The 72,089-nt window shown below is 40.4% G+C and overlaps 3 protein-coding genes across 8 annotated transcripts in view; 2 read left to right on the top strand and 1 right to left on the bottom strand.

Annotated features, from left to right (window-relative positions):
- LOC124274767 (phosphatidylethanolamine N-methyltransferase-like) overlaps positions 1-16,588 on the bottom strand; it is an 18,974-nt gene extending 2,386 nt beyond the window's left edge. For 4 of the 6 annotated variants that reach the window (XR_006898021.1, XR_006898020.1, XR_006898022.1 and 1 more), the window contains exons 1-5: positions 16,052-16,224; positions 12,946-13,038; positions 9,863-9,978; positions 6,279-6,424; positions 4,443-4,554 (exon numbers count right to left, since the gene is read on the bottom strand). Coding sequence is in view for 3 of the 6 variants with exons in the window: in XM_046710137.1 (XP_046566093.1) it covers positions 4,443-4,554; positions 6,279-6,424; positions 9,863-9,978; positions 12,946-13,038; positions 16,052-16,120 (536 nt within the window). In the remaining 3 variants the exon portion in view is untranslated. Of the gene's footprint in view, positions 1-4,442; positions 4,555-6,278; positions 6,425-9,862; positions 9,979-12,945; positions 13,039-15,676; positions 16,002-16,051; positions 16,225-16,511 lie in introns of those variants that run through there. The other 2 variants (XM_046710138.1, XM_046710139.1) reach the window with 2 other exon arrangements.
- Positions 16,589-32,766: 16,178 nt separating this feature from the next.
- Positions 32,767-41,445, top strand: LOC124274743. The gene is made up of 6 exons (XM_046710115.1): positions 32,767-32,957; positions 35,728-35,861; positions 36,204-36,301; positions 37,488-37,552; positions 40,060-40,184; positions 41,254-41,445. The coding sequence occupies exons 1-6, from the start codon at positions 32,822-32,824 to the stop codon at positions 41,443-41,445; spliced, it is 750 nt and encodes a 249-aa protein (XP_046566071.1). The 5' UTR covers positions 32,767-32,821.
- Positions 41,446-41,999: 554 nt separating this feature from the next.
- LOC124274742 (MYCBP-associated protein-like) lies at positions 42,000-57,373 on the top strand. The gene is made up of 9 exons (XM_046710114.1): positions 42,000-42,076; positions 43,348-43,430; positions 44,449-44,504; positions 45,637-45,740; positions 47,635-47,824; positions 48,969-49,041; positions 49,886-50,073; positions 53,566-53,738; positions 57,295-57,373. Exons 1-8 carry the CDS (start codon positions 42,000-42,002, stop codon positions 53,707-53,709), a joined length of 915 nt encoding a protein of 304 aa, XP_046566070.1. The 3' UTR covers positions 53,710-53,738; positions 57,295-57,373.
- Positions 57,374-72,089: the final 14,716 nt, after the last annotated feature.

Raw genomic sequence — 72,089 nt, 5'->3', positions numbered from 1 at the left:
CCCACACTTACATGAGAGCCATACCCAGGTAGTTGATTGTACAAGTAACACCACAACACCCACACTTACATGAGAGCCACACCCAGGTAGTTGATTGTACAAGTAACACCACAACACCCACACTTACATGAGAGCCACACCCAGGTAGTTGATTGTACAGGTAACCCCACAACACCCACACTTACATGAGAGACACACCCAGGTAGTTGATAGTACAAGTAACACCACAACACCCACACTTACATGAGAGCCATACCCAGGTAGTTGATTGTACAACACCTACACTTACATGAGAGCCACACCCAGGTAGTTGATTGTACAAGTAACACCACAACACCCACACTTACATGAGAGCCACACCTAGGTAGTTGATTGTACAGGTAACACCACAACACCCACACTTACATGAGAGCCACACCCAGGTAGTTGATTGTACAGGTAACACCACAACACCCACACTTACATGAGAGACACACCCAGGTAGTTGATTGTACAGGTAATGCCACAACACCCACACTTACATGAGAGACACACCCAGGTAGTTGATTGTACAGGTAATGCCACAACACCCACACTTACATGAGAGCCACACCCAGATAGTTGATTGTACAGGTAATGCCACAACACCCACACTTACATGAGAGCCACACCCAGATAGTTGATTGTACAGGTAACACCACAACACCCACACTTACATGAGAGCCATACCCAGGTAGTTGATTGTACAAGTAACACCATAACAACACCCACACTTACATGAGAGCCATACCCAGGTAGTTGATTGTACAAGTAACACCACAACACCCACACTTACATGAGAGCCACACCCAGATAGTTGATTGTACAGGTAACACCACAACACCCACACTTACATGAGAGCCACACCCAGATAGTTGATTGTACAGGTAACACCACAACACCCACACTTACATGAGAGCCACACCCAGGTAGTTGATTGTACAAGTAACACCACAACACCCACACTTACATGAGAGCCATACCCAGGTAGTTGATTGTACCAAGTAACACAACACCCACACTTACATGAGAGCCACACCCAGGTAGTTGATTGTACAAGTAACACCACAACACCCACACTTACATGAGAGCCACACCCAGGTAGTTGATTGTACAAGTAACACCACAACACCCACACTTACATGAGAGCCACACCCAGATAGTTGATTGTACAGGTAACACCACAACACCCACACTTACATGAGAGCACACCCAGGTAGTTGATTGTACAAGTAACACCACAACACCCACACTTACATGAGGCCACACCCAGGTAGTTGATTGTACAGGTAACACCACAACACCCACACTTACATGAGAGCCACACCCAGGTAGTTGATTGTACAAGTAACACCACAACACCCACACTTACATGAGAGCCACACCCAGATAGTTGATTGTACAAGTAACACCACAACACCCACACTTACATGAGAGCCACACCCAGATAGTTGATTGTAGAAGTAACACCACAACACCCACACTTACATGAGAGCCACACCTAGGTAGTTGATTGTACAGGTAACACCACAACACCCACACTTACATGAGAGCCACACCCAGGTAGTTGATTGTACAAGTAACACCACAACACCCACACTTACATGAGAGCCACACCTAGGTAGCTGACTGTACAGGTAACACCACAACACCCACACTTACATGAGAGACACACCCAGGTAGTTGATTGTACAGGTAATGCCACAACACCCACACTTACATGAGAGCCACACCCAGGTAGTTGATTGTACAGGTAATGCCACAACACCCACACTTACATGAGAGCCACACCCAGATAGTTGATTGTACAGGTAACACCACAACACCCACACTTACATGAGAGCCACACCCAGGTAGTTGATTGTACAAGTAACACCACAACACCCACACTTACATGAGAGCCATACCCAGGTAGTTGATTGTACAAGTAACACCACAACACCCACACTTACATGAGAGCCACACCCAGATAGTTGATTGTACAGGTAACACCACAACACCCACACTTACATGAGAGCCACACCCAGGTAGTTGATTGTACAGGTAATGCCACAACACCCACACTTACATGAGAGCCACACCCAGGTAGTTGATTGTACAAGTAACACCACAACACCCACACTTACATGAGAGCCATACCCAGGTAGTTGATTGTACAAGTAACACCACAACACCCACACTTACATGAGCCACCCAGGTAGTTGATTGTACAAGTAACACCACAACACCCACACTTACATGAGAGCCACACCCAGGTAGTTGATTGTACAGGTAACCCCACAACACCCACACTTACATGAGAGACACACCCAGGTAGTTGATAGTACAAGTAACACCACAACACCCACACTTACATGAGAGACACACCCAGGTAGTTGATTGTACAAGTAACACCACAACACCCACACTTACATGAGAGCCACACCTAGGTAGTTGATTGTACAGGTAACACCACAACACCCACACTTACATGAGAGCCACACCCAGGTAGTTGATTGTACAAGTAACACCACAACACCCACACTTACATGAGAGCCACACCTAGGTAGCTGACTGTACAGGTAACACCACAACACCCACACTTACATGAGAGACACACCCAGGTAGTTGATTGTACAGGTAATGCCACAACACCCACACTTACATGAGAGCCACACCCAGGTAGTTGATTGTACAGGTAATGCCACAACACCCACACTTACATGAGAGCCACGCAGATAGTTGATTGTACAGGTAACACCACAACACCCACACTTGCATGAGAGCCACCCAGGTAGTTGATTGTACAAGTAACACCACAACACCCACACTTACATGAGGCCATACCCAGGTAGTTGATTGTACAAGTAACACGCAACACCCACACTTACATGAGAGCCACACCCAGATAGTTGATTGTACAGGTAACACCACAACACCCACACTTACATGAGAGCCACACCCAGATAGTTGATTGTACAGGTAACACCACAACACCCACACTTACATGAGAGCCACACCCAGGTAGTTGATTGTACAAGTAACACCACAACACCCACACTTACATGAGAGCCATACCCAGGTAGTTGATTGTACAAGTAACACCGCAACACCCACACTTACATGAGAGCCACACCCAGGTAGTTGATTGTACAAGTAACACCACAACACCCACACTTACATGAGAGCACACCCAGGTAGTTGATTGTACAAGTAACACCAAAACACCCACACTTACATGAGGCCACCCAGGTAGTTGATTGTACAGGTAACACCACAACACCCACACTTACATGAGAGCCACACCCAGGTAGTTGATTGTACAAGTAACACCACAACACCCACACTTACATGAGAGCCACACCCAGGTAGTTGATTGTACAAGTAACACCACAACACCCACACTTACATGAGAGCCACACCCAGGTAGTTGATTGTACAGGTAACACCACAACACCCACACTTACATGAGAGACACACCCAGGTAGTTGATTGTACAAGTAACACCACAACACCCACACTTACATGAGAGACACACCCAGGTAGTTGATTGTACAAGTAACACCACAACACCCACACTTACATGAGAGCCACACCCAGTTGATTGTACAGGTAACACCACAACACCCACACTTACATGAGAGCCACACCCAGTTGATTGTACAAGTAACACCACAACACCCACACTTACATGAGAGCCACACCCAGGTAGTTGATTGTACAGGTAACACCACAACACCCACACTTACATGAGAGCCATGCCCAGGTAGTTGATTGTACAAGTAACACCACAACACCCACACTTACATGAGAGCCATGCCCAGGTAGTTGATTGTACAGGTAACACCACAACACCCACACTTACATGAGAGCCACACCCAGATAGTTGATTGTACAAGTAACACCACAACACCCACACTTACATGAGAGCCACACCCAGATAGTTGATTGTACAAGTAACACCACAACACCCACACTTACATGAGAGCCATGCCCAGGTAGTTGATTGTACAGGTAACACCACAACACCCACACTTACATGAGAGCCACACCCAGATAGTTGATTGTACAAGTAACACCACAACACCCACACTTACATGAGACCCATGCCCAGGTAGTTGATTGTACAAGTAACACCACAACACCCACACTTACATGAGAGCCACACCAAGGTAGTTGATTGTACAAGTAACACCACAACACCCACACTTACATGAGAGCCACACCAAGGTAGTTGATTGTACAAGTAACACCACAACACCCACACTTACATGAGACCCATGCCCAGGTAGTTGATTGTACAAGTAACACCACAACACCCACACTTACATGAGAGCCACACCCAGATAGTTGATTGTACAAGTAACACCACAACACCCACACTTACATGAGACCCATGCCCAGGTAGTTGATTGTACAAGTAACACCACAACACCCACACTTACATGAGAGCCATGCCCAGGTAGTTGATTGTGCTTCCAACATACATAGGATTGCCGACCAGGTTGAAAGGGAAGCTCGTTACTTTCTCATCCATGAGTATTCCAAAATAATCACCTGAAAGAATAAACCATCCAACACTGTTAAATAGGATTCCCCTTGGTCTGTAGTATGAGTACCGGGTATTTATCTTCTCCTAAAGCAGGTAATCTTAAACAGCTACTACTAAATCTAGGGAACAGGTCAAAAGGGCCGCATGACAAAAGGGCCCCAAAAACGGAAAAGTCAAATGGGCCACAAACCCCTAGTCAAAAGGGTTGCATCAAAAAGTCAAAAGGGCTGCATCGAAAAGTCAAAAGGGCCTCAGACCCCTAGTCAAAAGAGCCCCATATAAAAAAAGTGTATTATAGTAAAAGGTTATACATTATATTATTATTATTATAGTCCATTTGTACCGCGCTATTTCCATTCACAGTAAATGCTCAAAGCGCACAGAATTAAAAACATAGTCACTTGAGATGAAACTAGTCATCTGGATATGACATTCTGAAGAGATGAGTTTTGAGACTTCGTTTGAAGTCATGTAGATTTGAACAGTTTTTCAAACATTCAGGCAGTTCGTTCCATGTCTTTGCGGCAGCATACTTGAAGGTTCTCTTCCTGTAGCTGGAAGTTCTACTGGAGGGATCACGAGCAGTGACTTGGATTTGGATCGTAATGTTCTCGCGGGGATATAGGGCTGAATCAGTTCAGTTATGTAGTGCGGCACTTGGCCAGTTAGACCCTTGAAAACAAAGCAGAGAGTTTTGAAGATTATTCTGTGCTGAATGGGTAGCCAGTGGAGCTGCTTAAGTACTGGAGTGACATGTTCAGATGGTTTGGTCCGGGTTACGATTCTAGCAGCTGCATTTTGCACTTGTTGCAACAATGTATACTTTATAAATACTAGTTAAGTTTTTAATAAGATATTTTTTCAATATTTGAAAGAAAATGATGACAAAGAATAGATGTATGTGATAGTTATTTATTTCATCTAAGTAACAAAACACTTATCATTCATGATTATGACAAATTCTTTTGTTTTGCGACCCTTTTGACTTTCTTGCGGCCCTTTTGACTTTTCCGTTTTGGGGCCCTTTCGTCATGTGGCCCTTTTGACTTGGACCTCTAAATCTATATATTGTAACTAATAACTGAAAAACACATAAAGCTTTGTACAGAGTTTGGTTTTGAAAAACTTCTTTGAGAAACAGACCCTACCTAGTATATACTTGTCGTCAAAGAAACTGAAAATATATGCATAAAATTCCCAAAGAGCAAAAGGTACCTGATAGCTAAACATGTATCTGTGCATGGTTCAATAAAGAAATATTGATCTGCCTTTGAAACCTGCAGGATGGATGGACAGAGGGACAGGACAAATCCTACATCACCAGGGATTTACAGGACGCGAATTCCTGCGTCCTATACATATAAAAATTGACAATGGATGCAACAAAATTTATAAGCGCATCCACAGGGACGCAGACAAACTCCAAATACTTTTTGTAAAAGTTCCAATCAAGTAACAATAAGTTATAACTGAGTTTGCTACTAGCTGGGTTATGGTATCATTTGCAATTTATTTATGTAACAATGCGATGATCATGATACACAATACAATAACAGTATTAATATTAATATTTAAGTGTCTGGGACCCCCATTTTGTAATCCAGGACCCCTGAAAATTAAGAGTATGAGTCCCAGGGACCCTCAAATACAGGACTCCAGGTAAATCCCTGCATCACCTATGTGGAAGAGAATAGTAACGGATGTACCCTGTGTTCTCAGTACTACTCACCCAAGTAGGTACCAAAGAATCCTAAAGCTAAGAAACTACTGACAACCAGCAGCACACCCAGGTAGATGAGGAAGTATCCCAGCCACAGGATCCAGTTCTCTTGGAGCAGAATGCAGCGAGGCTGACTGTCCATTGCCATCTTGAACCTGGGATGACAATAATCTTACTGGTAACTAACTGACAGACACAGGATCCAGTTCTACATGCAGCCTCCAGTGTCTATTTTACTTTTCAGATGAAGTGGGCCCCCGGCCCATAGGTAATGAACTAAAGTACTGTCGGAAATGCTAGAAAAATGCTTTTTAGCCTTAATACTTTGATAAAGGTGATAAATGTACTATGTTGTCAATATATCAACTTGCCTATAGTGTACCTAATTTTTATTTCAATCGATTTAACATTCCCATGCATTTAAAAGGGCAGTTTACAGGAGAGAATATGGTACCAAAACAACAACTAAGATTTGTTCAGAGTTCAACAACAGAAATCTGAAATAGTCTTTACATTTATGCTAATAAAACAGGCGGTGTAAAAATATGAATCAACGTTATTCTTTAACAAATAAATAATGAATGTTTGTGTTATTTTACTTAATTATCGTTTCTTTATTGAAGAAATATTAATATAAATGTTGTTAAGTCTTGATAAATTTGTTTCCCGTCATGCATGCACATCTTTATCACAGCGTCCACTATGGCCAACTATTTGCAGTCAATTGTTGCAAAGGTTTATAAGTTTTTTGTGCTTGAAAAAGACAGAGGTAAACCTTTCATTAGTTTAGAAAGGGTTTATCACAGAACTTGTAGAGCTGTTGGTATGTCTTACCAACAAGTTTACAATATTGTAAACAAATCAGACAAGACAGGGACCGTCTCAAAAGCAAAACCGGGACGTAAAACCATCCTTGACAACTTTGACAAGGGAGTAATAAGATGGGCAGTCTACAAACTTTATGAGAAGTAGAATATATATATTCTAAAGAAGCTACACCAGTGACTTCGTTAAATCTTTGGCCAATGTTCACAACTAGAATAAATTGACCGAATTACATCCATATTTTTGCAATGAAATATACTGTTGACATGCAAAACACTTATTAAAACGATGCACATTTCTACAATCAATCGATAAGATAACACAAGTGATAGGATTCTTTCCAATGTACAGTAATTTGTATGTTTATTTCAAAACAAACACACATACACAAATGCACAAATGATCCCTTACATAACCAATACGTATACTATACGTACACATATTCAACATTTTGAAGATCTATTGAGATGACCCCTTCCCCGGGCGTGTGCTCAGGTGTCAATTTCACCTGTCGATACCGTGCATGCTGATGACGTAACACAGGCATTTAATGTTTGTATCAAATAACATCCCACTACCCGTTATTTTTCTAATTTTTGGGTATTTTCATCAGTAAAAACACATTTTAGGGCATGTCTCAAAATTTATTCCCTCGGTCTACATTAGGTGGATGTTTCTTAAAGTGCTATTTGTTATTTATGTAACTGTAACACCTCTGAATTTTAAATATAAGTCAAAAAGCATTTTTCGAGCATTTACGACAGTACTTTAGTGGGACATTTGCCATTGTAGGTGGGTCGTCAGGAAAAACAAGGGAGACAATTTATTCACTCAGTAATTTTAATGATTTTTATCATTCAAATTACAGCTGTTCAGTTGTATTATATAACTGTTAATTCAAACACTGTTAATTTAATGAGATGATCATTAAAGTTATTAACTTGTAACTTTATATCCCAGTGACATTCTGTTTTCATTTTAAATTAGTGGACTTATTTTGACTTTCACGGAACAAAACACACGGATATAAAACGTGCCATTTTGTTTGGGCAGAACATGACTGCGATGTCTTCGCTCTCAGTTTCAACATTCACTGCGATGGCCGTGTCATTGACATTTGGTGTTTCCGTTGCATTTTGATTCAAATAACTACCTTCAAATTAAGTTACCGCCCTTTGATCAGCCATGTGACCTACTCAGCCACTGCGGCTTCCACAGCCTTGTGTGCTGCCTGACTCTGAGAGTGTTGGTTCAAATCCCGGGTGGGACTTAACCAAACAAAAAAGTACTAGAATCTGTACTTTACTAAGAAAGCGTAGTCCCAAATATAAAATACAGTCAAATCCCCGATGAGTCGAATCGCTGGGGACCAAGTAATAAATTCGACTTATCAATGTATTCGAGACATAGGTATGTCTACGAGGGTAGAAAAAAAGATGATCCAGTCCTAACTCCTCCGCCTAAGCATTTGTTTATCTAATGATTTCCATATCACTAATAGGGGCACCTGATCAGTTCCAGTCTGATTAACACAGACAGTTATTTCCGTAAAATCACTAATCTGCCTTTTGAACTCACCCGTCAATGGCTGAAAGGTGTGAGCCCCGCTGGTTTGTTAATTGGATCAGTTTGCTACACCAATCAACTTCTCAATGACTGACTTCGGCTTATGTATATAAGATTGCTGTTGTTTGAATCTCATGGGACCAAATTTCCTTCTCGAGTCATCGTGTGTATTTATGAGATGAATTCGTGTAACCGGAAATCAAAAGATGTCAACTATAACAGGGAATGGTCGGGACCGACAGGTACTTCGAGTTATGCATAATATTCGAGACTCATCGGGATTTGACTGTATGTTACATTTGTACACTTTCTAAATGGCATTGTGTATTCATGTTCTTAGATTGTTGTGCAATCTGCAGTGTGCGAAATAGCCACTGGCCCGCTAGCCTGTGGCTATTAAAACTCCAGTCGGCCCAGTAAATCTCCACAGTCACTTGCCCAACTGGCTAGTCAATTTTCATGGGGTCATTTTGTAAGTATATCACTCTTTCCAACTTGTTAAGCTATAATACACTTTTAAATCATGCAAGATTATGGCCTGATAAAAATGTTCATCATATTAGCAGTTTAATCATGAAACCTGTGTCATGCCGACAATATCTTATTCTCATCTATGTTTTAGATATTTTGCTAAGTTTCTACATTCAAATTTGGGGCTAGTGAATTATTTTGTGGGCTAATAACTTTCAGGAATAGTTAGCCCGACTGGCCAGCAAAATTTGGAAACTATTTGCCACACTGGCAATCTGTCTTTGCTATTTATGTAGGTGAGGTGAGGTGAAATTGGATTTATCGTCGTGCCTGAGAATATTGAGCTCATATGACGACGTGCATGCGTGTGTATGTGTATTTGTGGCTGCTTGTACTAGCCCAGACTGAAGCTGGTTTTATAGTGCTAGCCCACTGAGATACCATCCCGCAGTGAAGCATGAATACCCTACTCAGACACATTATACTGACCCCGAGCCGACCAGTCCTTGTTGTACCCATTAATGCCGAGAGCCAGGCAGGGACCCACAAGCAACAAGTACCATATTTTAGCGTCTTTTGGTATGACGCGGTCGGGGATCAAACCCGCGACCTTCCGCTCTCCAGGCGGATGCTCTAACCACTACACCATGGAGGCGGTTGGCTATTTATGTAGACATTATTGTGAATCCACTAATAACAATATGGACAGGAGTACTGGACAAGCAACAAACCTGTAACTCTTGTAGAGAGTGGCGGAGATAATACACAGGGCCAGGGCTGTACATGCAAGTCGGGGGTTCCCAAACAGCTTTGTCAGGAACTGTGTTCTGTATTCAAGTCTTGCAACCTGTGAAAGTAAAGACACTTTTATCATCCAAAACTGCGTTCCACAGGAGATATCGCTTGTGTGAGATCATATGATATCTCCAAGGAGATATCGTTTTGACTGTAGATTTTGTACAATGCCCTGACAATGCTATGACATCATCAACTTGATGACATCACAATGCTATGACATTGCTGCACTTCAAGTCTAATGGTAGTACAGTGTTGAGAGATGTACATTTTTCATTGAAAACTAATGAAGAATGATTTCTTGGTTTTTGATAAATTCAAATATAATCTCACCCAACCGTGTTTACTGATATCAATTACATCAACACTCATTGATAAAGGTAAAAATATCCTCAGCAAGCCTCGGATATTTGTAACTTTATCAACTCATGTTGATATAACTGATATCAGTGGACACTTGGGTGAGATTCTCTATATATTACAGTTGGGGGCACTGGGGTAGCAGAGCAGTTAAAGCATATGCTCCTTACGCTGAAGACCAAGTTTTGATACCTCTACTACTACTACTGCTACTACTACTGGGGTAGCCTTGTCATGATGAAGACCCAGGTTCGATTCCCCATACGTACAACGTGTGAAGCCCATTTCTGGTGTTCTTGCTGTGACATTTTTGGAATATCGCTAAAACTTAAAGTGGCATAAAACTAACCTCACCCACTCTGTCATAATTGTGGGTTTGAATGCTGTTTAATGCCACATTCAGCAATTGTACAGGTCACTGTGACCTTTGGCTTAGAATCTCCACAAATTAGCTCATAAAATGTATTTGAAATTGATCTGATTTTCACAAAAAAAACCTTCCTCATTCTAGTTAGTATAATTTTAATTTAAATAAAATAAATTTAAAATAGGGTCAAGGGGTTCTTGAGGCTTTTCTGGGTTATTGTTTTATCATGCATGTAGGGATCCCTATTTTGTTTGTTAAAAGCATTGAAGTCATAATAAAAAGCTCCATGACTTTCATCATTGTTAATGTTCTGTAATCATAATTTTTACATAGCCAGGGGTGGAAATAACTTTAAAATTGATAGTGTACTCCGGTACAGTGGCAGATGTAAAGTCACTTGCCCTGATAATTTTCCCACTATACCGACCGTTTTCTTGCTGATTTTTTAAATAAACACCATAATTAACATTGGAAAGTCAACTGGACACTGGTACAGTGTGATATACAAATTTGCTTGCCCGAGAGAAAACGGACTCGGACGTCTTGCAATGGGTTATTTCCACCCCTGATAGCATAGTCTTTTCAGACATGCATACAAAAGGTCAAACAGACTCCGTAATTGTTGGTCAGAACAGCAATCTTTGGGTTTACAGTTAATAGGCATTGGCAAAAAAAGTGTGATACAAATTTTCATTTTGGAATGTGAAGTAAGTTTTTTTTGTTGATAATGGACAATACAATTGTTGTAAAACTTTAAAGTTCACTTTTGGTCTTATAATGTGGCACTCAGTACTATTTATTCCCTGCTGCATTACCATAATTACAGCAGTCTATAATCAAGACAGTCAATAAACATGGAAGAATATGTCGTCATGTAGCAGGGTGTGGAGTCATCCCACAGATGACATCCTGTCAGCTTGCTGATGGGGTTAACCTCTTTAGGGGGCGGTGGGGTAGCCTAGTGGTTAAAGCGTTGGCTCGTCACGTCGAAGACCCGGGTTCGAATCCCCACATGGGTACAATGTGTGAAGCCCATTTCTGGTGTCCCCCGCCGTGATGTAGCTGGAATATTGCTAAAAGTGGCGTAAAACCAAACTCAGTCAGTCAGTCAGTAACCTCTTTGGTCATGTAGACAAGGCTTCCGGACTTGGGATCCGAAGGTCCGTGGTTCGAATCCCACCATGGAACTCGGAGATTTTATGGCCGCTACATTCACAGGTGGGGTTTGTTCTTTGGCAATAAACATTTTGTTAAATTGTAACAAACTGTTATGGTGATATTAATCATTACCTCACAGGTCTATTTACTTCCCATCAAAACATCTCTTAGTATCTGAATGTCTTTGATCCTTGTACAACGATTTTACAGAAAATCACTGGCCCAACAGACATCATAAAACATCACAGAAGGTTTGCTCATGCCTCTATCAAAATATGGACTAAATTCAATTCTTTCCCAATGTCATACATAAAAATGGGGCGGTGGGGTAGCCTAGTGGTTAAAGCGTTGGCTCGTCACGCCGAAGACCCGGGTTCGATTCCCCACATGGGCACAATGTGTTAAGCCCATTTCCGGTATCCCCTGCCGTGATATTGCTGGAATATTGCTAAAAGCGGCGTAAAACTAAACTCAGTCAGTCAGTCAGTCATACATAAAATCTTACAGTTGAAATATGTTCCTGGTACCATAGTTTTCAGATAGCTTTTCACATGAAGTGATATTTTATAACATTTACGACTTCATAAGGGTCTGACTGTTGCTTAGTGCTGCACTCAGCAATATTCCAGTTATATGATGATGGTCTGTAAATAATCGAGTCTGGACCAGACAATCCAGTGATGGACATCATGAGCATCGATCTACGTAATGTGGATACGATGATATGTGTCAACCAAGTCAGCGAGCCTGACCACCCAATCCCGTTCGTCGCCTCTTACGACAAGAGTGTGATTTATGAAGCCCGAAGGTTGCTTCGTTTTATGTCTAGAACTAAGAAGTATGACTGACTGACTGAGTTTGGTTTTACGCCACTTTTAGCAATATTCCAGCAACATCACGGCAGGGAACACCAGAAATGGGCTTCACGCATTGTGCCCATGTGGGGATTCGAACCCGGGTCTTCGGCGTGACGAGCCAACGCTTTAACCATTAGGCTACCCAACCGCCCCACTAAGATGTATGAAAGTTCTGATACGTTTCTGTTCATATCACTGTTATAATGCATTGGTTGCTTAACTAAGTTCCTTGAGTATATATCCATGACGTGTAAGGTGGGATAAATTGTGTACTTACAACATTCCAGGTGAAAGGAGTTAACCACAATGCAGCGAGTCCAAACCAAACGTTAAAGTCTGTCCATGTAATGGCCAAGTCAGGAATCGCCATCTGAAACAACAGCATCATCATAAATCTATCCTGAAGGCAGAGTGAGCGAGTGAGTGAGTATGGTTTTACGCCACTTTTAGCAATATGCCAGCAATATCATGGCAGGGGAAACCAGATATGGGCTTCACGCATTGTACCCATGTTGGGAATCGAACCCAGGTCTTCAGCATGACCAGCGAATGCTTTAACCACTAGGCTATCCCACCACACGCAGAGTGAGCGAGTGACGAAGTAGGTTGGTAGCTTGGATGGAGGGAGCACAAAGGACCGAAAACAATTACGTCCAAACAAGACAATCCAGGGACAGACGTCATGTTTGTTTGTTGCTTATCGCGACACTCAGCACTTTTCCAGCAAACATAACACCATGATTATCACTGAATTTGGATACAAGAAAACGCACCAAACCCGTGAAGATCTGGATTAGAATTGGTCTTCAGCAACCCATGCTTGTTGTAAGAGGCGACTGACAGGATTGGGTGGTCAGGCCCCCTGACTTGGTTGACACATGTCATTGTATCCCATATGCATAGATCGATGCTCATGATGTTGATCACTGGACTGTCTGGTCCAGACTAGATTAATTACAAACCGCCACCGTATAGCTGGAATATTGCCGAGTACAGTGTAGAACAACAAAGAGAAACGCATCAACCAACTGATGACGACTTGATCATGTCAGTTGTCTTTTATGAAATGATAGGTTAGCAGGGCATGAAGTCGCCCCATCGTATACTTGGTAGCATGTGATGGTTAAAATTCTGGCTGAGTTTGTACTTATATGCCAGTCTGGAACACTGGGCTAACAAAGACGAATCCTTTTCCTAATCTTCGCAGTGTTGTTATTAAATAAATAGTATTTAGATGGTATGTTCAGGGACTTTAAGGGACCGTTCATAATTAAAGGCTAGGGGGAATGATGATAATTTAGGCCAAAAAAAAATAAATGTTATGGTTCCGATTTCCTACATTTCAGAACTAGGGTAGGTAGGTAGGGTTGTTTGGTTTTTTGCAAAATATTTTTACATTACTCATCATGAGTCATGTGTCAGAAAATAAATTTAATTTATTATGTGGTGAGTAAAATAGTTAGGCTCGGCGGGAATATTTAGGGTCGGTCGGGAAATCGGAACCACAAGCTTTTTTTTTTTAGGCCTTATATGGAGAAGCATGTACAAACTGATTGACACCCCCCCAACCTAGCTAAGATACATAGCGTTCATGTCAGTGAATGCTATGTATTTTAGCTAGGCCTATGGAGGTGCTGCATAGCGTTCATGTCAGTGAACGCTATGTATCTTAACTACCCCCTCATGCCATGTACAAAATCAATTTCCCAATTTTTAAAGGTCACATGCAACGTAAAACACAACTTTGCAGATTCTGATACCTTTAGGTATGGACTTACCGAAACAAATCATCAAAAATGCAAATTCAACTTATAAAGTTGAAATATAACGCGATGAAAAACACCGCGCGAAATCAGAGTTCAAACGATTCACTAATTTTCCCCCAGCGCTTGGGGGAAAAGTGGTTTCAACAGCTGGGCTGCGCTGCACTGGGCTGCGCTCATAGCACATGCGCAGTGAAATAAGTTCGCGCAGCTTGGAAGCGGGTTGTCCGGTGAATGCTTTGGTGTGAGCTATTTTTCTAATGTTTTGTTGATATTTCACAGGCGCGAGCTTTTATATGTTATAACAGTAGATTACCGATTTAACTGTTGATATAATTTCATTTGTCTATTTCACCACACATTCTTCTTACCGAGTCACTTTCTAAGTTCGATACTTAAAAGCAATGTCATTATTTAGCGTTGACAGGATTTCTAACTGTGATACAGATATGTCGTTGTCACAGACAAAACTCAATGTCTGTTTTATTGACACCTATGTGTCTGCCTGCCTGTCTGCTAATGACAATATGCAATACACAACTTCAATCACTGACCACATGCAATTTGAACTTAACACCTATCAGGCTATACACCATAAAGAAAATGCATTGATTTATGGCCCGAGTTCGGTCTCTGTCACATTATGTAATTACACAGACAGGCAGGTGTGATACTTGTACACATGACATGTTATGAAGTCTGTTGATTGCAAAATGTTATACACAAAAAATGAGCATGTATTTACAAAATCCAACATCTCTATATATACACACACAATGAGCCATGAGGGCATCTGCAAATGAATCAGCCGTTACACTTGAGTGCATACCCACCCGCTGTGACTGGGTTCGGTATCCCGGCTGCTTCGTTTCTTGGGAAGTAAACCCAAGTACAAAATATTGCACTTTTGATTTCGCGATTGTACGCTTATAAGTTTATTTATATGTTTTTTCATAATCAGCAATGTATATTATATATCATGAATAAGTGATAATTGTGTTTTAATTATGTTTGATTTTTGGTTGCATGTGACCTTTAAGCATATATTTATTTAATATTAAATGTTCAAAATTGGTGACTCCCCCAAGTACATGTGAACAAAATTGATGACCTCCCTACCTCCCCAGAACAAGGGGTGACTCCCCTTAAAATCATACCCCCCACCCCTCCACAGCCATAACTGAACGGTCCCTAACCTTCCAGAAAGCATTAAGCAGAAGTCAAATATATCTGGTACACACATACCTTTCACACATGTTTATGTTTCGATTATACAAGTGCATCATTCTGCAACGAATAAATATTTTCCAATGACAGTCGAGATGTATCGAGGGTGTAAACTTTACTGCCTTACGTTGGATACATGCAGGTAACTACGTCGTAGAAATCAAGAGGAAAGACCGACAAGATATCCAACATATGATCATCAGTGACAACCTCGAAAAAGTTAGTGAAATCAACCTACAGAGTTTCAACAATACAACGCACATATCGCCTATACTGGACTGACTGAAATATTCATAACACGTAAACTAGTAGTCTACATGCTAACTGATAAACCATGTGACTTGTACCGTTGTACGGCAATCGGCATGCCTTCGTTTTCAAAATTCTAACAACCTTGCTTAAATCCAACATGGTATCTTCACAACATCCCTTAGTTTGCCTCTGATTCATGTGATAATTCATGATAAACTGCCAACACCGTCATTGGACCGTTGGTTTATCAACATCTTCGCAACAGTCCATCGTCTGCTGATAGCGTACAAATGGCAAACGCCGACGCACTAATCCGCCAGGTGGCGCTCCGGAATTTCCGACCCGGAAGTGTTGCGAAGGTAAACATTTCGCGCTACAACGGGTTTAGTCCAGCATATAGATCTAACAAGACGACTTTGCACTATACCAAGGTGTGCGCGACATCTAGCCGGCGAATCCAATTTAAGTTCTTTGTCGCACTTCGCTAGGCAGAGAGGCACAACGGATTTAGGACATAACGAGGATGGAAAATCAACCCATCGACTAATACATGTGCATGGATTGATAAAACTTTCATTCATCTTCCAAACGAAACACTTACCTCTTCTAAAAACGACTCATTTTATTACTTAAATGACCTGAAACATAGAGACCCCGCCTACTTCCTACCATTTGTCGGCCATACTGTTATGGTAATTAGCGGTTGAATAAAAAGTGGAAACGCATTAAAATGTAGGCCTTGCATGGCTGGAATACGAGTTTATTCATAATAACTACAACGGGTTGAGAGCTAAGAAAAAACACGAGACAGAATTACGAAGCCGTTGAGCTAAAGTATTGATAAAAAAATAGATATTGAGAGATATCGTGTAGATAATCGATTGAAAAAGAAGGACATCTGTATATATCAGCATAAAAACACTATCTATAGATGAGTACCTAAATGACATAAATGGGTTATTTTACAGGAGAAACCTACTGAAATGAAAACATTTTCTAAGTTTATGATGCGTCTATTGAAAAAAACTATAACATCCATGCTTGTCACATCATCACTCACGTGCTGTCAACATGGGTATCTGTGAGTCAAGTCTCAGGCATCATCAATAAACAGACCACGAAAGGTAGTGAAGGGACCGTCTCAAAAGAGCGGAGAGGTAGAAAGAAAGTGAGTGACAGTTTTGATAGGGGCATAATCAGGCGCGCAGTTCAAAAGCTTTATCGTAGCCGCATCCCTCCCACTGTCAAACGTATCCAACTTGAAATTAGGGATACTATTTATGTTTCAAGCAGCACTTTAACAAGTGTTTTGAGTGAGTGAGTTTAGTTTTACAACAAGTAATTTAAAGGACATAGGGTTCCAATATACCAAACGAGGAGAGAAGATTATGGTCAATCAGAGATGTGCCTACCTGAGACAGATACGTGAGCACAGAGAACTGGGGTTTGAAATTGTGTATAATGACAGTGTATGAAATATGGCCCGTCCGACTGCCCGAGACGGGTTAGATTTCAGACGGACGGTCTAGATTTACAGCTAGCCAGCCCCGATGGTCTGGTAAAAAAATTAGATGTTATATACATCTGAGTCATATCTTGGTGTCTGGTCTGGTTAAATCCATTTTGGACTGGTAACATTTTGAAGTTACCAGCCCTGATGTCTGGCTGGGGTTTTGGCTTATCTCATACAATGATAATGATGAAACGTGGGTGAACAAAAATCATTCGACAGATAGAATGTGGCTGCCATGAGACATGTCCTCTGCACCTCAGATACCGTCAGGTAAAGGGAAAAGACTCATCATATTACACGCAGGTAGGAGAGACTGTGGTCTGATTCCAGGATGGGATCTTGTTTTCGAGGCTAACAGCAGTGAGTGTGACTATTAGTGTTGGGAATTGGTTAAAATCTCATAATTGATGATTGGTTCAATACCACCGATCAACCATCGAAAATAGTTGGTTAGCGTCATTTATGAAATTTGTTAATGCAAAAAAATAAAGAAAAAACCATGTAGTTATTTTGTTGTTGTTTTTGCAAAATTTCACATCTTTAAAGGATGACTAGTATGTTAGGAACATAAATTTCTTGGTGTCTTTAAGATAAATTCAATCATGACTTGGAACGCTTGTAGTGCTTATGAAATGTAACAGACAAAACCAACCTTGTGAAAAATATTGTTGATGAAAACAAGTGTTCCTGAATTGTTACATATATGTATGTATGTATGTATGTATGTATGTATGTATGTATGTATGTATGTATGTATGTATGTATGTATGTATGTATGTATGTATGTATGTATGTATGTATGTATGTATGTATGCATGCATGCATGCATGTAAGTATGCATGTATGTATGCATGCATGTATGTGACTCATCTTTTATATATTTATTGCTTATACACCTGCAGAAATGACTGGATATAATCCATATTGCATACCTCACTTTGATAAACAACATTAAGGGTAATGAGGTCCATCTTGCAACCCTAGGAAATGCATTCCCATACCATGATTGACCCTCCCCCTCCTGGATATTGCCGGGAACCATACAGGTTTACTCCCAAAAGTTTGACGTCCCAAAAGTCAGACGTCCCAAAAGTCAGACAAATCAATCAGGCGTGACTGTGATTACAACCTAGTCTTACCCACTGATATAATGAACCTGTCCCATACACTAACGAGATGGTTTTCACTTTTGTACAGAAATACTTTGATCAGAATGGTAATGATGACTGGCTTACTCAATCAATCACTGGGTTCTTCAAATGTTTTTTCACAATGTTCAAACGGCAAACGTATCACTTGCCAAATTCAATAATGCTTACTTTCTGATCACAAGCACATTCTAACAAACCCCAAATTAATTAAACCACTCACTAAATATCTTATTCATACCAAATTATGACAAACAATCTAGCAACAAAAACAATAATACAATAATTCCACTTTTTACCATTTTAAAAATTGTTATAAATTTGCATATATGTTCTTTTAACTTTTCAAATGAGTTCTCTATTTTTATCAACTTCATTTTTTAACCTTTTATATGTTCATCATTATGCACTTAATAAATATGTTTATAAACATGGGTTGGTTGTAGAGCAACATATTAACAAAATACAATCAAATTAAACAGGTTTCCAAATCTCTATTACTCCTTACCTATTTCATATTTTATTTCCTTTCTTACCTTAGTTGTGCGTGTGACGCTAAATAAAGCAAATAACTAACTAAGGGTTAGAACAAACGATGGCTGGTCTTCAGAGAGTAGAATACATGAAGTCACAGAAGGGTACTCCTCAGGTAATCCTTCAAGGCCACATATACAGCAAGAGCAGAGTCAGGGGAGAGTTTGTTCACTGGCGATGTGGAAGAGGAAGAAGGTGTACAGAGAAACTGAGAACAGGCTGATGCGTCTGCAAGAGAGACTGCCTGCAGGAGGGATGAGTGAGTGAGTTTAGTTTTACCCTGCACTCAGCAATATTCCAGCTATATGGCGGCGGTCTGTAAATAATCGAGTCTGGACCAGACAATCCAGTGATCAACAACATGAGCATCGATCTGCGCAATTGGGAACCGATGACATGTGTGCAGGAGGGATGACAAACATGGAGTTCCTCGATGCAGTTGGGCATTTGCTCAGACTCGGTTGACATTCTTGCCTGTATGATGTGAAAGATGTGAAATCTTAAATCTTGAATGATTTGATTGACCATTTAAATTATCTTGTTAAATTAACTTCTTTTGTTTTAATGCCAAATAAAGTCATTACAAAGTCATCCATAGATCATTTATATTTATCTTGTTGAAATAACTTATTTTGTTTTATGTCAAATAAAGTCATTGTCATTATCCACAGTCTCTTCCCTTTGTGTTTGGATTAGTACATTAGGACTAGTCCATTAATTAACGAAGGTAGCAGTGTAGTGAACCTCAGTGCAACCAACCATAACCTTTGTTGTTTTAACACGTCTAACTTTTGGGACGTCTAACTTTTGGGAGGACACCACCATACAGAGCTACAGATAACCTTTGGGGTCATTGAGTTATGTACTCGCTTGTGTTCATCTCAATTGGGTATCCTAATTTTCCTTTGAGTAACCAAATAAATTGTACCCACCTCACTCAAACTCAATTGGGTATTTTTCCATTTTCCATTAATTGTAAAAAATAAAGTTTAAATGTTGTTTTACTGGTTTGTTTTTAATTTGATCTTCAATATGAGAAACAATAAGAAAGATTGTAAGTTGCCAAGTTCATGTGCTGAAATAGAACCTCTCAATCTACCTCAGTTATTTTATTTTATGGATCCACAGGTACCCAAGCTAAGATTCGACATTTTAGTGTGTACACATGTAAGATTTAATTTATTGAGTATTTACAAAAAATTCAAGCGTACTTGTACGCAACAGACTTAATAGGAATTCAGTTTTCACGTAAATATTTGCGTAAGTTACGCAGATACGCAGCTTATCTGTACCTCTATTCTGACCATAGCTATGTTCCTTTGTCCCCGATCATCACCGATCATGAAACCTGAACAAAAGGAGCGAAGGTTGAACTGGTGCTTACAGCACAGACATTTTAACTGGGACGATGTGATTTTCTCAGATGAAAGTTCTGTGTGGCTGTTTCCTAATACACTGAAATTCTGGACCAAACAAACTGAAAAACCTTTGTATCAGCGCCCAAAGTACAGTCCGAAATTTAACGTGTGGGGTGGCATATATGTGTTAGGGGCAACGCCCCTCTGTGTATTTGAAGGGAATATGAACAGTGAGCGGTACACAGATACTCTCGAGGGACATTTACTTTCATCTGCTCACGTGTTCTATGGAAATTTGTGGATTTTCCAGCAGGACAACGACCCAAAACATCGTTCAAAGCATTCACAGGCCTGGTTTTGGACCCAATATATGACATTATTAGATTGGCCAAGCTATAGCCCTGACCTAAATCCAATAGAAAATGTTTGGGGACTTATGAAGGAAAGTGTCAATAAAAAAAATCTGACAAATATAGCTGAAATGAAAGAAGAGGTGGTCCGATATTGGGACAGCATGGACCACGACTTTCTAACTTCTTTGGTCAGTAGTATGCCCCGCCGCATTGAAGCCTGCATTGCTGCCCATGGTGACTTGACAAAATACTAACTGTTCACCTGTCTTTGAATCTGGAGTTATGTTCTGCTAATGTTCACATTAATACGTGAGTAATGAGTGAAAAAAGTAAAAAACATTACAATCTTTAAATTCTCAATAATTTCTGGTTGTACTGTACATTTCATAACATATATAAATCATTTTCATTAATATTATCAGTTTTACTTATAAGGTTGATTTAATCGCTGTTCATTAACCTGTTCTAGAACGTGACATCGAAAGGTACGGTAGTTTATATATTGATTGTCATATCATATTAAATGGTGATTTGAACGCTAGAACAGGTGACGGATCGCACCCAGACTACATCGAGCAGGACGATTCTAGATACTTACCTATGCATGACGACATGGATTACGTTCAAGACGTGCCTCATCCCAGACGATCGCAAGACTCATTTGTGAATAAACGTGGACGTGCATTGTTAGAATTCTGTAAGAAAACAGGTTTAAGAATTTGCAATGGAAGGTGTCACTGTGACAAGAATGTTGGAAAAATTACATGTACAGCGAACGAGGGAAAAAAGTGTCGTTGATTATGTTTTGTGCCATGACTCAACATTCCATTTATTAACAAACTTTGATATTCTCTCGGAAATTGAATCATCACATTTTCCAGTTACATTTTCGATAAAAAGGTTCATTAACCTAAGTGACGTCACAGAAAACAACGTTCAATTATCACCCAAAACGAGATATGTTTGTTGTGAGAACTATCGTGAAGAATATTTAGATTGTTGGAACCAAGTAAATATTGCTGATATGGTGGATCCAATGGATAGGGGAGATGTGCAACGAGGTTACCGTGGGTTCAAGAGGATAATTGAAACATGTGCCAGCTCGTGTAAGAGACGTTTGATTGACAGTCGAACTGTGCCTTCTAAGGGACATAACTGGTATGATGTAGAGTGTTGGCATGCACGGGCAGTAGCGAGACGTTATCGCCGTGCATTTCATGCTTCGAACTCTGATAGGGATAAACAAACTTACGTTGTTGCATGGAAGTGTTATAAACAGTTATGTGCAATTAAAGCGACACAATCGTTTGATGCATTTAGCCATAAAGTATCGAGTGCCATCTTAAATAAGAACATGCGAAGTTTTTGGAATATTGTCAGAAACAAAGGCCCACGTTTGACCACCACAATTGAGACTCTAGTATGGACCACTCATTTTAAAACTCTGTTTAGTAGTACATATCAAACACCTGATGAGAAGGATTTTCACGATTATGTAGAGAACTTTGTAAAGATATTAACTGATCGTCTGATACATGAAACGATTGTTGTATACAATAACCTAGACAGTGATATTACTCCACAGGAAATATGTTATGCAATTAATGATATGCAGTGTGGCAAATCTCGAGGATATTCTGGAATGCCGATTGAATTTTTTAAGAATGCTCCAAAAAAGTGTCTTCATTTATTACGTACTTTATTTAATTTGATCCCGTCTACTGGTTTTTACCCGAAAGAATGGACTTTGGGAGTAATTATTCCAGTTTACAAAAAGGGTAGTGCAATGGATCCTACTAACTACAGACCTATATCTCTATTAGAGGTTTCTGGTAAGATTATTTCCAAAATATTGTGTAGAAGGTTAATGACTCATGGGCATCGCAAGAACAGTTCCTATCACCTAAACAAGCTTGATTTTGGAAGGGTTTTTGTGCAAGTGATAACATATATATTATAAATGTCTTGATTGAAAAATATATTTTATTACACAAATCCCGTTTTTACTGTGCATTTATAGACTTAAAGTCAGCATTCGACTGGGTGAGTCTCTTGTTCAAACTTTGGACAGGGAACGTTAAAGGTAGAATATTTAGGATTCTAAAGAATATGTATGAAGATGTCAAAGCTTGTATTTCTCTTAATGATGGGTATACACCATTCTTTGAGTGTTCATCAGGTGTTCGCCAAGGCTGCCAGTTATCTCCCTTTCTGTTTTCGATTTTCATTAACGATATTGTCGATTTCATGGGTTCAGATGGTCAGCGATGTGTCAACTTAGGTGTCATAGAGTTGTTTATTTTGCTTTTTGCGGATGATATCGCTCTATTCGATATGACTGTCAACGGGTTACAGAAACGTCTAGATAAACTACTTTTATATTGTAATAGATGGAAACTTAAAATAAACACTGACAAAAGTAAGATAATTGTGTTCAGCAAGGCTGGGCGACTTCGCAAATATGAACGTTTCAGTTTAGATGGTTTACCTCTTGACATTGTACCCACTTATAAATATCTTGGTATTCATTTGTCATCATCGGGAAGCTGGTTTGTAACCCAAAAGATTTTGTCGCAGCAAGCTTTGAAAGCTTTGTTTTCTTTAAAAAGTGGAATCCATATGTTTACTAATTTGCCATTAGATGTGCTATTAAAACTTTTCGATGTTAAGATATTACCTATATTGATGTATGCTACGGAAATTTGGGGTTTCATCCTTCTCAAGATATTCTTAATGTACATGATAAATTCTTAAAGGAAATATTGCATCTTCCAAGAGGAGTTCCAAATATTTTAGCTCGTGGTGAATTAGGTCGTTATTCACTGAAAGTAAATCAATTTGTAAGAATTATCAGTTTTTGGGTACGTTTGATTCAATAGAATGACAATATAATCTTATCAAATGCTTATCTTTATCAATATAGACTAGCAGAAATTGGAATACCTTGTTGGGCGTTACAAGTAAAACAGCTATTAGACAAGTATTGTTTTGGATATGTATGGAAAAACCAACTAGACTTAGACATTTCATCTTTTATAGGAACCTTTAGAAATAGATGTATTAACATACATACACAAACTTGGTTGACACGTATTCATTCTTATCCTAAACTGAATTTATATTGTGACATTAATCTTTCTTTTGAGAGAGGTGTATTTAACTTGGCTGGATGTACCAGCTGATCTTAAGGCTCTCAGTATATTTCGCTGTTCAGGTCATCAGTTAATGATAGAGTCTGGAGGAAAATCTGGTCTGACAAGAAATTCTAGATTATGTCCATTTTGTGTTATACCTGTAATTGAGACAGAATATCACATATGTTTGGAATGTCCTTTTTACTATAATCTCAGACATACAATTTTGCCTGAGTTCTATTGTACTCATCCTTCTTATGATAAACTGGTATTACTTTGCACATCACACGATTCAGGTAGTTTAATCGTTTAGCGAAGTTTCTGTTTCTTGCATTCAAACAACGTAACAATTACCTTAACAAAACTTGTACAACCCACTAAGTGTATGTTTATTGACCTTGTACAGTGTTATGGCGCTCCAGATTTCCACTTTCATGATATGACTCATGTAACTGTATAATGGGCCTGTGGACCCTTTATTGAATAAACCAATTATTAATTATTATTAATCTGTTCATATGAAACTGCAATAGTTAGTCCCAATGCATTGAATATTGTACACCATTGGAACTAATGTAGTTGCAGTTATGTCTGCGTTTGATCTTCTAACACTTGTGTAATGGTTTAGAATATGGTGTTCTGCACTAAATGTGTCAATTTCTTATGTAAATATGATTCAAACAATCAAAAACTTTCAAAGAATATAACACCGTAAACCCTATATGCACGTATGATATGATATTGAACAAATCTAAATGTAGATACTGAAGTCTGTTTCATGAAAAAGTATCTGAACTATACGCAAAATATACATCATAATACTGACAGTGTAATCGGAAGGATTGGGCGATTGTGTTTACTCTTGTTCAACCGACCTTCACCTCAAAGAAATTGCCTAATATGTACAACAATGTTGACGTATGACATCACTACCGTTGACCGATTTCTTACAAAATGGCGGCTTTGCTGACAAGGAAACACAGGATTTTGCGAGGACCCTTCCATTGATTCAGGGATCGTTTGTACATAAATATGAGATGTAAGTAATCAGAATGATTCTGACTATCTGTGTATTGTTATATGTTCTTATCGTTTTCATTATAAGTAAGAGAAGAAGCTAGAAATGCAGATAATTACCGTTGTCGTTCTGCGTGATTTTGCGTCAGTCATGGCGTCACGCTGCACGGAAACTTTGACAATTTCTTATGAATTATCAAATCATTGCATTGTATCTATTTATAATTTCCTGTTTCTTGCTACGATCTTGATTCTAAAATGTATGGGGAATTCAGTGATGCAGTTTTCGGAGCTGAATATGAAATATACATGATGTAATAGGCGTCTCAATACCGGCCTTCGCGAAACGTGATTTTGTAAACACTATCCCTCAACGGCGTTCGTGTTAGTGTATTGTAACGCCAAACAGGGGAGGGTATACTATTTGATGCTCAGAGTCACTAAAATATGTACCCTTGTGCATGCGAAAGTACAAGTGTAGAATCTACATAGTCTGATAGATAACCTGGTAGCGCGAGTTGGTTTACAAACATGTCTAAATTCCGCCCCCTAATTTGCATTACACTAACGAGATCGCTTGTTACTCCAAGAAAATATATTGCTGATAAGTGATAAATGTAGGGAATACGTGTTAAGATAATTTAACTTGTGATATGTGCCAATAGACCGATCCAGTCTGTCAATCAAAACTGGCGCATGCGTCAATTTTGGCCAATCAGCAGGCCGGGCGCGCTGTGTGGATTTGTCAGACTTATTTCCGGGGTCAAACGATGCATCCGAAGCGATGTGCTTCGAATTATGCCATTTACACTCGCTATATTTATTACATATTGCTGCGATTTGATGTGTACCTTAACAAAACCATTACGGCCAAGACAACAAAATGGAGGCGGATCAAGAAACGCGATAGGCCTAACGATCAGTTAAATGTCTGCACCATCGTTCAGGAAACCTACGTCTGCCTGCTGATGAGAATTTGCACGAATTTCCACACTTTTGCACATGTGCAAAATCATTACCAATTGATGACAACAAATAGCAGTTTAAGACTTTGCAAGTGTTATAAACACGGACAATTCTTGTAACTACAAAATTGTTTTTGCTTAACGTTTTTAGTCACTACTAGGCATTGAGTTGGTACACCATAAAGCTCAAATGAGACAGGCGAGAAAGCCGTGACACAATGTAAACAAATCTTCATTTCGGTTAGGGTCAACCGAAATAGCAAAACTTGTTACATGAAAGAACAATGTGGCGGATATTGTCCCCTTCGCTCTTAGATATTCTTCAATTTGTCACACATTGTAGGATGTTTTAAGTTTCATAAGCACAATCTGAAGGCCTACAGTATCTTGTTAACAGAGCAAAATATTCGAGGAGTAATATTTTTTATTCAAACGGATACTGTCAGTGTCAGCAGTTGCCTATCATGCAATATCCAAGTATCAAAATTAGTTCATATGAGTGCCTATAAAACCATGCTTTAAAAATTTCAGATTTTTTATAAAGAGTTGCATGGGACTTTGAACTGAATTACCTTCCTCCATGTTGATCGAATACGAAAACTATGTGAGAAGAATAGTGACTTTCTGGAGAATTGGACGGAGTGAAATAAAGTGTATATCTTAATTACGAGAACATTATTTGAAGTTTTGTTACCACATAAATTATTCACATTAATGGTACATTTTAGGAGTAATATTACAAATGTAATTTTGATTAATTCACTGGAAATGATAGCAAGGTATGTTTTAAGAATCTTGCTGTTTTTAGTAAACGTGGAAGGGTAATAAAATTAATAATAATCTAATCAATAATAAATAATTATTCAATTGATTGACATATAAGATTTTTTAGATTTTAAGGCAGAACTAGGCAAACAAACACCATACATATCATGGCAGGACAATCACTTGGTATTAACTTAGTTTCTTGGCTCCTGCTTTTAGATGTTTTTTTAAATACTACATTTACTAATAAGATAATTCTGAAAGTGATTGCTAGTATCATAACTCATTAAAGTTATTTCAACATCCAGAAAATTTGAAAAAGCAAAGGCTACGTTTTGGTCAAACCCTGGTCAGGCATTATCCAGTCCTGGAACAGAATAACTTACAAAAATCTCAGTTGACTTTTCATGTAACGGAATAAAGATTGAAACATATATTTAACCCATATTTGATGCAATTCTTCTGATAAATCATAAGTTTTTTAGGAGGTTACTAATATTTGAAGACTGAGCCAAAGCTAGTGTTTATTAAGATGGTGGATATTTAACAAATTGTTCAAGGTTTGTTGATGGTTATTTGCAAAATGAGCTTCATATTAAATTGCACACTGGTTTGTAGGAGGTGAACGCTTCAGGGCATTTTCATGTCTGTTTTCCTAAACCTTTGTTATGACTTTTACCAAATTTTGAATCAACTTTCGACTACATTTGTATTTTGTGTAACATTCTATTTCAATGCTAGTTAATTGTTCGGATAACTGTGGATGCTCTGTTCCAAAATTTTGCATCACATGTTTCCTATTTCTGGAAGATGGGTCAGCTAGTGTACAGGTGCAGACAGTAACTTGGATCTTCTTTGTGTTCTGGTACTGTGACATACCTGTACATAAACGCTGAGAGTTCATGAAGTCCAGTATTGTGGAAGTTTGTATGTAAATTAAGATTCCACAACAAAGTACATATAGAAAAATTAAATGGAAATGATGATAAACAAAATGATTTCCTTATATTCAGTGTCATTTTAATCATGGTGTACAGATTTTGAAGAGAGAAACTTTACTGAGAGTTGCTGCAGATCAGCTGTTGAATATTTGCTTCTCTGGGTATGTCCAGATACGTCCATGGAAACATATTGTTTACAAGCCCAATTACCTTTTCCAGATTTCCAAATAAGATCAAATAGGTTATGCTGTGATTGATTTGTTTACATTAATTGTACAGACAAATAAGGTGCATGAAGTAGTAGACGGGAAATATTTTCTGCTTTTTATTTACCATTCTCTTAATTCATTAAAAGATAGAAACCCATGTTTTCAGATTATTGAACTAAATTTGAACAACGCCAACGGATGAGTAAAGGCGCCACGCGCAGTGTTGATAATCTATTTATATACCGAAACGATCTGCAACATGAACATGTGGTTGTGTTCACGAGTTTTAAAAAATTATAAACCCAAACAACAAAATTCAGTTATCCTTCCCCTGCTAATATCTGTGACGGAGGTGAATAATTGCCAGATAGATTAATTGATTCGAAAGAAATTACGCTTCCTACAGTCTCAGCAGCTAGTCGAGACGCTTTTTCATCGGGCATGTAACTCATTTTCACTCGCCAGTTGTAATCTGCCAGCTAAAATATATTAAAAATCACATACGTATAACTTGTCTCTTTAAATAACATTCACAAACGACGGATGCCAAAGTATCACAAGCAGAATTCACCAACAACGTTCGCAATCACGTAACGTTTCGCCGGCGGTGACGCCATTGTGATTTGCCAGTGGTTGTCCCCCCTAACGTCAAAAACGAAGTGGGCGGGGCTTATCGGCCGGGACTGGATCGGTCTATAACAGAGATGAAGGATACTACATTCCCAATGCCTACCATCACTTGATGAAGTAATCAATATATTTCTTGTGTACATTACCTGTTTCATTCCAACTATGTACATCAACCCCATCCTTTGTATAAACATCCACCTGGTTTCCTATCAGTTGTATACGCTCTAATTCAGTCCTTGTATGTCACCCTACTGGCTTCCTATCGATTTACTCAATCTCTCATACAAACGTTGTACATCAACCTCATCTATTGTATAAACAACTCATTCCCTATCTACTGTAACAACAACTCCTGTATATATTCTCTCAATTTGTTACTCATGTATCACTTGCTTGACAACGACATTAGAACCTATGTCGAAACGTCGCCTCCACAGAATAAAAGAAGTTGTATATCCATAATAATTGTCATTATTCTTCATCAACTCAACTTCTAAAATGCCCATCAAAGTCTCCCTTTTATCCTTAATTACAATGACGTCACAATGGAAATGCACCCGCTGCAGTGACCATGCGAGAGATTCGTAAACAAAGATCGCGGCACCCATAAAACAACCTGTCATCCCTACGCTGTTTGACGATTCTAACAACTAAAGGGCTTACGCACATATTTTATTCTGACAGTAAGGTAATAAACGTATTCTCTATATACCCGAGAACTAGTTTAATGACATACAATCGCTTCCTAATGTCATAGGGGCGGTGTGGTAGCCTAGTGGTTAAAGCGTTGGCTCGTCATGCCGAAGACCCGGGTTCGATTCCACATGGGCACAATGTATGGATCCATTTCTGGATTCGCCGTGGAATATTGCTAAAAGCGGCGTAAAACTAAACTCAGTCAGTCAGTCCTAATGTCATAATATAAACTAGTACTCTACCGGAAGTATGATGGACAGTTACGTGCAGAATGACGTCATGACCAGTACGTTTTAGAATAAGCTAATGATATGCGCTTCAGTATTTTCGAAAACATCCCAACCGATTCTAGATTCATCGGCAACGTTTCAGAATTATCACAAGCGATTTCATGTAAAACTGATATCAGTGATCATTGATATGCTATTTTTGAAATTCAATACTCCCAGTAATTATCCGATTTTCACTTTTCAAAACATACAGCAAATAACGCAGTGAATCGCGATTTCGTACTGTGTCAAAAATGGCGACATGAAAGGTCATTTTCAGCACTTGAGCTTTGTCTAAAATAATGGTGGATGGTATCAAGAAACAGGAAATTTCCCACAGAATTCGAAATTGTGAAGTGTATTTGTGTGCGTGGGATATTTTGATTTTTATTGGACTTCAAATTGCGGGTTGAAGGGGAAGGACATATATGTCCCTGTGGCACCCAGGGGTTAATGTATTTCCATATGTATAGACGGTGTCTTCGCAGGAAGGCGACTTTTTTGAGCGTGTAAAAACATGGGCAGTTTTTCGCTTTCGCCTTCGTGCGAAAAGGGTGGATATTTGCAACAATGAGTTCGGGTGTTTGTTTATACAAGAAACCTAATCCCAGAGGAAGGCGACAACCACAAGACGTTCATGTTCATTTTATTCATACATATGTACAAAATAACAATTTATCATCGTATCATTTTATCATTTCACTTGCTAATTTATTTTCTTCATCATTAAAATATGTACAAAGGGTCTACTCCCATGCTAATTTTTTTGTGAGAACTCCCAGTTGTGAGACTCCCAGTTGTGAGACTCCCAGTTATGAGACAGTGGAGAAGGTAATTAACAACGAAAACACACCATACTCCCCTGTCTGATAGAATGGATTAACCCTAGCTATTTACTGATTTGCTATGTAACTGAATCTTGTGGAGGTTACTTAATGAAACTTTATGAGATAAATTGATTAACATACTCATGTAAATGTCTTTAATAATTAAACACTTTGTGTAGGTAACTTCGTGATCAAAGAGAAATTAATTTACCTACTCAGATTTTCACCGTCTCCGAAACTACAAGCTATAGTTTAAGAAATAACTATGAAATACAAGAAATTTCCAGTCGAACTGCCTCTCATGCCAAACGCTTTCTACCCGACACAATAAATTTATAGAATGCCCTGCCAAATTCCAAAGAGTCATGCAGTCTCAAAGAATTTTAAAACCTAATCACAAAAAAACGAAAAAAGATTTATATTGATCTTAATTATGGCTCTTGTTTTTGTCAAATCGTTCACTGCCGCCTCAGGCTCCGATCTAGCGATCCAATCGCCGATAAGTATAACAGACATTTAATTGACAGTGCAGCTGCTCTTTGTGGATATCAACTACCCGTTATAACCTGATAATATTTTGAACGGAAACAAAGAATTTACTCCTTGTGTAAAACCAGAATATATTTGAATCGTCCACGATTATATCATCATCAAGACACAGCTTCAAATTTTCCCAGGGAAATGCTTAAATTAACTCAACAACTTTCTCGTGATTGATTTATATTCCTAAAATAGCTTGTTAGACAATAATAATAACTGTAAGTCTCTAATTATGACTACTTAGAGAATAGTTGCATTTGATGTAATCTGTATATATTTATATGTATTTAAAAATATATTTTTGCAATAGTCAATATCGATGACGTCACATCCTCCATTTCGCTTTATATTTTATGATGCATGGGAGCGGTGTTAACATGAGCAGTAATACTTCACCAATCCCAATTCATTTTCATAAATAATAATAAAATATGTTCAAACTAAAATTACTTTCAAACTTCATGATAGTCAATAAATATGTGTTATTCTTCTGAATCAATAAAGTGTTTATTGAACTATTTCTTCTGTGTAAATATAATCTTTGAAAATCTATTTCATTAGTCAACTCATCAATGAACTATGCCTCCTGTGGGTGCTGGGCTGGGCTGATCCCACTTTCATTGTAGGGATGTGGAAACACCACCTACGTGTACTGAACCATTAATTAATGTGTCTCACAACTGGGAGTTCTCACAAATAAGAGGACACCGTACAAAGTATCATCTAACATGCTACTTTTATTTCTTAATCATTAAAATATGTACAAAGCATCAATTCGAAGTCCATCTGTGATATTTGCTAAGTATCTTATCTTATATTTGTAAGTACGTATTGATTACCTGGACGCATTCTGGAATTAGAGGGAAACCCCTAGTCGCCGCTGCATCCGTCACAAGTGAGAAAGCTCGTTCGTAGGTACAGTCCGTTTGAGTCAGTGTATCCCGTGCACGACGAGATAGTGGCTGTTCCGTTTCTGCGGTTTCACCCCGCCGCGACAGATAACAACTTTTGCGTTTTCAATGATGATAGTTTCTTAAACAACTTTTTTGGGTGGAGTCCGGAAAATTTTCAAAAATCAGAAAGCTGTTGGGTATTAGTAAATGATAAACATGTGTACTATTTATATTTATGTGGCAATTTTGTACAATGAACAAATTTGCAATTCATCGGTCCGTTTCTGACTCAAACGGACTATAGTCTGTTTCTTGTCTGGAAAAGTAAGAACACTAGTGGCGCCATCTATCCGTTGACCTGAGCATGTAGGGGGTACCCGGAAGGATGGAACTACGTAGAAAGTTCCATCGCCGTATATGGTGTCAACAGCAGAGAGATAGAAATACTTGTACTGTAGCTGTTCATTCGCCATGTGTCAGAAATCGAGTTAAGATGACTCTTGTATCGGCATATTTATGTAATACTGTTGACGTCGTTTTATGCGATTGATACGAACTCTTATGATAACCCATCAATTGTAAATAACAGTTCGACAAAAACTGTTCACGAAATCAGTGTCAGCATGAACCACCCATGAACTGTGTTCACGTATAAATTAGTACAAATTTAGTCGCCACCCGTACGCTAATCCCCTGTTAATCTCCCAGTAAGCCCTTACATAAACATCAGAGGGTACCGTGTTTCGCCTTGGTGCGAAAAGCTGAAACTAAAATGTCGCCTTCCTGCGAATGAACCCTATAGACTCAGTTTATGAATTAAGTAGAATATTGTTAACGTCAATTTACTTTTGCAAAGTTAAGCTCAAAGCTGAGTTGAATTTCTTTCGGAAATTAGGAACAGGGTCGCGATCCACAAAACGCTCCTAGCACTACGACATTTGTAAGCCTATGATAGACTATAGAGTTACGCTTTGTGGATCGAGACCCGGAATGCGACAACGTGACGTCATAATCACCCTGCGTCATCGCTTTCATTTGTGACGTCAAGACAATAGACATCGACAGTCTGCAGCCACACGTTCCGACTGACGTGCCGATTGTGTCTGAAAGAAAACAACCATGAGCGAGAGGAGGAAGGTGAGGGCGCAGTCCATCATCAAGGGTCTCGGCGTTCCATCTACCAATGACTCGGGGATGGGGGCCAAGAAAAAATCACTCTCCCGCATCAGCAGCAGTGTATCCCAGTCCGACACAGGTTAGCCTTCATCGATATTTTATCAAATGACCTCTTAGCTGTTTTTATCATTCGTTTGATTTGCAGTTAATAAATATCTTAAGTTAGCGATAGTATATAACAGCCCCAGTCTGACACAGGTTAGCCTTCATCGATATTTTATCAAATGACCTCTTAGCTGTTTTTATCATTCGTTTGATTTGCAGTTAATAAATATCTTAAGTTAGCGATAGTATATAACAGCCCCAGTCTGACACAGGTTAGCCCTGAGAGGGTACGTAAGTCCAAAAACATTCAAAGTAAATTAAAACTTTCCACTTTTTTAATCGTAGAATACGTGTCTTTTTAATATATGGCTAGATTTGCTGAATTGCTGACGGCTGAAGGGATGATGTAAATCCAGCTATAGGGTCCATGCAGGAAGCAAATGTACTGTAAGTCCCGATGGTCACTAGTATAAACAATAAACAATAAACAATAAACAATTAATTAATTCATTCATTCATTCAGTATGGTGATCTATCTTCAGTCGTTGGCAATCTATAGCCTGGTTTTTTATTGTATTGTCATTTATAGTTCCAGTATTTTAGATTTAATTACTAGATTTAAATGAATATCTGTGATATACTAGTAGTTTTACTGTTCTACGTCAACAGGTTTTTAATCTCTAACTTTATTGATCTTCAATATAATTATAATTTGTTCTCGTCACGATATGGCTGAAATAATGCCGATATGACGTTAAATATTAACTCACTAACTCACTCACAGGTTAGCCATCATGGGTATTTTATCATATAACCTCTTAGCTGATTTTAGCATTCGTTTGATTTGCAGTTAGATCATAAGTTAGAGATATTACATAACGGCAGTCTTTTCCAGTTTGACATGTGGATATTTAATCACATGAAACTATACATAACAGCTGATTTTATCATTCGTTTGATTTGCAGTTAGATCATAAGTTAGAGATATTACATAACGGCAGTCTTTTCCAGTTTGACATGTGGATATTTAATCACATGAAACTATACATAACAGCTGATTTTATCATTTGTTTGATTTGCAGTTAGATCATAAGTTAGAGATATTACATAACGGCAGTCTTTTCCAGTTTGACATGTGGATATTTAATCACATGAAACTATACATAACAGCTGATTTTATCATTTGTTTGATTTTCAGTTAATAAATAGCCGCCATATAGATGGAATATTGCTGAGTATGGCGTAAAACTAAACTCACTCACTCAGTTAATAAATATCTTAAGCTAGCGATGTTATATAACAGCAGTCTGTTCCAGTTTTACCATGTGTTTGATTTTCAAATTAAAATATCTGAAGTTAACGATATCAAATAACAGCAGTGTCCCAGTCTGATATAGGTTGGCCATCGTGGATATTTTATCATATGAAACTATACCTCTCAGCTGATTTTATCATGTGTTTCATTTTTAATTAGTTGGCGAGAATGTACTACACCGGACACCTTCCGCCATATTATATTATTCGCAGCTTTGGTCAATTTATTTTATTTATTAGGGTTATTTTGAGGGGTTTAGGGTTTAAGTCTTGGGTAAGGCACCTAATCACATGTGGTAGGTAGGTGTCGGGTGTAAAGCATGTGTACCGAAAATATCTGAAGTTTCTGATATTATATGAAACTGTACCTCCAGTTGATTTAATCATATGTTTCATTTTCAATTAGAAAATATCTGATATCGATATGATAAAATAGCAGTTTTCCAGTCTGACACGCTCTAATAAGCGACGAAACGTTTAAACGCTCAAACAGTAGTAGTTTGGTTAACGCCGCACTCAGCAATATTCCAGCTATATGGCGGCGGTCGGTAAATAGTCGAGTCTGGACCAGACAATCCAGTGATCAACATCATGAGCATCCATCTACGCAATTGGGATACGATGACATATGTCAACCTAGTCAACGAATCTGACCACCCGACCTCGTTACAAACTCGGTATACTTTCTATGATCTTTGAAATTTAGAATATGTAGCGTTTGGTATATGGTCGCCAGCATGGCTGTACCTCAGCGTGTTGAATATTTGCCATTAAGCAATACATGCCTGTAAACTCTCTTTCACTTCAGGGGCGGTGGGGTAGCCTAGTGGTTAAAGTGTTCGTTCGTTCGTCACGCCGAAGTCCCGAGTTCGATTCCCCGCATGGGTACAATGTATGCAGCCAATTTCTGGTGTCCCCCGCCGTGATATTGCTGGAATATTTCTAAAGGGGGCGTAAAAGTATACTCGCTCAATGCACTGCACGGGGGAAAAGCACATTTATTACTATGACATGTATTACTATGTTATTTATTACTATATGATATATATCTACGTTATATATTTATGCTGCGCAACAATACGCGATATATCGACTCTTGAATAAGTGAGTGAGTTAGTTTAGTTTTACACTGTACTCAGCAATATTCCAGCTATATGGCGGGATTCTTGAATAAAAACAACTGAATGCAAAAAAATGTGTGTATTGTAAGCATAAAACTTGACCTGGGTTCTGAAATCTTCCTTGTTAGTATGTAATGCATTCATTGATAAACACCCATAGAGAGAGAGAGAGAGAGAGAGAGAGAGAGAGAGAGGAGAGAGAGAGCTCAGGAATAGGCACTTGTCACGGCAAGGGACACCAGATATAGTTTCCTACAAGTATCACACATTCTTTTACTTCGGTTTTTCTTCCCCCATTAATCTGACACTCCCGGAGGGATTAAACTTGAATACAACTCAAACCCAATTCACTCACTAACTTATACCCAGGGCGAGGAAAAGGAAGGAGGAAGAAGGATGCCCACATGGAGGAGGCTGATGAGGCCGCTATGGCTGAACAACTCAGGAAAGCTGAGTGGGAACAAATGCTGGCCAAATTAAAAGCTTCTGCTGGTTTGGAAAAGGTAAGTATCTTGAATTCATATTGCAAAAAGACCCGTGAATAGCCATACTTAAAATGTTTTTCAAGAACCCATGCTTGACCAAGGTGGCGAAATACAGGGTAGGGTGGTCAGGCTCGCTGACTTATCAATACATGTCATTGGACTGTTTGGTCCAGACTCTATTATTTACAGATCACCGCCAGTTGGGATATTGCTGACTGCTGTGTTAAGCAACAATCCACCGAACAAACATCTCGATAAGAAAAGCAAAGATCGTTCAAGGTTCAGTTTATCTTTGTCATATGTAAAGATGCATATCCAAAGATCTGATTTTGAACAGATTGTCCTCATGTGTGTTTTCAGCTGAGAGAAGAGATGGTCCGTCAAGATGCCACGCAGGAGAAGAAGGAGAAGGTGGTCAGTTTCACAGTGAAGAAGAAAAACCCTAACTACAGGAGGAGGTCAGTCTAGACTGCCACTCGGCACATTGGGCCCAGTACAGTAGTTGCCCCGACATTGTCGACTGACAACTGTCATACGTCATAATAGTTTCTTTATATATAATTAAATTAGGGTCAATACAAGAGTTGTCCTACTATTGTCAACTGTCATAGGTTATAATAGTTTCATTGCAGTAGTTGCCCTAACATCGTCAACTGCCATTCTTTAAATGTGGGCCAGTGCGAGAGTTGCCCTAACATTTTCTTCTGAAATACTTCAAATTTGGGCCAATGCAGGAGTTGCCCTTACATTGTCAACTGTCATACTTGAAATTTGGCCCATTGCAGTAGTTGCCCTAACTTTGTCATCTGTAATACTTGAAATTTGGGCCAACGCAGTAGTTGCCCTAACATAGTCACCTCTCTTGATTTACATTAGGCGCCCTGCAGTAGTTGCACTTCAACTGGTACAATGACGTACCTCGAATTCAAATTATATCCATTGCTTTAGGTGCGTTGCGTATGTCATATGAAATTATAATTACATTCATTGCCGAAATAGCGTGCAAACAGATTCGTAACTGTAGTTGCCTGAAGTTTGTTTATGTTTCTTTGTTGTTTAACGCCGCACCCAGCAATATTCCAGCTATATGGCGGTGGTCTGTAAATAATCGAGTCTGGACCAGACAATCCAGTGATCAACATCATGAGCAGCGATCTACGCAATTGGGATACGATGACATGTGTCAACCAAGTCAGCGAGTCTGACCACCCGATCCCGTTAGTCGCCTCTTGCGACAAGCATGGGTTACTGAAGGCCAATTCTTGCCCTGATCTTCTAGTAATTGCGCTAAGACTTGCGCCACAAAGACTCACGACACTCGCAAAACTCATACATTAATAAACCCGGATCACAGCGACAATCAAACCTTTCAAACTTACACACGAGCTTAAAACATACGTTTGTACATATTGTCACATATTGTACCCATGACGGGAATTGAACACGGGTCTTCGGTGTGACTGGCAAACACTTTCACCTCTGCCCCAAGTAGTAATGGCCAAAATGTAAAATAATACATATATTATCCATTATTACTTGAAGAAATCAGGTGATCTTTAATTTCTTTGGAGTTGTATCTATCGTCTTAGGTATTCTACATAATAATGAAATAACTTGATTAACATCTATGTTCACACTTCCCAGAATGACTGTAGCAGTGGCGGTGCCAGCCCCGAGCGACGTCGAGGCGGTTCCGCTCACGCTGCCAGGTACGTCGTAGTGCATGATAGTAGCTCACCAGCACCTAAAGTACAGGTAAGCTTTGGTATTTGGGGGGATTTGGTTCGATGTCAGTCTATCCCTGAGTCTGTGCTTTAGTTGGCACCACCGGAAGTCCAGACTTACTTGTTGAACCATCCTGGAGTAGAACTTGTCTTCTTGTCAACAGAGTCAAAACCAGACTTAGAACTGTCAGGACGAGAACCAGGCAGGGGTGGAAATACTTTAAAATTGCTAGTGTACTCCGGTACAGTGGCACATGTAAAATCACTTGCCCTGATAATTTTTCCACTGTACCGGTCGTTTTCTTGTTGATTTTTAAAATAAACAACATAATTAACGTCGGAAAGTCAACTGGACACCGGTACAGTGTGATATACAAATTTGCTTGCCCGACAGAAAAAACCACTGGACTCGGACGTCGGGCAATGGGTTATTTCCACCCCTGCCAGGGGGATATTTACTGTACTTCTCACATCTATAACCGTGACAACCTATGACCAGAAATTATTTTTGATTGGTTTGTGAAGACCAGTTATCAAGTGCTTGGTTTCATTCAAGTTTCCGTTGATCCTTTTGATTAGTTTGTAACCCTTTGCCCTAAACTAAAACCATATAGGAAAGTCAATAATAATCATCAACCAAAGTAGAATCCTGGTGTAGCCCAAATAGACCCTAACATACACTGCTTCTTTAAAAACCAACTGCCTCAAAGTGTCAAGCTCACCATTGACACTACATATAAAACAAAGTTTCGATTTTCAAACTTGACAAAAGTAGAACCGTTGCTTATATTAGGAGACCAAATCTTTGGCCAGAACGTTTCATGGGCCAATTCATAAGCCTTCAGATCTGCAGACTTAACAACCTGATAATCAGAACTTCCTGAGCCACTTCCCTGACCAGTTTCATGCAGCCAGTTAGTTTGTCTCACAGTCCCCAAACCACATTATTTTCCCTTCTGCCAAGCCCTCTCTGCAATGCTAAAGTCCTAAATGAAGCAAGTCCAGATTTCTTCAGGCTCTGAATCTCTGGTCTCCTTGGGGCACCTTTTCAATTTATATGGGTTGGTTTCTTACTATCCAAATTATTAGGGGTGGGTATTGCAGAGAATTTTAATATTGCGATGCGAAAGCATATATTTAGGGGATAACTGTACTGGTTATATAGCCGGCAGTTAGCCCTGTGCGAGGATTCTTAATTTAGGTCACCGACACCGTCGTTTGTTTCTGCCTTAAATTAATCGTAATTTTTCCTCACAAAGTATTAAATTTGGCATCTCATAAAAGAAATACAGTTCGCTCTACCACCATGTATAGTGTAATAAAGCACACTTTCGCCCTTAACTATTATAACGTTAAAGCACCTCGGACGCAAGCGTCTTCGTACTTTAACTATAATAGTTCAGGGCAAAAGTGTGCTTTATTACACTATACATGGTGGTAGAGCGAACTGTATTTCTTAAGTACTGCAATATGTTACAAGAATTTGTTCTAAAAAAACCCCACCCCTACTTATAATCGAGTTAATGCTTGAGCTATAAAGCAAAAACACAACAAAATCACTATGTTTGATTAAGCTTTAATAAAAACTTTTAATCATGTCAAAATAAATAATATTTGGCACAAATGAAACAAGGAAAAGAACTTGATCACTGGTCATTAATGACTAAATATTTATAACATTCAGATCCAAAACATTTCGAAACACTTCAAACTGAACTTAACTTGACTTCCGGTGTGAAAAACGGAAATACCCGAAGATTTCCGACTGTTACGAGGTTTTCCGAATGCATGTCGAAATACCGGTTTTCGATCAGCGTAACGCAATGCGTATTGATTTCATGCCTGAACCGGTAAATCGGTTATATTGCGCAGCCCTAAAATTATATATATCCAGAGACTAAGCGTTAGTCTAGCGGCCAGTCATCACTGTGCCGGAGTGTGTTCCCCAGCTCAGAGACCATATCCTTAAACGCACAGCGATCTCTAAGTTATCAACTCTGGACTAGATAATCTAGTGACTGACATCAGGAGCATCTATATTCGGGCAGAAGTGACGCGATGACATGATATCAACTAAGCTGCTGAACTTAACCACCTGATCAAGTTCATGGCCTTTTAGGAAAAGTTTACTGAGGAACTACATGTAGTTCCTTACCAGGAAACCCCATGTTGGCGGGCTTTGCTTTACAATGTTAAAATTAACTGTAAAATTAACTGTATTGACACGTTGTCATCACAGTGTATTGCAACTCTTTTCTTTCATAGTGAGTGAGTGTAGTTTTACATCGCTTTTAGCAATATTCCAGTAATATCATGGCAGGGGACACCAGAAATGGGCTTCACACATTGTATCCACGCCGGGAATCGAACCCGGGTCTTCGGCGTGACGAGCGAACCCTTTAACCACTAGGCTACCCCATCACCGCATAAATGCTTTCAAAAGCATCAGTCCAAACGTGAAATTTCATGAGATGTAATCTTTTGTTTCTCAGCGCATAAAGGTCCCCGGATGGATGAAAGTGGGCGTGTCGTACCGCACAGCATTCTGGGAAGTGTGGTGGAATATTCCGTGGAAGCCCAAAGGCAGGGAGCGATGCATGTGGTGACGTCACAGAAGGTAACCCCTAAAATATTGATGTGTGTACTTATATTGCTCTGACAACACAAGGTGTATGCTCAAAGCGCTAACATTATTACACGGATCAGTAGATACAACCCAAGCTGCCTGTGAGGCGCCAGAACGGTAACAGTCATATGACCATCTCAACAGATCATGTACCCATTCACTGCTGGCTGAATAGAGGCATATTATGAACGAAGACACTTGATTTAGCTGGGTTAAATGTGAGGTGAGGTGAACTTGGGTTTAACGTCGTACTTGAGAATATTTCGCTCATATGACGACGTGCATGCGTGTGTATGTGTATGTGCGGCTGCTTGTACTAGCCCAGGCTGAAGCTGGTTTTATAGTGCTAGCCCACTGAGGTGAGGTGAAATTGGGTTTAACGTCGTACTTGAGAATATTTCGCTCATATGACGACGTGCATGCCTGTGTACGTGTATGTGCGGCTGCTTGTACTAGCCCAGACTTAAGCTGGTTTTATAGTGCTAGCTCACTGAGATACCATGCCGCAGTGAAGCCTGAATACCCCACTCAGACACATTATACTGACTCCGAGCCGACCAATCCTTGTTGTACCCATTAATGCCGAGCGCCAGGCAGGGACCAACAAGTCCCATATTTTAACGTCTTTTGGTATGACCGAACCCGCGACCTCCCGCTCTCCGGGCGGACGCTCTAACCACTACACCACGGAGGCGGTTAGATTAAATGTGTGGAGCAGAACAGAAGTCTTAGAAACTCTGCCAAACACGGGGGCTGTGGGGTAGCCTAATGGTTAAAGCGTTGGCTCGTCACGCCGAAGACCCGGGTTCGAATCCCCACATGGGCACAATGTGATGTTGCTGGAATATTGCTAAAAGCGGCGTAAAACCCAAACTCAGTCAGTCAGTTTTCCAAACACAGCCAAGCTGCCAAACACGGCCAAACTGCCAAACCAACGTTGCTTAACTTCAACTGATTTGCGAAATGTACCAACACTCAACACTGTTATCTTTTTCCCAAATAAATGTTTTCTAGATGGTAAGATGGAAGGAATGGAATGATGGAAATGGATGGATGGAAGGATGGATGGATGGAGAGGAATGGACAGACGGACGAAAGGAAATGGAGGAATGGATGGAGATTTTGGAAGCGCCGGAAGGATGGAAGAGAGGAAGGAATGGATGGAAAAATGGACAAGGAAGATGAAATGGATGGGATGGAGGAGGAAGGATGGAAGGACAGGAAGGAGGGATGGAGGGACAGGAAGGAATGATGGAAGGAAGGATGGATGGATGGAAGGAATGGAGGAATGGAAGGAAGGAATGGAAGGATGGATGGATGGAGGGATCGATCTGATCTTGAAATTCGACTTTACGACGGAAAAAGCTGACGGATGAAATTTTGACGGGATGATGCGCTGACGCCGACGGATTTTGACGAGGATCCGGATGCGCCGAGCCTGACGGACTTTGACGTTTGATTTCCGACGACGGAAACGAAAAAGCCGGACGACGAAATGACGGAAAAGCGATTGATCGTGAAAAAGCGCTGACGGATTTGTTTTGTTTGATTTCGATGAAATGACGATGCGCCGATGATGAATTTTTGTGCCGACGGATGATGAAATTTTAGGGATCTGAGCGCTGACGCTGACCGGATGACGGTGCTGATTGATGACGGAAGCGCGGATGAGATGAAATGCCGACGATGAAATGACGCGCAAAAAGCGGCAAAAGTGATTTGAGATGAGCCGGAGCCGGATGATGAAAAAGCGATGGATGAAATGGATGTTTGAGCTGATGATGGACAGAAAGGATGATGGAAAAGATGGATGAAAATGGATGGAGAGGAACAGGCTTCTGGGCTCAGCCGGATGTTCTGGGGGAGAAGCACGTGGGGATATTGTGAGTACAGTTTAAGTAAGGACATGATCACGAGGACATGATCACGAGGACATGATCGCACTCTGAACATGCGCCTGACGTACCAGGAATGATATGAATCTTGTCTGTTGCTATATGCCCCTACGTTCTGATGTAACTACGACTCTACTACTACTACTACTACTACTACTACTACTACTACTACTACTACTACTACTACTACTACTACTACTACTTCCACCACTACTACTACTACTACTACTACTACAACTACTACTTCCACCACTACTACTTCTAATATTTATATTACTACTGCTGGTCTTGTTGCGAGTATTACTACTACTACTTTCAACTACCACTACGTGCTACTACCACGACTACTACTACTGCTGTTACTGCTACTACTACTACTACTACTACGGCTACGGCTACTACTACTACTATTGCTACGGCTACTACTACTACGACGACGATGACTACTACTACTACTACTGCTACGGCTACTACTACTACGACTACTACTACTGCTATGGCTACTACTACCACGACTACCACTACTACTACTACGGCTACTACTACAACGACTAATACTACTACTACTAAAACTACTACTACGGCTACTACTACCACGACTACCACTACTACTACTACTACTGCTACGGCTACTTCTACCACGACTACCACTACTACTACGGCTACTACTACCACGACTACTACTACAACTACTACTACTGCCACTACTACTACTTCAACTACTTGCTACTACTACGTCTACTACTTGCTACTGCTACTACTACTGCCACTACTACTACCACGCCTTCTACTACCACTACTACTACTACCACTACTACTACTACCACTACTACTACTGCTACTACTACCACTACTACTACTACTACCACTGCTACTACTACTACTACTACCACTACTACTACTACCACGACTACCACTACTACTACTACCACTACTACTACCATGACTACTACTACTACCACTACTACTACTACCACTGCTACTACTACCACGACTACCACTTCTACTACTACCACGACTACTACTGCTACTGCTACTGCTACTACTACTACTACTACAACACTATCACTACTTCTTTTTCTTCTTATTATTACTACAAACAAATACTTCATCATCATCAGCAGCAACAACAGCGTCTATGTAAACGCAACGGTACTCAAAGTAGATTGAGGCGGATTCCTTTCGGTGTGTTGAGCGTAGACTCTGATCGGACACTGAACGATTTCTTCAGTAAATTCAACGTTTCATTGTGTCGACAGTTCAAGCCTTACCCGGACAGAGAGAGGATGTGCGAAGGGAACCGAGTTTATGAGTGTACCAGAAGCTATTCAACTGGAGAAAGGTAACACCTTCATCACCATGTCGTCCCCGCATCGTCTCCATTGTTTTGAATTAGGTTTCAAAATTCAAGACCTCATTAAAGCTCTAAAAAAAGTTACAATGTTATATTTGGGATTACACTTTCCCAGCCAAGTATAGATTCTAGTACTTTCGTTGAGTTGAGTCCCATCCGAGATTCGAACCCACACCCTCAGAGTCAGGCACCTAATCGCCAGCACACAACGTCAGCCGTCTAACCCGTCCACAAAAAATGTAAGTCGGCCAACTGGTAGTCTAGACTGCAAACTTTGTGTACCCGTCTGATAAGTGTAAATTGGCACTGCTCCCTCTGCTGAAATCTATGATTACACAATGCCATTTAGAAAGTGATCAAATGTAACACATCATAGTAAAGAAAGTGTAATCCCAAATACAACATAGTGGGTGAGTGAGTTTAGTTTTACGCCGCACTCAGCAATATTCCAGCTATATGGCGGCGGTCTGTAAATAATCGAGTCGGGACCAGACAATCCAGTGATCAACAGCATCGATCCGCGCATTTGGGAACCGATGCCATTTGTCAACCAAGTCAGCGAGTCTGACCACCCGATCCCGGTAGTCGCCTCTTACTATAACATAGCAGTCAAGAGTACCAACTGTAACATGTGTTATATTTGGGATTACACTTTCTTTACTAAGAATATGCTACTTTGATCACTTTCTAAATGGTACTGGGGGCGGTTGGGTAGCCTAGCGGTTAAAGCGTTGGCTCGTCACGCCGAAGACCCGGGTTCGAATCCCCACATGGGCACAATGTGTGAAGCCCATTTCTGGTGTCCCCCGCCGTGATGTTGCTGGAATATTGCTAAAAGCGGCGTAAAACCAAAACTCAGTTAGTCAGTCAGTCTAAATGGTATTGTGTAGTCATATCTTTCGGCCGTGGGAGCTACTTGACGACGGAGGCAGTAAAACTCTATGTATTTTTTTAAAGAATTTAAAGGAATCATTGTTGCATCAATTAAACCAGTGTGTTTTTTCAGGTTATATCCCGCTCAAAACCAACAGAATCAAACTGGACCCCATTCTTGTTGTTCCCGTGAGTATTATTTGAGTATTGTTTGAGCATACTTTGAGTATGCATTACTAGTCCTCATCATATACAGACGTGAGAATGTATCTAAAAAAAACCCAAAACAGTTGATATTTGCATACAAATACATAGCGTTAACAAAACTTTCAAGATGTATAGGTTAGATTTGAGAATGAGTCGGCAGTATTTTCCCAACAAATCAGCTCTGGGCTGTTTACTAGTTATGAATAAATTCATATCAGTGTGATTTTGTTATTTTTAAAAAGTTTGAGCATGGAAGACATTTATAAAACCATTTTTTGTTGTAAAAATGTATATCAAACTATATCTATAAAAAAACTATATCAAAGGTATCTCTCGCTAGAATGAGTATTTTAACCGCCTCCGTGGTGTAGTCGTTAGAACGTCCGCCCGGAGAGCGGAAGGTCGCTGGTTCGATCCCCGACCGTGTCATACCAAAAGACGTTAAAATATGGTACTTGTTGGTCCCTGCCTGGCGCTCGGCATTAATGGGTACAACAAGGACTGGTCGGCTCGGAGTCAGTATAATGTGTCTGAGTGGGGTATTCATGCTTCACTGCGGCATGGTACCTCAGTGGGCTAGCACTATAAAACCAGCTTAAGTCTGGGCTAGTACAAGCAGCTGCACATACACACGCATGCACGTCGTCATATGAGCGAAATAATCTCAAGCACAACGTTATACCCCATTTCACCTCACACCACAATGAGTATTTTAGTGGTCTCAAATTCACACTAAACGGTAGATTGTCTCCCTTATGAAAATCAAAATTAACAAAGGCATTACTTTTGACAATGGAACTGTTTTACTGATTGTGTCTTAAATAAGCAGCGGTGGGGTAGCCTAGTGGTTAAAGCGTTGTTCGTGACGCCGAAGACCCGGGTTCGATTCCCAACATGGATACAATGTGTGAAGCCCATTTCTGGTGTACCCCTTCTTGATATTGCTGGAATATGGCTAAATGCGGAGTAAAACCCAACTCACGCTTAAATAAATATTTTTAACCGGATTTTTCAACTGTTTGTCTAAACCGAAGTTAAATGTACGGCGACGCGACATTGCCGCTTCGCGATTACATTTTCGCATTAATATAAAATGTTTGTTTTACATCTACAGAAGCTTCGAGAGATCTGTACAATAGGTCGCCCATTTAACGCCGCCACGGAGGTGAAGTGTCAACCACAGGCACGTCACTACACCCCACCAGCCTCACATGAGCCGTGAGTATCTTAATGAATAACAGACGCATGTGTATTTACGCTGTAGGCGTTTTAGCTAGCATAGGAGTAGGCACAATATCCATATGACGTAGGGGCGGATACAGCTTTTTGAGAAAGGGTGTGTGGGGTGTGCACACTATTGAGAAAAGGAGGGGTGCACACTTAATTTTCACCCGAGTTTCAATGGTCATTTAACAAACTTTCAACACGTGGGGGATGGGGTGGGGGTGGGGGGGTTGCGCACCCCTGCGACCCCCCTCTGGATCCGCCTATGTATATACATGGACCTTGAAATGTTTTACCGCCGTCCTCCGCCCGTTGTCGTCATTGACGTTGACGTCGGAGCTTGGACGATATGTTGTGAAATTACCAACGAAGCTGGAACGTTTACGATTGACGTAGTTTAGGAAGAGAGTGCCTGATGTGTAAGGAAGCCCACAAGTTTGACCGTATATCAGTGTCCTTGAAATATCCCGTCTAATTTGACCTTACTCTCAAATTCTTTACAGCTGAGGGTATAAGGAATTATCAACATCACTAAAAGAGCAGTGGAAATATTTTAGCGGAAAAATACTACATGACCTAACATTATAAATATTATTTTGTGTTTGAAATGTCAATATAAGTATTTAATTCCTCTAGTCAAAGGCTCATTGTTATATCTGAATAAAATTTGTAATATATAAGTATTTATAATATTTATTATCCATATGGTGAAACATAACCAGTGTCATATAAATCACATGTGCACACATCACTTCCGCCTAGCAACCATGGTTTCTGTGTTTCGTGGTCTGTGACGTCATTAAACAATTGAACGTGTTTTACAGCACAAATGTACATGAATAAAATGGATTATAAAGATATTATTACACTCGAGCAAGTGTGTCATGATTTATACGTACAAAATTTCACACCCATTTCTAATAAGTCGTATGCCACACTTGCTCGTGTAATAATCTATATATATGTACACATATATCAAGACGTTAATCGTAGTTTTAGAATAAACATAGAATTGTTTTAGTTAATATTAATAAACAAGGTCGGATTCAGGACATTCACAAAAATTAGTAATGACATAAACACATTTATTTATCTTTATAAATATTAACTCATTTCATAAGTACGACATTTCAATGTAGACAAATTGGCAAAGCTTAGGAAGATAATATTTGTATACATGTATATGTTATCATAGGCGGATCCAGAGGGGGGGGTTTGCAGGGGTGCCCCCCCCCTTGTCCTGAAAGTTTATTAAATGACCCGTGAAAACGAGTGAAAATGAAGTGTTCACCCTCCTGTTTTGGTCCAGTGCACAGATTAACTACATGCTGTCACCTGCGTCTACTTAATGGATTCGCCCATCAGAATACAAACAAAACATATATAACATTTTTGATGCTGCAGTTCATGATGGTTTTCATAGTAAATACTTTGCCTTCACAAAATATAAATTTGCAGTCTTCAGTTATGATTGAACAGGTACCAAGCTGCTTCAATAAGTAGCCAACTGCATCGAAGTACTGGATTGCAGTCTATAACAATATTATTTTAACTTAAAAACTCATTCGTTTATATTTCATCTTTACTCCAATATACTAAGCTTGGCTTGTTTGTTTTTTCTATCATATGAATACAAGAACATTCACTAACTACAGCATACCCTTCTCTCTTGTCCTTTACTTTCTGGTTATTAGATTATCTCTACAACAACATAATTACTGGTCTGTAGTTCTTCTGGGAGAGCTGATGGGCTATGCTCATTACATACCATGGGGGTGCCTCTACTCAGATAATTAATCCCTAATTAATCCGTGTAGTTAATTTGGGATGTAGTTCAAATGGGATGTAGTTCTTATGGGAGTAAACCACCCTGGTTATCTCCTTACAGGACAACGAAAGAGACGGCCAGAACTTTCCCAAGTCTTATATTTGGCGGCCACAGTGTCACGTGGAGCGATGACGTCATCGACGAAACTGTTGTCAAGGCGGAACTAGGATTAGACTGTTTTGCAGGAGACAGACAAGACGCTCACCTGGCAGTGACCAACACTGGATTAACACTTGCTTATGACTGGAAGGTATACAACTTGATTATATGGTTGACAATATCCGGATATTCCCAAGTTCAATTGACTTTAAAATTGTAAAGATTAAAACAAAACCGTCCTATTTCAACACGTTCATCAGACCTGATGGCGTGGAGAGAGTCTAGCCAAGTGGTTAAAGCGTTCGCTTGCACCGTTGGAACCAATGTTTGAATCCACTGTTTGTGTGAAGCCCATTCTCGATATCCCCGAAGCTGTTTTGGCAACTGCAGTGTAGAATTGTCTTCTCTCATTTATTCCTGGAATGGCCTTCGCAATATTTTTCGGAAAGTACCAAATTTGGCAGACTGACATTTAGTGCCAGATATTTCTTATTTAAGAATGTAGATCTACAAAATGATATAATCCTAAGGGCAGCCCAGAATAATTGTTAATTTCATGTCGGAAGCCATCTGGACTTGCATAATCATTCTAGCACCCGTGAAAGTCCGGGTTAGAATTGGTCTGCATCAACCCATGTTATCGTAAGAGGCGGCTAACGGGATCGCGTGGTCAGTCTCGCTGACTTGGTCGACACATGTCGTTGATCTTTACAGACCACCGGAGTATAGCTTGCATATTGTTGACTGCAGCGTGAAATAAGAAAGAAAGAATACTTCTAGACTTGAAACTTCCATGTTTATTGTATTCTCAAGGGTCTTGGTTGGTTGGTTCGTTTGTTGTTTTACAACACATTCAGCAATATTCCAGCTATATGACCGCGGTCTGTTAATAATTGAATCTGGACCAGACAATCCAGTGATCAACAGCATGAGCATCGCTCTTCGCAATTGGGAACCGATGAGATGTGTCAACCAAGTCAGCGAGCCTGACCACCGGATCCCTTAGTGGCCTTTTACGACAAGAATGGGTTACTGAAGGCCAATTCTAACCCGGACCTTCAAGGGTATCATGACTTAGACAAATATTAGTGAATGTTTATATTTATTTTCACTAACTTTAGATATGAACAATAGGTAGACCAGAAAAGGGCCTAAAGGAACTCACAGGTACAAAGATCTGGGAGACTGAGTGCCAGTTGGTATATTTCTGAGGTACTTCATCAAACACCTGACCTTGTGATGACAACGATAACGATAACGATAACGTGATGATGTGTTGTTGATATGTGTTTCAGAAACTGCAGACGGAGGATCCCTTTGGATTCAAGAAAGACGCTGTCCAGAGGTTTTACTTTGATCACAGTTATGGTAAGTTATACATGTACGTGACCCGTAAAGGTCCGGGTTAGAATATTGGTCTTCAGTTACCCATGCTTGTCGTAAGAGGCGACTAACGGGATCGGGTGGTCAGGCTCGCTGACTTGGTTGACACATGTCATCGGTTCCCAATTGCGCAGATCGATGCTCATGCTATTGATCACTGGATTGTCTGGTCCCGACTCGATTAGTTACAGACCGCCGCCATATAGCTGGAATATTGTTGAGTGCGGCGTAAAACTAAACTCAATTATACACGAACGTAAAGCACACTGGCCACATCTATCTCATCCTGTTACTGAAAGTATGTGTTGTTCTCTTCCACCCATTTCTCTATCGGCGTCTGTACTTCCCATACGTTCATCCATCAATCCTTCCTTACTTGCATCCATCCTTACTTTCATCGATCCTTCCTCACTTTCTTCCATCCTTTCATCCATCAATCCTTCCTTACTTTCATCCATTGTTCCTTCCTTACTTTCATCCATCAATCCTGCCTTACTTTTATCCATCCTTCCTTATTTTCATCCACCAATCCGTCCTCACTTTCATCCATCCTTTCATCCATCAATTCTTCCTTACTTTCATTTATCCTTACTTCCTTACTTTCATCCATCCTTCCTTACTTTCATCAATCCTTCCTTACTTTCATGAATCCTTCCTTGCTTTCATCAATCTTTCCTTACTTTCATCCATCCTTCCTTACTTTCATCCATCAATCCATGCTTACTTTCATCCATCCTTTCATCCATCCTTCCATCCATCCATCCACTCTTCCTTCCTTCCCTCCTCCCTCCGTCCACCAATCCATGTAACAGAATATCCCCCTGTGCAGGTATCATACTCCCCGGCGAGACAAAGCACATAGCTGCCTCCTTCAAGAGCCCTGGACCAGGGGTGTACACGGAGACGTGGGCGTTCGAGACCAACCCCCGGCTGTGTGGGGGAAGGCGTGTCCTCCTGACACTGTGGGGCATAGCCCGAGATAGAGACGTCAACAGGCACGGGAGAGACACCATTGAGGTGAGACCGCTCTCTTCGTTCTGGGAAACACAAGGCTTCGTTAAACATGTACAGTATAAACAACGGTTATGACGAACTGAATGGAACCACTAATTGTAGTTCATTTTAACCATAGTTCGTTATATGCATTTTGACTACAATCTACAGCAAAAGGCCTTGGCCTAGATTTTCGAAGCTCTTTTAGCACTATGATAGTCGAAAGTGTCATACATTAACATTAACTTACGACTATCTTAGCGCTAAGGGAGCTTCGAAAATCTGGGCCCAGAGTAGGTCCAGGAAAAATCATAGTTCGTTTAAACGCAGTTTGACTGGAATATACAACAAATGGCCGCGGTAGATAAAGTTTGTTATATCTGTCAGTTCGTTATAACTGTCAGTTCGTTACATCCGTCACTTCGTTATATCAGTCAGTTCGTTGTATACGTCAGTTCGTTACATCCGTCAGTTCGTTACATCCGTCAGTTCGCAACTCCGTCAGTTCGTTATATCTGTCAGTTCGTTACATCCATCGGTTCGTTATATCCATCAGTTCGTTACATCCGTCAGTTCGTTATATTTGTCAGTTTGTTGTATCCGTCAGTTCGTTATATCCATCAGTTCGTTATATCTGTCAGTTCGTTACATCCGTCAGTTCGTTATATCCGTGAGTTCGTTATATCCATCTGTTCATTATATCTGACAGTTCGTTACATCCGTCAGTTCGTTACATCCGTCACTTCGTTATATCCATCAGTTCGTTATATCCGTCAGTTCGTTAAATCTGTCAGTTCGTTACATCCGTCAGTTCGTTATATCCGTGAGTTCGTTATATCCATCAGTTCATTATATCTGACAGTTCGTTACATCCGTCAGTTCGTTACATCCGTCACTTCGTTATATCCATCAGTTCGTTATATCCGTCAGTTCGTTACATCCGTCAGTTCGTTATATCCATCAGTTCGTTTTATCCGTCAGTTCGTTAAATCTGTCAGTTCGTTATATCTGTCAGTTCGTTGTATACGTCAGTTCGTTATATCCATCAGTTCGTTATATCTGTCAGCTCGTTATATCCGTCAGTTCGGTATATCCGTCAGTTCGGTATATCCGTGTCCGTTGTAAACGTAGTCTACTGTAGTATATGTGATGCGCGAGGCGTTCTAACAGAGCTGCAGATAATCTGTATATTTGTATTAGATAAGCAAATAATATCATCACTCCCCACTTAATTTTGTATTACTTGCGGGCACGTATGACAACAAAACCGTTACCTCCAAGAAGGTAATCGGCTTGTCCCCGAAACAACACAAGTATGTCACGAATGGATTGTGTATGCTTGTGAGCACGTGTGTGTGTATGCAGGTGTTTGTGTGTGCGCGTGTGCGTGCGTGTGTATGAACTAATACTGCTTTATTGTTCAAGCTTACTCAGACAGAATGTCGATTGGACATCGATACCCCACTCAGACCCAGTTTACCGATTCGACCAGCCACTGTTGTATTCAATTAGTACGAGTGTCAAACTGTCAAACAATAATTGGTCTCTTTGGCCATCTTTTGGTATGAAGCTACCGAGGATCGAACCATCTACCTTCTTCTCACCAACAGACACTCTCTCCACTAGACCCCAGAGGCGATGTAGACAAAGCAAACGCGTTAAGGATAGTTCAATTCCAAAATTTCGAATGCTAGTTATTCGTGAATGCCATGTAAAAGTGAGTGAGTTGGGTTTTACGCCACTTTTCCCAATATCCCAGGGCATTCCAGAAACCGGCTCCACATATTGTACCCATGTATGGAATTGAACCCAGGCATTCGGTGTGACGAGCGAATGCTATAACCACTTGGCTACCCTACCTCCCGTGATGTCATCACGAAAATTTGAATGACAGTTTAACTATCTTTGTAACAGTGTGCCATTGAGACAATACAGTGAGAGAATCTAGTCTGACAATCCAGTGAGACATTCCAGTGTGACAATCCAGTGAGAGAATCCAGTGAGACATTCCAGTGTGACAATCCAGTGAGACAATCCAGTGAGACATTCCAGTGTGACAATCCAGTGAGACATTCCAGTGTGACAATCCAGTGAGACAATCCAGTGAGACATTCCAGTGTGACAATCCAGTGAGACATTCCAGTGTGATAATCCAGTGTGACAATCCAGTGTGACAATCCAGTGAGACATTCCAGTGTGACAATGCAGTGAGAGAATCTAGTCTGACAATCCAGTGAGACATTCCAATGTGACAATGCACTGAGACAATCTAGTCTGACAATCCAGTGTAACAATCCATTGAGACAATCCAGCGTGACAATCCAGTGAGAGAATCTAGTCTGACAATCCAGTGTGACAATCCAGTGAGAGAATCTAGTCTGACAATCCAGTGAGAGAATCTAGTCTGACAATCCAGTGAGAGAATCTAGTCTGACAATCCAGTGAGACATTCCAATGTGACAATCCATTGAGACAATCCAGCGTGACAATCCACTGAGAGAATCTAGTCTGACAATCCAGTGTGACAATCCAGTGAGAGAATCTAGTCTGACAATCCAGTGAGAGAATCTAGTCTGACAATCCAGTGAGAGAATCTAGTCTGACAATCCAGTGAGACATTCCAATGTGACAATCCACTGAGACAATCTAGTCTGACAATCCAGTGTGACAATCCACTGAGAGAATCTAGTCTGACAATCCAGTGTGACAATCCAGTGAGAGAATCTAGTCTGACAATCCAGTGAGAGAATCTAGTCTGACAATCCAGTGAGACATTCCAATGTGACAATCCACTGAGACAATCTAGTCTGACAATCCAGTGTAACAATCCATTGAGACAATCCAGTGTGACAATCCACTGAGAGAATCTAGTCTGACAATCCAGTGTGACAATCCAGTGAGAGAATCTAGTCTGACAATCCACTGAGACAATCCAGTGAGAGAATCTAGTCTGACAATCCAGTGAGACATTCCAATGTGACAATCCACTGAGACAATCTAGTCTGACAATCCAGTGTAACAATCCATTGAGACAATCCAGTGTGACAATCCACTGAGAGAATCTAGTCTGACAATTCAGTGTGACAATCCAGTGAGAGACTCTAGTCTGACAATCCAGTGTGACAATCCAGTGAGACATGCCAGTGTGACAATCCAGTGAGAGAATCTAGTCTGACAATCCAGTGTGACAATCCAGTGAGACATTCCAGTGTGACAATCCATTAAAACAATCTAGTCTGACAATGCAGTGTAACAATCCATTGAGACAATCCAGTGAGACAATCCACTGAGAGAATCTAGTCTGACAATCCAGTGAGACATTCCAGTTTGGCACTCCAGTGAAACAATCTAGTCTGACAATCCAGTGTGACAATGTAGTGTGACGATACAGTGATACAATCCGGTGTGACAATCCACTGAGACAATCTAGTGGAACAATCCAGTTGGACAAAATGAATGACGAGACGATTTTTCGATTCATTTTCTAAGAGATTGTCATAATGCTTCCATTTCCAGAAACGTCTCTCTCACAACCAGGCCATATCCATATGTCAGCGCATCCTTAACGAGGTCTTCGAGTCCATGACACCCTCACCCCGATTGAGAGCAGCAGACGACAGAAGTCCTACACTTGGATGTTTGAGGACGCGCCAAGAGTAAATGATCACTTCGAGGCTCTGAATCCTGGGGTGGGTTGTGATCATCAAGATTTGTTCACATAATAATTATAACTATTTAAAGGACGTCATCGCACGTTGATCGAAGGTATGCGGGCCTACAGTATCACATGACCGTAACACATTTTTCTTCGAATAGGAGTGTTATAAGTACTCGTTAGGATGTGAGAGTAGACATCATGGGCAGAAACATAAGTTATAGAAAGTCAGTTTAAAAAAGTATACACTTGAAAATTGTATTTAACAATCACAAACGTTACTGGAATGTGCCTGCACATTTCTTTAAATATGTATGAGGTCGGTGTTGAAAGTTTGTAAAATCCAAAAATGTCCATAGAACACGTGAGCAGATGGAAGTAAAAGTCCCTCGAGAATATCTGTGTACCGCTCACTTTTCATATTCCCTTCAAATACACAGAGGGGCGTTGCCCCTAACACAGATATGCCACCCAACACGTTAAATTTTGGACTGTACTTTGGGCGCTGATACAAAGGTTTTTCAGTTTGTTTGGTCCAGAATTTCAGTGTATTAGGAAACAGCCACACAGAACTTTCATCTGAGAAAATCACATTGTCCCAGTTAACATTTCTATGCTGTCAGCACCAGTTCAACCTTCTCTCCTTTTGTTCAGGTTTCATGATCGGTGATGGAATTCCTCGACTTTTCTGCCAACCCATTGCAAGCAGCTCAGTTCTAATTGTCTCCTTACAGACAACCACAGTTCCTCTATCAATCATATCAAGCCTTACGTTTTCTAAACTCCTTCGTTTGTTTTTTTAGAAACAAGAATACCAAGCCGCCTCCTGTCACCGACAGTCAATTTTCTGGGCTTACCTGCGCCTCCCTGGTGCTTAATGCCATATCCATTTGCAATATTTTTCAAAACACGATAAACAGTGGACAAAGGGATGCCTGTTCTACTTGAAATGACTTTAGCTGATCTGATGTCCTTGTTATAATACTCTAAAATCAACGTCCCCTTATCCAAATCATCCATACTGAGGATCACTGAAAATGTCATCTGCTAGTCAAGTAAACAAAGGGGGATAACTCTTCAGAAACTAATGAAAAAGGATTAATGAAGTTGTCTCTCTTGAATGAAACCAAGCATTTGATAGCAGGTCAAGGTTGTTTATACTAGAAATCCAATTAAACACATTCCTAAAATTCTCAATAAATTCTGGTCATACTAAAAGTGACGGTATTATCACCTCTCGCCAGTTCTTCAGTCAGATGTCAGTGTTAACTAACGATATTATCCCCTCTCGTCAGTTCTTCTGTATGATGTCGGTGTTAACTGATGGTATTATCCCCTCTCGCCAGTTCTTCTGTATGATGTCGGTGTTAACTAATGATATTATCCCCTCTCTCCAGTTCTTCTGTATGATGTCGGTGTTAACTAATGATATCATCTCCTCTCGCCAGTTCTTCTGTATTATGTCGGGGTTAACTAATGATATTATCCCCTCTCGCCAGTTCTTCTGTATGATGTCGGTGTTAACTAATGATATCATCTCCTCTCGCCAGTTCTTCTGTATTATGTCGGTGTTAACTAACGATATTATCCCCTCTCGCCAGTTCTTCTGTATGATGTCGGTGTTAACTAATGATATCATCTCCTCTCGCCAGTTCTTCTGTATTATGTCGGTGTTAACTAACGATATTATCCCCTCTCGCCAGTTCTTCTGTATGATGTCGGTGTTAACTAATGATATCATCTCCTCTCGCCAGTTCTTCTGTATTATGTCGGGGTTAACTAATGATATTATCCCCTCTCGCCAGTTCTTCTGTATGAGGTCGGTGTTAACTAATGATATCATCCCCTCTCTTCAGTTCTTCTGTATTATGTGGGGGTTAACTAATGATATTATCCCCTCTCGCCAGTTCTTCTGTATTATGTCCGGGTTAACATATGATATTATCCCCTCTCTCCAGTTCTTCTGTATTATGTCGGGGTTAACTAACGATATTATCCCCTCTCGCCAGTTCTTCTGTATGATGTCGGTGTTAACTAATGATATCATCTCCTCTCGCCAGTTCTTCTGTATTATGTCGGTGTTAACTAACGATATGATCCCCTCTCGCCAGTTCTTCTGTATGATGTCGGTGTTAACTAATGATATCATCTCCTCTCGCCAGTTCTTCTGTATTATGTCAGCGTTAACTAACGATATGATCTCCTCTCGCCAGTTCTTCTGTATGATGTTGGTGTTAAATAACCATATGATCTCCTCTCGCCAGTTCTTCTGTATGATGTCGGTGTTAACTAACCATATGATCTCCTCTTGCCAGTTCTTCTGTATGATGTCGGTGTTAACTAATGATATTATCTCCTCTCGCCAGTTCTTCTGTATGATGTCGGTGTTAACTAACCATATCATCTCCTCTCGCCAGTTCTTCTGTATGATGTCAGTGTTAACTAACCATATGATCTCCTCTCGCCAGTTCTTCTGTATTATGTCGGGGTTAACATATGATATTATCCCCTCTCTCCAGTTCTTCTGTATTATGTCGGGGTTAACTAATGATATTATCCCCTCTCGCCAGTTCTTCTGTATGAGGTCGGTGTTAACTAATGATATCATCTCCTCTCGCCAGTTCTTCTGTATTATGTCAGCGTTAACTAACGATATGATCTCCTCTCGCCAGTTCTTCTGTATGATGTCGGTGTTAACTAACCATATGATCTCCTCTCGCCAGTTCTTCTGTATGATGTCGGTGTTAACTAATGATATTATCTCCTCTCGCCAGTTCTTCTGTATGATGTCGGTGTTAACTAACCATATGATCTCCTCTCGCCAGTTCTTCTGTATGATGTCAGTGTTAACTAACCATATGATCTCCTCTCGCCAGTTCTTCTGTATTATGTCGGGGTTAACTAATGATATTATCCCCTCTCTCCAGTTCTTCTGTATGAGGTCGGTGTAAACTAACGATATCATCTCCTCTCTCCAGTTCTTCTGTATTATGTCGGTGTTAACTAACGATATTATCCCCTCTCGCCAGTTCTTCTGTATGAGGTCGGTGTTAACTAACGATATTATCCCCTCTCTCCAGTTCTTCTGTATTATGTCGGTGTTAACTAACGATATTATCCCCTCTCTCCAGTTCTTCTGTATGAGGTCTGTGTTAACTGACGGTATTATCCTCTACCGCCAGTTCTTCTGTATGATGTCGGTGTTAACTAACGATATCATCTCCTCTCTTCAGTTCTTCAGTATTATGTCGGTGTTAACTAACGATATCATCTCCTCTCTTCAGTTCTTCTGTATTATGTCGGTGTTAACTAACGATATCATCTCCTCTCTTCAGTTCTTCTGTATTATGTCGGTGTTAACTAACGATATCATCTCCTCTCTCCAGTTGTTCTGTATGATGTCGGTGTTAACTGACGGTATTATCCCCTCTCTCCAGTTCTTCTGTATGAGGTCCGTGTTAACTGACGGTATTATCCTCTACCGCCAGTTCTTCTGTATGAGGTCGGTGTTAACTAACGATATCATCCCCTGTCCCCAGTTCTTCTGTATGATGTCGGTGTTAACTAACGATATCATCTCCTCTCGCCAGTTCTTCTACCACAGTGATGTTGTGAGGGATCTGCTACTGTTGAACCCGGAGACAGGCCAGGACGAGTTGGCGTCTGATTCGTCCAGTGACACAGAAACAGTGCCGATACTTTCATTGGCCTCACTGAAGAAGGTAGGTGTTGTCCTCCAGTGGTAAAATGTGTGTTTTATCCCAGTCAGCAATATTGCACCTTTATCACTACGGACCAGTCACCTTTTGTACCGTTAACTTTCTGATGAAGTTTGATCAAGATGTAACTAAACTGCTCTTTTCTTTCAAAATGGTTGACATTGGTATTGATCGGTCACTGGTAATGCACAGGTGGAAATAACTTTAAAATTGCTAGTGTACTCCGGTACTTTGGCACATGTAAAATCACTTGCCCTAATACTTTTTCCACTATACCGGCCGTTTTCTTGTTGATTTTTTAAATCAACAACATAATTAATATTGGAAAGTCAACTGGACACCGGTACAGTGTGATATACAAATTTGCTCGGCCGACAGAAAAAAACACTGGACTCGGGCGTCGGGCAATGGGTTATTTCCACCCCTGTAATGCACCATGACCATATTTCTTATTTTAGAATTTGAACTGTTAATCAGTAGCATTGTTGGGTCTGTTTTAATGCACCGTATTCCACTTTGTTAGTCTAGACACTACATTTGAGTGAGTGAGTGATTTGGGGTTTTACGCCGCTTTTAGCAATATTCCAGCAATATCACGGCGGGGGACACCAGAAATGGGCTTAACACATTGTACCCATATGGGAAATCGAACCCAGGTCTTCAGAGTGACGAGCAATTGCATCGTTGCATCGAAGGGTCTTTGCTTATGAACCATGTCCAACTTTGCCCTTCTGGAGCTTCGTTCAAAGTGTTAACCTGTAACCTCCATGAGTCCTTGCTAACGAACGATGCCCACCTTTGCTCTTCTGGAGACTTCGTTCAAAGTGTTCACCCGTAACATCGATGAATCTTTGTTAATGAATGATGTCCGTCTTTACTATTCTGGGTATTTCGTTCAAACTCTTAACCCGTAACATCAATGGATCTTTGTTAATGAATGATGTCCGTCTTTACTACTTTGGGTATTTCGTTCAAACTCTTAACCCGTTACATCGATGGATCTTTGTTAATGAATGATGTCCGTCTTTGCTATTCTGGGTATTTTGTTCAAAGTTTTTACCTATAACATCGATGGATCTTAGAACCATGTTCATTTTGGAGACTTCATTCAACCTTGTAGTTGGATCAGTCCTTGTCAACGCACCATGCCCATCCTTGGTATTCCGGATACTTCATTCAAAGGCATCCATTCCTCAGCAGCCTTGAATTTTTGTTAATGCAAGTCTCCATCTATATCGGTGTAAGATCTCCAGTGAGAGTCCTCAGTATTCCAATACCATTGTCCATGCACTGAATCCTTCTTTGTATGCTAATTGTATGTATGTCTGTGTTGTGTACAGAACCTAGAAACACTGTCAGGAGATGACAAAGTCAGGAATGGTCTCCTGTACAAGTTTAGCCAGTCGGTCAACAAGATGACATTCTCCGTTCAGAGACCAGTATCTTCAGAGGGATTCTCTTTTTGGTAGGCCAGATTGTTTCTAGGAGTGAGTGAGGGAGTGTGTGTGGTCAGTGGGTGAAGTTACTATATACTTTACAATAAATACTACTCACAAAAGGTTTAGATCACCAGATCTGTATAAGTCCGCATGCACAGTCAATCCTTACAATGAAATTATGTAATTAGGCTAGATGCTTGCTTCAACCTTGTTAGAATTGGTCTTCAGCACCCATGCATGTTGTAAGAGGCGACTAATGGGATCGGGTGGTCAGGTTGACACGTATAATCGTATCCCATCTGCGGAAAGATTGGTGCTCATGATATTGATCACTGGATTATATGGTCCAGGCCCGATCATTTTCAGACCAGGAATATTGCCGAGAGCGGCGTTAACAAACAAACAAACAAACAAGATGATTCTTCATGCTTCAGCTGCAATAACAGTCATGTTCTTGAATTTCCAAAGATATATAATTTTTAAGGGGAGATAATAATAATAATAATAATAATAATAATAATAATAATCATTAAATTTTCTATCCCTTTTGACACCAATGTGATTGGCAAGATTCAGGAAAAGCATGATAAATATGCGGACCTCGCCTTTGAAATGTCTCGCTTGCATCCCAAGCACACTGTCGCCAGGCTCCCCATTGTTCTCGGTACCCTTGGGTTGGTACCTCCTGATCTCTTGGTGCAGATCAGGAGAGTGCCCGGGTTCTCCACCGGGAGCACAGCCCTTCTGACACTCTGGGTAATGCAGAAGGCTGCAGTGTTGGGGAGCCTTCACATTCTCCGGAAAGTTCTTGGTGGGTTCGACTAGGCAGCGTTTCCTGGGAGAAGTCCCATTCGCTGTCTGGGCTGCGTGTAAAGGGGGCAAGGGCCCTGAGCTGATGATGAGCCTTACCAGCCTGACTGTGCCAGGATCACCCGAACCCTCTCTGCTGCATACTATCTTTAATCTGTAAAACATAATAATAATAATAATAATTTATATCATTGAATTTTCTGTCCCTTTTGACACCAATGTGATTGGCAAGATTAAGGAAAAGCATGATAAATATGCGGACCTCGCCTTTGAAATGTCTCGCTTGCATCCCGAGTACACTGTCGTCAGGCTCCCCATTGTTCTCGGTGCCCTTGGTTTGGTACCTCCTGATCTCTTGGCGCAGATCAGGAGAGTGCCTGGGTTCTCCACCGGGAGTACAGCCCTTCTGACACTCTGGGTAATGCAGAAGGCTGCAGTGTTGGGGAGCCTTCATATTCTCCGGAAAGTTCTTGGTGGGTTCGACTAGGCAGCGTTTCCTGGGAGAAGTCCCATTCGCTGTCTGGGCTGTGTGTAGAGGGGGCAAGGGCCCTGAGCTGATGATGAGCCTTACCAGCCTGACTGTGCCAGGATCACCCGAACCCTCTCTGCTGCATACAATTTTTAATCTGTAAAACATAATAATAAATGGATATTTCTTATGCGCCATAGTCCATTCCAGGGCATGCTCAAAGCGCTACATATAAAAAGAGTCACTAGAGTTCAAGAGGAAGATATGACAATTCGTCAAAATGACCATGAGAATATTTCGCAGTTATAGGTTGTAGACTTTTTTGAAGAGGAACGTTTTGAGTCCCGATTTGAATGCTTCTAAGGATGAAGCATTTTTTATGGCGTAAATTCTGCTACGCTTTACACTGCATCATGTTCCATTTCAGCCGCTGCCTATGGAGTATGACAATAGATGACCTCGTCACGCGTTCCCTCCGCCTCAGAGACACGCTTGGAATATCATCAGAGACCAACATGCCGGAAGGTACTTACTCAGGGTTGTCACATACTGTGTGCAGACCATTTCTGGTATCCCCGACGTGATATTGTTGGATTATTGCCCCGATAAACCTCACCCACCCACTCAGAAGGACTCGGGGGGGTACCAGAGAAGTATCCATCCCTTTACCAGGAGTGCTTCTCCCCACGGGTTTGGAAGAGGAAGGATACATCCTGAGTTTTTCTTTCGTCAGAATGTATACACCCCCTGGTTGTCTTGCCTCATGGGTGGATGTATCCCATTACCTCACTCCTGGCTTCCATTTGGTAAAAAGGGTAGAAAAGGTCCCAATACAACACTCCTGGCTTCTTTTGGGGAAATTAGGGTTGAAATGCTCCCAATAACTCTTGCCTGTCTTACGTTTGATGATACGGGTAGAAAATGTCCCAATACCTACCGTCTGTTCTGTTTTGGGTAATAAGGGTAGAAAGCGTCCCAGTAACTTACGTCTGTTCTTTGGGTAATAAGGGTACAAAAAGGCCCAAGTAATTTAAGGCCGGGGTTCAAACCCATACACAGATGGGGTGCGGCCTCCTTGCCTTGTCAAAGCTGTCTTTAGATGCCAAGCAAAGTAGTATTCAAGTGCAATCTATTAAATATCACAAAACTGACTCACAGGTTCAGGCTGATGTTAAGTCATAGTATAAAGAAGTATGTTGTGAAGACTCACAGCACACAGTATGGATGCAGAGAGTCTACAAAACATACATTTTTAATATATATTTCTTATTTTCAAATCCAGATTTGAATTTCCCACTGTGTCAGTCAGGTGGCCAGAGGAGGTGCGTTTCCATAGAAACAAGCCTTGGAGTGGGGAAATGTTTCATTCAGGGTTTCATATTTCAGGCAGGCTGGGAAAATGTCTTCCTTTGGGGCAGAGTAGCTCAAGCTATTCTTCATTTTTTTCTCCATATATGTGTGTTTTATATCTGTTTGTAGTGATGGTCTCTCGCATCAAGGGTTTATCTAAGGTTATCAAGGGGAGAAGAAAGACACAGCCTCAAATACCAACAGAGGTGAGTCGTCAGTTGCATTTCAGTACCATAAAAGACCCGTGAAGATGCGGGTTAGAATTGGTCTTCAGCAACCCAAGCCTGTCTAGCTGGATCGGGTCAGGCTCGCTGACTTGGTTGACACGTGTCATCGTATCCCATTTGCGTAGATCGATGCGCATGATGTTGATCACTGGATTGTCTGGTCATACTATTCCAGTTGTGTAGATCTGTTCCTGCTGTTGATCACTGGATTCCATCAGCGAGCCTGACCACCCGATCCCGTTAGTCGCCTCTTACGACAAGCATGGGTTTAAAATCTTAACGAATCGCCTAAACCTCGCAAAAAATCCCAAATCATGATGTAACACGAAATGCACGTCTATACAGACGGTATAAAACAGTTTACGCGACACGTAAGCGACACAGTAGTAAACACACACAAAAGATATGCCAAGTTTGAGGCAAATCGAAAGAGAGAGAGAGAGAGAGCTGTGGGAATGGCCCAACAAGGAGCTAACCACACCGTCATTGCAAAACCTTCGGCTGAACCCGAGCTTCTGTCATCAGATGGAACCACTAAGACAAACAGGCAATACGTCAGACAGTTCTAGGTGTGGTGGACCAAGTGTGACAACTCCCGGTGATGATCGCCACATCCAGACAATTCATCTGAGAAATCGTTTTGTATTGTCGACGTCAACGGCAGCGATGGCACTAGGTCACCGTATAAGTCGACAAACAGTGTGTCTGCGACTAAGAGAACATAGTATTCAAACACGTCGACCCTACCGCGAAATGCATCTGACTCTTCAAAACCGCCGTCGTCGATTGACATGGGCCAGGAGAGTTCGACGTTGGCAGATGCGTGATTGGCGACGTGTAATGTTCACCGACGACAATAGGTTTTGCATGTAATGACGGCCGGGCTTGTGTTTACAGACGAGTAGGTGAACGTTTAGCGCCGAATTACGTTCAGTCCGACCGTGAGGTTCCGGTGGCGTGATGGTGTGTGTGTGTGTGTGTGTGTGTGTGTGTGTGTGTGTGTGTGTGTGTGTGTGTGTGTGTGTGTGTGTGTGTGTGTGTGTGTGTGTGTGTGTGTGAGAGAGAGAGAGAGAGAGAGAGAGAGAGGGGGCTGCAGTTGGATTGCCATTTCTCCACCAACAAACACGTGTCATTGTCTACAAACACGATAACGCAAGGCCTCAAACAGAAAGACTGACAAACGACTTTCTGCATAACGCTAACATCATGTTTTGCCGTGGCCAGCATATTCTCCGATAGAACACTTATGAGACTACCTGGATCGACAAATCAGAAGACTACCAGCGCCACCTGTCACCGCCCAACAACTGGAACAATGTCTCCGACAAGAATGGCAACGGTTCACGCCTAACATCATCAATGCGTCAACGTGTTTTGAAGCCAATGGAGGTCACACTCATTATTGATCCAACATTTGATGATATTTTGCAGAAAATAACGCCTTGTTGATTTGTGTAAAAGGCACAAAAAGCTCCGACTATGATAACACGTGTCTTTCAATATCAGGAAAACGGACTTTGTATTAAATGAAATTGTGAACATTTGCTGTAGAATTTAATACCCTATTTGAATGGAACAGATGTCCATTTATACACGCTTTTGTTTTCTTTTCAAGTGTGATAAAAAACACTGTATACTTTGTTTTGAACACTAGTTTATTTAGTAAAATACGACTTGTAATCCCCTTTAGTGGTGTTTAGTTATAGTAATAGTAATAGTGATAGTCCGCTTATATGGCGGTCATATCCAGGCACATTGCCTATCCCCGGTCATAGGACACTATCGTACTTTCCGATACTTTTTCAACTCCCGGGGGATCATACAGTCATGCTGCCTGTTAGGCGCAATGAACTAAACACTCACATTGCTAGCTCATCCTCACGGGTACCCATTTTACAGCTGGGTGAACTGAGACAATGTGGATCTTATTATCTTGTCCATGGACACTACGCAAATGTGTCCACCTCGGGACCCGAAACTAGGTGCCTCCACCGGGGATCGAACCCGGGCCTTCAGCGTGATAGGCAGACGCCTTAACCACTGCACTATTGCGCTCCACTATTTAATTGTAGGACGTGTCATTTCTTCTCATATCTGGCCTCTGGATGTTATTTACATGAAAAGCCACTATATTTGCATATGTTACATACTACAAATGAAATAATCGTAATTAGAATTATTATCTAATTATACATAGTTAAAAGGAGGTCTTTGGTTTAAGGTGAGGAAAGAAATGAAGCGGCAAGGTCCGAGTCCTATAAAGACCGTAGGTTGTGTATAGTAAGGAAGCACTGAAAATAGCCATTGTATAAAAGTTCGGTGAAGTATATCCTCACCGATAAGACTGACTGACTGACTGAGTTTGGTTTTACGCCGCTTTTATCAATATTCCACCAACATCACGGCGGGGGACACCAGAAATGGGCTTCACACATTGTGCCATGTGGGGATTCGAACCCGGGTCTTTGGCGTGACGATCCAACGCTTTAACCACTAGGCTACCCCATCGCCCCCTCACCGATAAGAGGGTGGTGGGGTAGCCTCATGGCTAAATAGTTTGCTGGTCACGCGGAAGACCTGGTTCGATTCCCCACATGGGTACTATGTGTGAAGCCGATTTCTGGTGTCCCTCCCTGACGTGATGCTGCTGGAATATGGACAAAAGCTCATTCACTCACTGTTGTAGGAGAAACCGGCACCCGTGTCCGCCCAGAACCGTCGGAAATCCCAGCCAGCAAAATCTTTAGCAGAGGAAACTGTTGTTGTCAAAGCCGCTGAGCCGATCCCGCCGGTCAAACACGACCCTCTCCGCTACAAGAAATACAAAGAGAAGCTCTATTGTGAGGTAAGACAACGGTCAAACACGACCCTCTCCGCTACAAGAAATACAAAGAGAAGCTCTATTGTGAGGTAAGACAACGGTCAAACACGACCCTCTCCGCTACAAGAAATACAAAGAGAAGCTCTATTGTGAGGTAAGACAACGGTCAAACACGACCCTCTCCGCTACAAGAAATACAAAGAGAAGCTCTATTGTGAGGTAAGACAACGGTCAAACACGACCCCTCGCTACGCTACAAGAAATACAAAGAGAAGCTCTATTGTGAGGTAAGACAACGGTCAAACACGACCCTCTCCGCTACAAGAAATACAAAGAGAAGCTCTATTGTGAGGTAAGACAACGGTCAAACACGACCCTCTCCGCTACAAGAAATACAAAGAGAAGCTCTATTGTGAGGTAGGACAACGGTCAAACACGACCCTCTCCGCTACAAGAGATACAAAGAGAAGCTCTTTTGTGAGGTAAGACAACGGTAAAACACGACTCTCTCCGCTACAAGAGATACAAAGAGAAGGTCTATTGTGAGGTAAGACAACGGTAAAACACGACCCACTCCGCTACAAGAGATACAAAGAGAAGGTCTTTTAGAGGTAAGACAACGGTCAAACACGTCCCTCTCCGCTACAAGAGATACAAAGAGAAGCTCTTTTGTGAGGTAGGACAGCAGCGGACAGGATACGTGCAGCTATTCTCAAACAATTCTGGCGGTGTGTGTCCTTGCGTTGTCGTGCTGCAAAATGACTCCACTTGGCTGTTGTCGAATAAGGGGCACCTAAAAGGTTTCAACACTTCATCCCTGTATCGACCATGACCATTGGAATCAAACAGGAATAGAGTTTTCGTTCTAATATGAAGTAGTTATACACCAATAGGAAATCCTTCCAGAGGGGCACGACCGCTTCCGTGGTGTAGTGGTTAGAGCGTCCAACCGGAGAGCGAAAGGTCGCGGGTTCGATCCCCGACCACGTCATACTAAAAGACGTTAAAATATGGTACTTTTTGGTCTCTGCCTGGCGCTCGACATTAATGGGTACAGCAAGGACTGGTCGGCTCGGAGTCAGTATAATGTGTCTGAGTGGGGTATTCATGCTTCACTGCGGCATGGTATCTAAGTGGGCTAGCACTATAAAACCAGCTTAAGTCTGGGCTAGTACAAGCAGCCGCACATACCCATACACACGCATGCATGTCGTCATATGAGCGAAATATTCTCAAGCACGACGTTAAACCCAATTTCACCTCACCTCACCTCCAGAGGGGCACGAGTCGTTATTCGACTTGTCCCGGAATAACGCGAGTTGGTCACGAATATGGGCCAAGTCTTCTTGGAGTTTACGGACAGGGGCGAGTGGTGTCGAATGTTATCATTCGCAACTACTCTCCTCTTTCCGTGACCTACAAGAAGAGAAGGCTTGCCAGAATGACACGGGTAGTTGCGAATGGAATGTTATGTGCGAAAATGCAACAAACCAATCAGAATGCGTGTGAGGATTGAGGTATGATTACACGGAAAGAGTATATATAGGATTGAGGTACTTTGATGAAAGGTTTCCAATGGTTTTCTATGACGATCTTGCGGTCATGCCTTGGAGATTTTACGTGCGCTTTGGACATGTTACGGTAACGTAATTATCAATAGCTTTGAGTTTCAAAACAATATATTTTTATGATCTAATCAATTTAAATCTTAAACACAGTGCTTACGTTTCACTTCACTTCAGCCTGACGTGTTTTTTGCGGGTGTGGGGTGTGGGGTGTGTGTGTGTTTTGTTGTTGTTCTAACATTTATTCAGGTGGCTATAAAGCTATTCTGGATATAATGCCATGGTTTTGCCGGAACGGATTTCCTGCCTATATAATACCCTGGTTATAATGCCAAACTGGACATTAGCGTTTGGAACAAAAGTCATTTCCCCCTGGTTATAATGCCAATTACACTGGTTGCATGCAAATTAATTGACCAAACTTATCAATGCTTTAATTAGTCTTGTAATTGACCAAGCTCATCAATGCTTTAATTAGTCTTGTAATTGACCAAGCTCATCAATGCTTTAATTAGTCTTGTAATTAACCAAGCTCATCAATGCTTTAATTAGTCTTGTAATTGACCAAGCTCATCAATGCTTTAATTAGTCTTGTAATTGACCAAGCTCATCAATGCTTTAATTAGTCTTGTAATTGACCAAGCTCACCAATGCTTTAATTAGTCTTGTAATTGACCAAACTCATCAATGCTTTAATTAGTCTTGTAATTGACCAAACTCATCAATGCTTCAATTAGTCTTGTAATCCCAGATGGGATAACACATGCCACCTACAACAACAAGTCACCTGCAGCCTCTAGGTTTAGGTTCTTGGAGATTACGGAAAGGGCGAGTAGGGACGAATGTGTTAACTGATAAATATTTGTATAAATCAGTCCAAGTTAGATTTAATTTAATTCTTTTCAAACTGAACTAAAAATATTTACCATATTTCCAATTAAATTTAGAATAAATTGTTTTAATCCCAAATGCAACATATGTTACATTCGACCATTTTCTAAAGTACAATGTGTATTCATACACGTTTTAAGTTGAATTAAGTATTTTTAACGAAAATGTATATTAAATTGAATTGCATTTTAATTTAATTGATATTTTATGTTGAATATTAATTTTACACGTGCTTATTGCAGATGTACGGCCTTCTCTGTGACCTGGCTGACCGCATGTCCCGGTACCTGTCTAGTCTGGACGCACCCCGAACCAGGGTCATCAAGACCTAGGGACCACTCTCATTAAAGAATACAATGTGTTCCTCTGCACTGTCTTTGAAAACTCGTATATTAAGATGCACTATAATATTCATGAAACCAATTGGAATATTATTTTTCACTCTATTGATATTGACACACACAAATATACTTTCCTAAGTATTAATACTTTCATTGATATTGTTCCAGTATTGTTCCATGCATGTCTTTCATATTCATTATTGTTTAGAGTAAAAATGAATGTGATATTTACCCTGAATATCTTGTTGCCCCTTCTCTATACAATCAGGTATATATGTCACAGCAAAAGTGTAAAATGTTTTAGCCAATTAAAAATAGTCCAGCAATGTTACAAATTGATGTTATTATGATAACGAAGTCCAAACATTATCATGTTGCTTTGTATCACCCAGTGAAGACGATAGAAATAATAGAAAGCGAAATTGAACATGCTTATTTACTAGTATCTGTTTAGCTTCTTATTCTAGTCTGTGGTGATGATTTCATTTCGACCATCTTAATAATTTCCAGTCATTCAAAAAATGGAATTATTGTTTGGTTAGTTTGTACATAAGATGTTACATGTTTACGGATTTTGCTCATTGTGACATATACATAATATATTAAATTGTTTTGAGAATTTTCGAAATATGTAAACTAATGAAGGTTTTATGAAGTCTCACAATTTGATACTGTTTTTTTTACGTATAAGTTAACATTATGTCACGATTGAAAATCAATACATATCACAATGTAAGTTATTGTGCAAATCTCATGATACCACGGCACGTGTTTTATATACATAATTAAATTTCCTGTGTTATAACTCGTTTATTGACGTCATCAATAAACGACATCTTTAAACGGAGTTTCCTGTGTTATAATATTACACCTTTGTTGACGTCATCTATCGATAACATCTCTAAATGGAGTTTATTACCTTTATTGCCGTCATCAATAAACGACACCTCTAAACTGAGTTTCCTGTGTTAGAACTCGTTTATTGCCGTCATCAATAAACGACACCTCTAAACTGAGTTTCCTGTGTTATGCTGTTAAACCTTTATTGACGTCATCAATAAATTACATTTTTAAATGGAGTTTCCATGTGTTATAACTCGTTTATTGACGTCATCAGTGAGTAATGTGGTGGTTTGATATGTGTGAATTTAGCAGATGAGTGAGTGAGTTGTATATTTTCATGGTATTTCATTTCAGCTTGATAAGCTGTGTTAGCTTAATGGGGGAGGAAGGCCCGAAGTGACTCGACGCTGGTCTCAGACGTTTACCACTTCAAAAACCAATATCAGGGGCACAGTGTGTCTGCTTAACGTGGGAGGGAGGTCCGAAGTGATGCCTGTCTCAGATATTAACCACAGATAAAACCAATGTCAGGGTCACGGCGCGTCTGCTTAACGTGGGAGAAAGACCCGAATTGGTAAAGCTCTCATACGTGAACAGTTTTGGTGACGCCCAGTACGGTCACTAAGGCGCTGACAAACCTAGAGACATCATCGGGCGAACTAGGATTCGAACCAATCAAAGGGACATAACTCTGCAAGGGATATTGGAACCACTTAGACGGCTATTTCACGACTTCCCCTTGACGGAGATATACAGTAAAACTCGGAAATCAAATCATTTATAAAGCATGTAAAAAGAAATACCTTGAAGATGAATTGTTTTTCATAAGTGAATATTTTTAGCCTAAAATGTTAAAACACGTCGCGTGTTATTCTTTGTTGTTCAACCAGAAATTAGTGAGAATTTAAAGATTGTAATTTTTTATATTTTTTTCACCCATTACTCACGTATTAAATGTGAATATTAGCAGAACATAACTCCAGATTCAAAGACAGGTGAACAGCTAGTATTTTGTCAAGTCACCATGGGCAGCAATGCAGGCTTCAATGCGGTGGGGCATACTGCTGATCCAAGTAGTTAGAAAGTCGTGGTCCATGCTGTCCCAATATCGGACCACTTCTTCTTTCATTTCATGGTGTCCCCCGCCGTGATATTGCTGGAATATTGCTAAAGGCGGCGTAAAACTAAACTCAGTCAGTCAGTCTTTCATTTCAACAATATTTGTCAGATTGTTCTTTTTGACACTTTCCTTCATAAGTCCCCAAACATTTTCTATTGGATTTAGTTCAGAGCTATAGTTTGGCCAATCTAATAATGTCATATTTTGGGTCCGAAACCAGGTCTGTGAATGCTTTGAACGATGTTTTGGGTCGTTGCCCTGCTGGAAAATCCACAAATTTCCATAGAACACGTGAGCAGATGGAAGCAAATGTCCCTCGAGAATATCTGTGTACCGCTCACTGTTCACATTCCCTTCAAATGCACAGAGGGGCGTTGCCACTAACACAGATATGCCACCCCACACGTAAAATTTCAGACTGTACTTTGGGCGCTGATACAAAGGTTTTTCAGTTTGTTTGGTCCAGAATTTCAGTGTATTAGGAAACAGCCACACAGAACTTTCATCTGAGTAAATCACATTGTCCCAGTTAAATTTCTATGCTGTAAGCACCAGTTCAACCTTCGCTCCTTTTGTTCAGGTTTCATGATCGGTGATGGAATTCCTCGACTTTTCTGCCAACCCATTGCATGCAGCTCAGTTCTAATTGTCTCCTTACAGACAGCCACAGTTCCTCCATGAATCATATCCAGCCTTATGTTTTCTAAAGTCGTTCGTTTGTTTTTTAGAAACAAGAATACCAAGCCGCCTCCTGTCACCGACAGTACATTTTCTGGGCCTACCTGCGCCTCCCTGATACTTAATGCCATATCCATTTGCAATATTTTTCAAAACACGATAAACAGTGGACAAAGTGATGCCTGTTCTACTTCAAATCACTTAAGCTGATCTGATGTCCTTGTTATAATACTTTAAAATCAACTTCCTCTTCTCTAAATCATCCATACTGAGGATCACTGAAAATGTCGTCTGCTAGCAAGTAAACAAAGGGGGATAACTGTTAAAAAACTAATGAAAAAGGATTAACGGAGTTGTCTCTCTTGAATGAAACCAAGCACTTTATAGCTGGTCAAGGTCGTTTATACTAGAAATCCAATTAAACATTTTCCTAAAATTCTCAATAATTTCTGGTCATACTATATATGGCGGCGTCTGTATATAATCGCGTCTGGATCAGACAATCCACTGATCAACAGAATGATCATCGATCCACGCAACTGGGATACGATGACGTGTCAACCAAGTCAGTGAGCCTAACCAGGTGTCGGCCTGGGAAAGCTAAATTTAATTTTCCCTATTCCCGGGAGAGCTAAAGGTCAGGTTGTGGCAGGTAGTCCCGCGAAAGCTAAAAATGAGTAAGCAACATCGGATTACCATTATACCTTAGATTAGTGAACCCTGTTCTCTTGTTTCTTAGAAATGTATAATCACCAAGAGTAGTGCATGACGCTTAAATTATATCACCATAGATAAAGAAATGAAGCTATAATAAATGTAAAATTAAGGAAATTATATTACAACAGGTAACAAAAAATAAGCATGTGTAAAATTTAATACTATGAGTTTAAAGATGCTATATATAAGGGTGCTCGGTGATTTTTCATTATCAAAATGGCGAACGCACAGGTAGGATAAGTTTACTGAGTCAGTGAGAGGTGGCCAGCATCTATTCTGTGATCAGTACAAGTTTCGGTGTAAGAGAAGTCGTGGAGAAAAGAAGTATTGGGCATGTGTAGTTGCCGGACCAGAAGTCTGGAACCGCTTCCTAGCCGGGACTCCCGATCCCTTTTATCGCCTCTTACGACAACGCAAGTTAATGAGCAATGTTGACGTCACAGATAACGCAAATCTATTTAAGTAGGATGAAGAATTGCATTCTTCACCACTCGTCCCTTTCCGTAAACTTGGTTGCAGCGACCTCCACCCCGACAAATTTAATAGATATATTAGCTGGGAGTCCAATGTGTACCAACCACACTACCACACTGAAGACAGTCTACATCATTTCTTTGTCTGCCCCGATTATGTGTTGATCAGACAAGATTTGTATTACTTTGTTAAAGGTTTTGATTTAAAATCTGTTCTTTTCGGTCATTCCAGCTCAAACTTAAAAACGAATATGGAAACCTTGAAATCAGTGCACAGCTTCATACTTTTATCTGGTATATTTCATGCTTTTATATATACTAAGATACGAAACATAAAACTCCATATTTTTGCAAAGATGCAAAGATATGAAAAATACATAATTGTGCCATATTCCTTTTAATATACTGCTATGATTTTGACTGACATACGACATTATTACTACTAAACTCTGTCAAAAAAGAAACGCAACCCCTGTCCTCAGATATGAAAAATTCGTTTGAATGAAGTTATTGCTTCCAAACTAAATTTTATTCGAATGTATTGAAATTATACACGTAATTAATGAAGATTACCATCCAAACAACTGCATTTGTACGCATAAGTGTATTTTATTGCTTATTCCGTCACAACGCATGAAATGACCCTCATGGTGACTTCGCACAAAAAAACCACATGCAAATCATGAAAATGGCAGTTAATGTAGGGGTGTATAAAAGCCCATGTGCTTTCGTATTATATTCATTCATTTGTCGCCGAAAAGCTGTGTTAAAAATGCCACGATTGAGTGCTGCCGACCGAAATATCGCCATTGGTCGTGTTCAAGCCGGAGAAAGTTTTGGAACTGTTGCACGGCACCTAAATGTTCACAAAACAACGATATCCCGACTTTGGAGCCGCTACAACAACTTCAATTTGACCAAC

The sequence above is a fragment of the Haliotis rubra genome, unplaced genomic scaffold (assembly GCF_003918875.1).
Source record: "Haliotis rubra isolate DU_JTF1 unplaced genomic scaffold, ASM391887v1 Scf194, whole genome shotgun sequence".
NCBI lineage: Eukaryota > Metazoa > Mollusca > Gastropoda > Lepetellida > Haliotidae > Haliotis > Haliotis rubra.
This window is presented reverse-complemented; position numbering and strand designations above follow the sequence as displayed.

Excerpts from the sequence above, each read along its gene's own strand:
- LOC124274742 (XM_046710114.1), top strand. The coding sequence starts at position 42,000 with ATGGATGAAAATGGATGGAGAGGAACAGGCTTCTGGGCTCAGCCGGAT. Across the intron at positions 42,077-43,347 it reads GAGAAGCACGTGGGGATATT|TTCAAGCCTTACCCGGACAG; the intron begins GTGAGTACAGTT and ends TTGTGTCGACAG. Across the intron at positions 44,505-45,636 it reads ACCCCATTCTTGTTGTTCCC|AAGCTTCGAGAGATCTGTAC; the intron begins GTGAGTATTATT and ends TTACATCTACAG.
- LOC124274743 (XM_046710115.1), top strand. The coding sequence starts at position 32,822 with ATGAGCGAGAGGAGGAAGGTGAGGGCGCAGTCCATCATCAAGGGTCTC. Across the intron at positions 35,862-36,203 it reads CTTCTGCTGGTTTGGAAAAG|CTGAGAGAAGAGATGGTCCG; the intron begins GTAAGTATCTTG and ends GTGTGTTTTCAG. Across the intron at positions 40,185-41,253 it reads ATGTGGTGACGTCACAGAAG|GATGGATGGATGGAGAGGAA; the intron begins GTAACCCCTAAA and ends GATGGATGGAAG.